This window comes from Populus alba, chromosome 14 (genome assembly GCF_005239225.2).
Source record: "Populus alba chromosome 14, ASM523922v2, whole genome shotgun sequence".
NCBI lineage: Eukaryota > Viridiplantae > Streptophyta > Magnoliopsida > Malpighiales > Salicaceae > Populus > Populus alba.
This window is the reverse complement of record NC_133297.1, coordinates 1,643,193-1,714,393: the sequence shown is the minus strand read 5'-3', so window position 1 is coordinate 1,714,393 and position 71,201 is coordinate 1,643,193. Positions and strand designations below refer to the sequence as shown.

At 33.9% G+C, this 71,201-nt stretch overlaps 8 protein-coding genes and 1 pseudogene across 9 annotated transcripts; 2 read left to right on the top strand and 7 right to left on the bottom strand.

Annotated features, from left to right (window-relative positions):
• Positions 1-7,256: 7,256 nt before the first annotated feature.
• Positions 7,257-8,120, bottom strand: LOC118036400 (F-box protein GID2). Its single transcript, XM_035042081.2, has one exon. It carries the CDS (start codon positions 8,016-8,018, stop codon positions 7,467-7,469), a length of 552 nt encoding a protein of 183 aa, XP_034897972.1. The 5' UTR covers positions 8,019-8,120; the 3' UTR covers positions 7,257-7,466.
• An 18,035-nt stretch (positions 8,121-26,155) lies between these two features.
• Positions 26,156-26,949, bottom strand: LOC118036426 (MFP1 attachment factor 1). The gene has a single exon (XM_035042121.2). The coding sequence runs from the start codon at positions 26,865-26,867 to the stop codon at positions 26,325-26,327; it is 543 nt and encodes a 180-aa protein (XP_034898012.1). The 5' UTR covers positions 26,868-26,949; the 3' UTR covers positions 26,156-26,324.
• A 748-nt stretch (positions 26,950-27,697) lies between these two features.
• LOC118036408 (cytochrome P450 81Q32) lies at positions 27,698-30,729 on the bottom strand. Of its 2 annotated transcripts, none has more exons than XM_073404533.1 (3): positions 29,521-30,729; positions 28,716-29,326; positions 27,698-27,961 (listed from the first exon to the last, which is right to left on the bottom strand). In XM_073404533.1, the coding sequence occupies exons 1-3, from the start codon at positions 30,448-30,450 to the stop codon at positions 27,763-27,765; spliced, it is 1,740 nt and encodes a 579-aa protein (XP_073260634.1). In that variant the 5' UTR covers positions 30,451-30,729; the 3' UTR covers positions 27,698-27,762. The 2 variants fall into 2 exon arrangements, with proteins under 2 accessions (XP_073260634.1, XP_034897991.1); XM_035042100.2 differs by having other exon boundaries at positions 27,890-28,075; positions 28,689-29,326; positions 29,521-30,726.
• Positions 30,730-34,919: 4,190 nt separating this feature from the next.
• LOC118036436 (cytochrome P450 81C13) lies at positions 34,920-37,652 on the bottom strand. The gene is made up of 2 exons (XM_035042134.2): positions 36,707-37,652; positions 34,920-35,715 (listed from the first exon to the last, which is right to left on the bottom strand). Exons 1-2 carry the CDS (start codon positions 37,622-37,624, stop codon positions 35,095-35,097), a joined length of 1,539 nt encoding a protein of 512 aa, XP_034898025.1. The 5' UTR covers positions 37,625-37,652; the 3' UTR covers positions 34,920-35,094.
• Positions 37,653-39,995: 2,343 nt separating this feature from the next.
• On the bottom strand, positions 39,996-42,683 carry LOC118036452 (cytochrome P450 81C13-like). Its single transcript, XM_035042153.2, has 2 exons — positions 41,727-42,683; positions 39,996-40,745 (listed from the first exon to the last, which is right to left on the bottom strand). The coding sequence occupies exons 1-2, from the start codon at positions 42,642-42,644 to the stop codon at positions 40,125-40,127; spliced, it is 1,539 nt and encodes a 512-aa protein (XP_034898044.1). The 5' UTR covers positions 42,645-42,683; the 3' UTR covers positions 39,996-40,124.
• Positions 42,684-43,326: 643 nt separating this feature from the next.
• Positions 43,327-46,038, bottom strand: LOC118036465 (cytochrome P450 81C13-like). Its single transcript, XM_035042170.2, has 2 exons — positions 44,962-46,038; positions 43,327-44,220 (listed from the first exon to the last, which is right to left on the bottom strand). The coding sequence occupies exons 1-2, from the start codon at positions 45,877-45,879 to the stop codon at positions 43,603-43,605; spliced, it is 1,536 nt and encodes a 511-aa protein (XP_034898061.1). The 5' UTR covers positions 45,880-46,038; the 3' UTR covers positions 43,327-43,602.
• Positions 46,039-52,869: 6,831 nt separating this feature from the next.
• On the bottom strand, positions 52,870-56,077 carry LOC118036473 (putative cyclin-A3-1). Its single transcript, XM_035042181.2, has 8 exons — positions 55,443-56,077; positions 55,124-55,356; positions 54,932-55,007; positions 54,749-54,825; positions 54,591-54,624; positions 54,332-54,481; positions 54,122-54,256; positions 52,870-54,027 (listed from the first exon to the last, which is right to left on the bottom strand). Exons 1-8 carry the CDS (start codon positions 55,761-55,763, stop codon positions 53,962-53,964), a joined length of 1,092 nt encoding a protein of 363 aa, XP_034898072.1. The 5' UTR covers positions 55,764-56,077; the 3' UTR covers positions 52,870-53,961.
• An 8,943-nt stretch (positions 56,078-65,020) lies between these two features.
• On the top strand, positions 65,021-67,618 carry LOC118036478 (E3 ubiquitin-protein ligase APD2-like). The gene is made up of 7 exons (XM_073404317.1): positions 65,021-65,532; positions 65,623-65,719; positions 65,812-65,889; positions 66,226-66,446; positions 66,541-66,610; positions 66,704-67,007; positions 67,087-67,618. Exons 1-7 carry the CDS (start codon positions 65,347-65,349, stop codon positions 67,163-67,165), a joined length of 1,035 nt encoding a protein of 344 aa, XP_073260418.1. The 5' UTR covers positions 65,021-65,346; the 3' UTR covers positions 67,166-67,618.
• A 629-nt stretch (positions 67,619-68,247) lies between these two features.
• On the top strand, positions 68,248-69,408 carry LOC118035409 (cytochrome P450 81Q32-like; annotated as a pseudogene).
• The last annotated feature ends 1,793 nt before the right edge of the window (positions 69,409-71,201 follow it).

The window sequence follows — 71,201 nt, the reverse complement described above, 5'->3', positions numbered from 1 at the left end:
AAAAGACCAAATTAAACAGAAGGAAGCAGCCAGCCAGGTTTGGTTGTAGTCCACAGCACTTTGAAGCAGCCCTGCCGTCTTGAGTTTGTTCGTATTCAATTCTCGAACTCTTCAGGAAAATATAGCCATGCATCTCTTCTTCAGGTATTGTTTTCTTTGCTTTCTAAGAGCCCCCATCCATATGCAGAAAGCAAGACCTCTCCCTGACACAATCCATTTTTAGTAGAAATAATTAAACTGCATAGTTATGCTAGAACTTGGTCATATTATGGAACCTGTTTTTTGTTTTATATTTTTTAAAGAAATTTATCTTTTATAATCCTGTTCCTGGAAAGTGTTTTAATCAGTTTTCTCAAAAAGTTCATTAAATATTAGGTCAAAAGTATGTATATTCAAAACTAAAAACATGAAGATAAAAGCTTCTGCTCATACAATTTGTGAAAAACGTCATCATGGACGAACAAGGATGAAGACTCTTTAAAGAATGCACCATACGCCTTTTGGGTGGGGCAAGGGTTAGGTTTTCTTCTTCTTTTTTATTGCACCAGGGTATCCTCCAGCTCCTTTCAGATCAGGAGACAATCCTCTTTGTGGTATCATCGTGCACCTTAAAGCGGGCTCCACTACCGGCAGGGATTTAAATCATATAATTCGCTTTAGAGAAAGAACTAGACCCCATTCTCGATCGTTGGCTAGGAGATGTATCTTCTTTCTTTTTTATTTCCAAAAGTCTCATCGAATGTTGATGTAGCTAGCCATGCAGATTTGTGTAACTTATGGACACAGTTTCTCATGGTCGAAGATAGATAGCTATACAACTTTCTTTCCTGATTAATGCAATTGACACTACTAAAAACTAGAGCTGTTAGTAACGGATTATAAACAAATTATGTATATACATTTTTTTTTAATATTAGCAATGAAAAATCCATTGTTGAAAAATAATAAATTATCTAAGAAATTTACAACGGATTTTTTGTTGGTAGTATCAACCTTGCATTGATCCATAATATCCTGGTTTGTTTGCAGCATAAGCATTATGATTGTATCTTTTTTATTGTATTGTGCTTATTTGCATTAATTTAAGTTTAAATGAGTTTTAAATTTAATTTTTATTCCATTTATTATTGTTGATGAAGTAGTTTTAAATATTAATATATTTTGTTTATATATTTAATTTCTACTACTTTCAAAATATCCATAAATAATTAATCAAAACAATAATAAACCATGGTCTGAAAACCTTTATGATGTTCAGTGGCCAATTGTAAACTAGCTGATCATGAGATAAAGCTGCCTGAAATTCCTGTTTGTTATTTATTACTTGATATAACAAGGTTTTCTTTAGTCAGGCTGGAGAAAATTAAAGATCATGTCTCTGCTCGTAAGAGAGAAACTATATGGAAGAAAGCTTCATTGCCAAGTAAAATTAAATTAATGAAAATAATCATGAGAATCTATATAGGAATGAATTGCTATATAGCTAGCAAGCTACAAAGATTAAAAGAATAATCGATTCACAGAAGACTGGTTCAATATTATATCAGTGACCCGCACCAGGGCTAGGACCGTCGGGGGTTTCTTGGGTGTTGACATTCTTGGAAGCATGGCCCCTCCCTCCTTCGCTTGGGCCGCTGTTTTTAATCTCTTCAATATGCAACCCATCGGAGAATATTGCACCATTCCCTTTGTTTACAGAGCCATGTGACTCCACCACTTTGAGAAGACGAGCTTCCGAGGCTATCAAAAGCAGAGAACTTACGAAGAGAAGCCCGACGAAGAGTATTGAAGACATGGAAAGTCTTGCCATTGAAGGGTGCAATCAAGATTTTTCTTGTTGTTGACGAAGTTTCCAAGTATTATTCAGAAGAAGGTTTTTAGCAAGTAGAGAGCTAATTAACTCGGTGTCCTATTTATAGGGACTGCAAGTCTGCATTCTGCAACATATGACCTAGAAATTTGACTAGGGAAAAGGAGAGGAACAGCCCCTGGAAAACACGTGGTGGCTCGAGAGCATTTCAGTTGCCGTCACCTCCACCCTTTTTCTGACGTCAGTCTATACGTGCGTCCTGAAGAAACAATATACACTGTACAATAATTGCAAAGAGGAAAAACATAAAATAAAAAATAAAATCAAGGCATAAAAGGAGCTTTGTCAGCTATCAATTTTTACCTTTCTCTGTTGCTTTATGATAGCAGAAGGGTCTGAGTAAGTGCCTTAGTAACCACAAAAAAAAAAAGAAAAAAAAAAAAGGAGCACCATAAGTGCGCAGAGACCAAGTCCATTCACAGGTGCAGGTGGAATACAGGTCATCAATTAATTCATTATATATATATATATAAATTAATTTTGGGGTCACCCATGTCAATCCTCTATAAAAAAAATCCCTTAGGTTATAACATTTTATTTATAGCAAAAAAAAAAAAAAAAAACTAGAAGGGTAGTGACAACCCTCTCTCTTCATTATTTAATAAATGATAAGGTAGAATTCTTAATCACGATTCATATAATAACAATTTTTTGAATAGTGAAAAAAAAAGTTTTATTGTTCATATAAATAATAAAGTATTTATATATACCTTAATTTGTTAAAAAAAAAATTGCAAACAAACCCCATGCTATATTATAATGAAGTGGCTAGGAGTTATTAGAATTGATTAAATTTAATAATTGAGTTTTGAGTGTATTTAAAGATTTAAATTCTTAGGTGTATATATGTGATTTATTTTTAACTTTAGGTAGTAGTTGTTCATTTTGTTTATTTAATATTCCAAATCGAACTAACTCTCCAACTGAATCTTATCATCCTTAGATGAGGAAATATGTTATTGAATATAATAAATCATTTCCTAGTGATATACAGTAGAAATTATTCTAGTAAGTAAAGAATGAAAATCAAGGTTACATTTGGTATATGATTTTTGTAAGTTGATTTAAGTTGTTTTTGGAATTTTTATTTTTAAAAAATTACAAACATATTTCTTTAAAAATAACTTTTGACTCTAATTAAGAGTTTGTTATAAAATTAAATAAAAAATTATTTTAATTGAAATCTAAGTTGGTTAGTTGAGTCAATTGACTTGTATTTTTAACTAGCAACTCAGATTTCGAGCCTATAATTTTCCGTATCAATCCAGAATATTGTGGGGTTTTGCAACTTAAGTTGGAATAGGGATTTTGTTTTCTTCATATATAATTAAATGATTTTTCTGCAAAGATAAAGCGATTTCTTGACGTAATGCCTAAGACGCAGGCAGGCACTAAAATGTTTCATTACGATGGATGATTATGTCGTTGAAGTTCATGCAACATGGATGGAACTGCATATATGGTTTCTTTTCAGCTTTTTGAGCAGTCGGCCGAATTTTTTGAGACATCAAACTCTTATAAGATACTATTGTTTCAGCATGCTAATGATTACATATCACATGCAATCGATGAATCGAATATTTTAAAATAAATAGCAAATTAATTTCTTGCAATTCAAATTATTTTGCATTAACTATTACATCACAATCGATAAATCAAACAAATTAAAATAAATAACAAACATCTTGTAATTTAAATAGATAAATAGCATGTAATAGACAGTACTGGTGCATTGCAGTAACGTTGTTCACTCAGTGTCCCGGACCTCCGTTTGACGGGCCAGAGTTGATGACTGCTCCAAGGGTTTGCGCATTGGTATATTTATTACCAATTCCACCATGACTAGGACCCGATTTGATCCCTTCAATGTATAATCCATCAAAGAAAAGCTCAAACCCCTTGTTCATGGAGCCATGATCAGCCCCTGCAACGCTTAGAGGACGAGCATCTGAGATGAAAAATGACGAACTTACAGCAAGAAGTAGGAGAAGAACATTAATCATGGGGCTAAAAGACTTGAAACTTCTGGCCATGAATATGCTATATAAATTCTTGAAAGGATATAGAAAGAATGACAAAAGAATTGTCTAGTTGAGAGAGATATATTGTAAGGTACTGGAAATATTTTGTGTTGGTGCAAAGAGTTCTTCCTGCTCTTCCCATATATATAGGCAAAGATCGCCCAATGGCATGCAATAATCTTTGACTTGGGAGAAAATTAGACAGTATGAACGTTTAAAAACGTGGTGGATTTGTCAAGGTGCCGCCACCTGTGGTCTTTGATGGATCAGCAAAGATGTAAGAATGCATTCAACAAATCAAAAGGCACTTTGTGCGCAAATATCGTGTGAGCTTGCGTGAGCATGGATCGCCGAATTACAATCATATAGATAGCCACCCGGTCAACTTATAGTAATAATTTTAAAAAAGAAAAGGGAGTGGTATTTTGAATTTCTATTATTCAAATGTTCGATCTCGTCAGCGTAGAGTCAATCTAGGTTTGATTTTTAGAGTATTTTCAAACTAGCTGATCACTCGTTAATCAAAACTAAAACTCCCCCAAGCGATGAAGAATTTAAAAAAGAACATCCCATATTGATTTTGTTGACTGGTTTTGTAAATGAATAAAGAATAACATAAATATTTATTTTATATTAGAAAAAAACATTAATTTCTAAGTTTTTGTAAGTATGGATTTTTATTACCCAGTAAATTATGTAAGAGACAAGGTGAAAAAACTCTCTAGTAAGCTTTCTAATGTTATTAAATAAATATTTATAATACCAAAAAATAACATTTAGAACTTAATATGTTAGTGATATTAATTATTTTATTTTATTTTTAAAAAAATTTGTAATTAATTTTGATATAATGTGGTTGTTTGGATACAAATGAATAACAATTATTCAGTCTAATTTAAAATATAATTTATTTTATTATAATGTTTGAAGCCTATGTAAACACATGTTACTACACTGGAATAAACATATAAACTTGTTACTGCACAAATGTATAAAGGGCTTGGTTGTTTGTATTTTATAGGTGTTATTTATATATGAGACAAATAAACACTTTAAAATAATACTTTTACATCTCTAAACCAACTCTTTATTTTTTTCTATTCATAATCAATTTCTCTAACAGATTTGATACATTCAAATAAACTTAATAATTGTTTTTAGATATTTATCTCAAAATATAAAAACTTTGATTTCCTCTGTTGATACTGACATCTGTTTTGGACAAAAAAATTGTAAGCATGTGGCAAATTAAGAAAAATAAACCAGGACTGCTCCATTAGCCAGATAATTTTCAAAATTTAATAATTGTCCCTCGAGCATAAAGAAATTTTATAACGTTCAAACTATAATTACCAATAGGTATAACGTAAAAAATAATATATACAAGAAAGAAAGAAAAAAAGGAAATAATAATTTAAAAATAAAATAAAGGGAAGAGTTATATTTTTATTACTTTCAGTAAAATTAAATCAGATGTAATTTTCTCTCACTTCTTTTGTATCCATTTCTCCTATTATACATCTCAATTTCGGAAGGCCTTCTTGTACAAAGTAAGCAAGCTTGTACGCTTATGTAGGACCGTTAAGCAGGCCTGAGTCCAGGCAACGGAAGTTTCAATATGGGCCGAGATGAAATATCATAACAGTTGAAAGGCCTCCTGAGTCATCACTTGTGGGCTCTGATTAAAATGCCTGCAAGACCAGCCCTTTATAGTAAATTAATAAACCCTAGTGAGATCCAGTGTTCAAAGAATCTTTCATCTTCTTCTTCCTTTTCTCGTGGATTACCAGGTTAATATACCATCACTATCTAAGGAGTTTCTTTTCTTTTCTTTTCTTTTTTCTAGCGTGGTATGAAAAAAGATATGATAAAATAAGACAATACAAAAAATATTTTAAAAAAATAAATTCAATTTTAAAAAGTTACAAATGATAAATACGATTCACGGCTCAAAAGTGTTATATGTGACTATTTCAAATTGTTGATTTTTAAAGACATGGGACTTAATAAAGAGAGAGAAAAGAGGAGAGAGAAAGAGAAAGAGAATAAAATAAATAAATAAAAATATCTAAGATACATTGAAACTCCGATAATGATATCACCGGTATTATTGAAAAGATTTTGACAAAATGAAACCAGTGATATCAAGAAAGATCACCAACGGTGATCGAAGTGTAAGCCACATGAGTAGTCCAAGGACAAGAGAGCCCTGACACTATTGGACGGCTCACGTAGCCCTCTTCATTCATTGTTTATGATCTTCTTTGGTATTGCTGGACTCGTCTCATCGAGATATTTTTAATGATAATAATAAAGTCATTGTTAGAGTCTTGATATGCCTCAAAGGTCATTTTTGTTTCATTTCTTTGTTTTTTTCTTTCTCCTTTCCCTTCCTTTTAATATGTGAATAGAGAAGAGAGAGAGATAAGTAAAAAAAAAATTGTAATTTATAAGAGTAATGGATAAGATACTTGATATTTATGAATATATATGTTATCTCTCCTTGTATTATTTTTTTTAAATATTTTTTACACTGTTATTTTATTATTAGTTTTTAGCAGTCCAACAATCCTACTATCAAAGTGGGTAAAAATCATGTTGCTAAATAATGGATCACATGTATAATCTCCGAAAAGGAGCTTGAGATTAATATCATGGAAGAGTTAATTTTTTCACTCTGATCACCTGTCTACTTGCAGCAGAAATACCAACGATCTCCTTCTGATGGCCACAAGACAAGACAGAAACAACCAAGTAGATCTCAATCCCCAAGAATAATCGAAACCTTGGTAGTGGGAACTTGTTTGAAACAATTCATTTTGTCTTGGCTCCATATATATATATATATATAAAGATGAAATTAAACAGAAATTGCATGTGACCCATGAGCCTTCCGACTTCCAGGCATAATTATCATACCGATCATTGGTGAACCCAATTCAATTTTAAAAAAATATTAATTTAAAAAAAAATTAAAATTTTTAATAACATTCCGAAACTCAATACCAATCACACCCTTAAAAGTCAAGCTGGGCCTGCCTACCGCCCCTCGGTGGAATCATGAAGACCACATAAACGACAATCCAATCCTCTTTTCAGGTACTCGAGGGCTTTTACAAATCTAATCCTCAACATCTTGTCTCTTACAATCAGGCCATGGTAAAATTGACAAAAGGCATGGGCAGTGGCAGACATTTATGGCTCTGTCTGTTTATGGCTTTATGCTTCTCCCTCCAATCAAAAAGAAAAAACTATCATCACTCTCTTTTCTCATCTTGTCCAAACACAGATTTGTAGCTCTTGCAAGCTCAGAGATCAAGGCGCAATCCTTCCACTACTCCTCATTTGGACATAAACATTAAATCTAGCAAAAATGTGAAACAACACTTCTCATTACAACAAGCTTACATACACGGTACAGATCTAGTTAGTCATAACCCATATCAAACACAACAAAAAACCAAACCAAAACCCAAAAAAATAAAAACACCGAATTCAAATTTGGACAAAAACAAGATAAAAAAAAAAGATTAACAAGACACTCTCTTGTATAAATTACATAAATTAACTCTAATTCACCTTCCTCTGTTACTAAAATTCATCTTCTCATAATACCGAATTGAAAGCAAAGACAGAGACAGATGCACCTCATCCTTGCCCCACCTAGCCGGTGGCTTGTTCCCAATTATCTTCGGGAACGGGTTCCAGGCGGAAGGAGAGGAAGAAGAAGAGGGTGCAGGAGTTGAGTGTGGTTTTGACAGGGGCCAGAGATACTGAGAGTGAAGTCGACGAAACCCACCAAGAGCTAAAACAACAGATCTCAGTTGTTGATTACCACAGCCCATATTAGCCCAGTGATTGGTACAGATCAGCTCCCATAACCTCTCGTCCTGTACTGTCCTGTGCCACTGCTTGCTCACACAGGATGCCCTCCCTAAAGTCCTCGCGTCTACATGCTTCAACACCTCGAAAAGTAAATTATCGTCTAAATTCAGAAACCCAGTTCCTGTATTGGTTTCGGATTCTATTTCTTCCTTGATTTCTCCTTCTTCTTGGTGCCTTTTCTTCTTCATTTTTATGTCGGTTTTGCTGTGGTTTTCGGGTCCGGTGTCCAGTGGGCGCTTCATGGAGAGATGAATGAGAGGAAGAGGGAGGAGGGAGAGGGTTAGATAAAGGAAATAACGGAGGAGGTAGAGACGAGATGATGGACCTAATGGGGCCTGGTCTTGGTTGCTATCGAAGAGGACAAGAAGGTGAGTTGATGCTGTTTTTTATTTATTTATTATTATCATCTGTGTATGTAATTGACGAATTTGTCCTATTTTGCGTTTATTTTAGTAATTTTGTTATCTGTATTACGGTGCGTTTTGTTTCTACTTTTACTTTCTACTTTCTTGTTTCTTTTTTCTTTTTATCATGCTGCTTTGGTGTCAAACTTGAAAATATTGTCAAATCTGTAAAAGGATTTTCAAGGGTCATCTTCAAACTCTTTTGAAACCTGGATTACAAATAATAATAATAATAAAAAAAAAATTATGATTTATAGCTTTTCTCAAATTTTCTTTTTAAAATTATATCAATAAAAACTCTCATGATTCTAAACACATATTTTTAAGTCTTTAGTTTTTTAGATGATCATGTAATAAGTCAGATTAGAATTAACAATTGTGATTAGAATAATGAGTTTCATTATAAATTCTTTTTTAAAACTTTAATTTGAAAAAATTATAATTTATATATATATTTTTTTAAAAATTACAACCATAAAAATACACATATACTTATACTTGGAGTCTTCAAATTTTTTTTTCAAGTCAACCTATAATTCAAGTTAGTTGGATTTGTTAATTATTTTTCCCGTGTTTCCCCCTTTTTTGTTGGTATGGACATGATTTTCTCAAAGGACCAGAGAAGGAATATAACAAAGGAAATGGGTAAGAGAAGAAACAAACTAAGATTGTCAATTCTATTCTATTTTTTATTAGAATGGTTGATATATTTTTGTTATAATTTAAAAAAAAAAAATTATAAGAAATTTTATCTCGTTCAGAATCTTGGCCAACTCCAAAAATTCCATCTAAATTCCTGCCTTATGTTCTAGCCAAATAATGTTTTTTTTGCTTTAAAAAAAATTAATATTTTCTAATTTTACGATATCAATTATATCTTTCAATCCGACTATTAAATTAAGTTGAAATTTTACAAGAAATCTCATGATATATTTTTATATCTCATGTTAAAATCTTAAGATAATTAAAATCCAGAAAAAGCTTTATAAAACTGTTGTTGATGATAGAAGGACACAAATATAGAAAATAACTCATTTACTCATTAAATGTATTTTTGTAATTTTTTCTAAATTCATGATTTTATTTAGAAATTTCATTTTATTGTCTTTTTTTTTTAGATTAATTTTTTCTAAATTTTATCATTCAATAATGAATTTATTGGGAATTGAGCTTTATAATTTGTTTTAATTTGTTTTATTCGGAGTTATCATGATCTCATTACTTGGGTCATGGATTTAAAAGGTTAACTCGAGTTGATTTAATATGTTGTCGTCTCAATATTTTTTTAAAAAAAATATTGTGTTTGGATTTTTTATAGTCAAACTGTATTTTTTACTGGTTGTCCAAGTTTGTTTTTTAGACTCATCAAGTCAATTAAATTATATCGGTTCAACTCTTATTTTCTGCATGTGTTTGAAGTTTAAATTGTATAATTTCAAATAGATTTCAACTCCTTTTTTTTTATGTGATTGAAATTTGAATAGCATAATTTCAAGTTAGTTTATTTTAAATTTAAATTTAAATTATATTTGGTAATCTAATATTTTAAATTATATACAAGAATAGTAAATAGCATGCTAAAAGACTTCAAAACTAAAACATATCATTACAATCAAGAGAGAACATAATTACAACCAGCAGAACAGAATTGACAATTCTTATTTGAAACTAAAATGAGATTTTTTTTAAATCTATGGAACCATGCTTGAAACCACTTGGGTATTGCACGTACGCACATGATTCTCCCAAAGGGCCAGTGAAGGAATATAATAAAGGAAATGGGTAAGAGGAGAAAATAATCAGTGTTTTTAATCCATTTATTTTATTAGAGATATCAAAATGTTAGAAATTCTTATGAAACAGTGAAAATAAATTTCAATAATCTAAAGTCCAAGCAAAAATCATGTACGAAATGAAAAACTCTTTGAGACCACAAAATCATGACTTTTACACGTCTTTTTATCCAAAAAGGCTTTCAGAAACCGAATGGATTGAGTCTTCTTCTACTTTCTTTTTATGAACCAATTGGCTGGCTTGATTTGCGCATAGATTCATGGAGCATCAAAGCACACACAGAGCCTTCATTGGCTGCTCGGGAAAACTAGCAAAAGCTTTCAAGTCTTCGAAACAGGAAAAAAAGAAAGAAAAACGAGGATAAAGGAAGAGAGCAAATTCAGTGGTAGAGAAAAGAGCTTCTTCTACCTTTTTCCCCCTTAGCTTTCTAAATTGTTGTTTTGCTACAATTATTCCAAACAATATTTTGAGAATCTGGTTTGAAAGTGAGGTTTTTGGCACGACCCACCGGATCCATACGTTGGCTGCTCCATGAGCTCTCTCTTTTTTTTCTACACCCTATTTAATTCCAAAGTGGATTAGCGATGGCCCTTGACCATAAGCATAACCATGTGATTATCAAGTTGGCATGGTTGAAGTGATTCTAAGAATCCAAAGTTCTCACACGCAAGGTCAAGACAATTCTTATAATCAATAAGGCACGCAATTGCATTAAAATTACATTTTGGGTTTGTTTTGTGTACGGTAGCTTTTGTGGTTGTGATTTAATTTTTTTTTTTTTAAATTATAATTTTTCTCTAACCCAAGATTTTACTATAATTTAAGATGAAAGACATATTTAAACAATAAAAAACAGACAAAATTATGACCAATTAAAATTATCTCGAACCACAAAATAAAAACAAAATCTTTTATCTCAATGGGATTTGCTATGGTATTAATAAAACTTTATCAAAAAGTGTCATGAATAATAGAATAATCTGGTTCTTAAATTAGAAAACAAGCATATATTAATATAAAATCATTCTGGCAGCAAATAGGAAGAGTTAGGTAATGGTGTCATGAAGATGATGTGAAGCCAAAAACTGACGTGTACAAGTATTTCATCATGAAGGAATGCTTCCAAATGCCAAATATCAATGATAGATCAATCGGCATCAGCCACCCTGGAGCACGGTCTCGAACGAAGTTGCTTCAGGATTAGCATCCTAAAACCTTGCAATTTGGAATTTGATTAGTGAGTAGAACCAAGTCTTTGAAACCTTGAACACAACTTTTCACATAAAAATCAGAATTTTCTCTAAGGGAGTGGGTAGGGTTGTAAAACAAACCAAATTACTTGAATCCAATTCGAAATCAACTGGATAACATACTTGTTTCAGCTAGCAAATCAATGGATAAATATATCTTTAATATGTTAAATTAAAAAATCAAGACTAAAAAGATTAAAGTATGATACCTAGTAAAATCTTAAATCCAAATGAATGAACCTGGCTTTGCTTCAAAGTCCAATACCTTTGAATTCATATACTTACTAAACTCAAATACTATGAATTTAACAAAACACCAAACTCAAGATCATTGAGTTTAGTTATGTGCTAAGCTCAGGTACATTTAAATCTAATAAGATATCAGACTTAATTGTTTTATCAATTTTTTTTTTTTTTTTAGATTCGAGGAAACCCCACCCTCTGGAAATCGCACTTTGTGGGCCCAGATAAGTGAGTAAAATCCCGGCTGTCCCAGGCTCTTACAAAAAGTGCACGTCCTGACTCGAACTCAAGACCTGCTGTGCAGATCTCAAGCTCTTTGCCACCACGCTACACTCCATAAGGACTAATTGTTTTATCAAGCTACACACTAAACTTAAATATATATAAATCTAGTAAGATATCAAATTAAATACCCTTAGATTTAACTATATACTAAACCTGATTGCATATAAGTCTCGACAAAATGTTAAGCCTAATTTTCTTAAGTTCATCCTACACGCTAAACCCTATTACACATGGATTTGACAACTGAATTCGACTTGATAACATACTTTTCTTAGTTAGCAAATCAATGGATAAATATATCTTTAATGTGTTAAATCAAAAAAACTAGAATTAAAAGGGTTAAAGCATGATAGTAACATGATGTATTTAGGTTTGGTAGAATCTTAAACCCAAATGAAATGAAACTTGGCTTTGTTTTTAGGTTCAATATTTTTGGATTTAGATATTTATTAAATTTAAATACATATAAGTTACTTATATAAGATACCAAATTTAATATTATTAAGTTTAGTTACATGTCAAACTTAAATGTACTTAAATCTAATAAGATATCAGATTTAATTGTTTTATCAGCTATACAATAAACTTAAATATATATAAATCTAGAAAGATATCAAATTAAATACCGTTAGATTTAATTATATACTTAACCTGATTACATTTAAGTCTCGACAAAATATTAAACCTAATTTTTTTAAGTTCATTCTCCACGCTAAACCCTATTACACATCGATTTGACAACCACTCTCCTGGCAACCATTCTCTTATGTGTGGATGTGTACGCGCGTTATGTATCAACAACATGTCATTTCTTGGCCCATAGACAAACTTACCTGGACTGAATGTATTTGGGCAATTCACAGGCCGTGCCAGGCTGCCCTTGTCCCTACACAAGGTCTTAGTCTGCCACAATAAAATTTTTAATTTCTTTTACAAGGTCTTAACGATAAAATTTTAAAAATAAATTTAGAATAATACCCACTATGATTTTACTGGTGGGAGCATAGTTATAATTTTTTTTTTTAAATAATCCTGAGGTCTATTTAGAATTTTTATCAGATTAAGCTGGATTAACATCTTAACCTATTTTTCTTTCAATCCAAATTAATCGAGGTTCAAGATCAATAAATGCTAGATTTATCTGTCAAATCATCTGGGTTTTATAACTATATGTATAAGATAGTTAAAAGATGCCCGACCGTTCCCGGTGGTTATAGGAGCATCGTCACCCTTGCTTAATCCTTTTAAATTAAAAGCCGAAGTGGCGAGACGAAGTCAAATGTAGCCTGCCCAATATTTCTTGCAACTTGATTCTTGCAATGGCAAAGTCAAATGAACATCCCATCTTTCATTCCATCACTGCCCAATATCGTAGAGCAACACTATTTTGTTTGATTCGAGTTCTTCGATTTTTTGGTCATATACAACATTTTCTTTCTCGTTGAATGGAATACCCTTTTAAAAAAAGTTAGCCATTCCTTCCATTGCCTGAAAATCAAAATGGAATCCTCTAAATGACAACGTTTTTCCTCTTCTTATCCTCACTAATCTTCTTTTTACGTTTCATATTTCCACCCATCTTGAACTCTCATCAAATTAGATCGAGCCTCACTCTCTTTCTCTTCCTTCATCAAAAAATTTGAATGTGAGCACACTTTTCTCCTTTCACTTAGAACTCTTTCTCCTCCTCCTCCTCCTCCTCCTTCTTGTGTATGTTCATGGATATGCGAATATGTAATTGTAGGATGTGGTCGATTTAGTGATCTGAATTCTGGCATAATGATGAGTGGTTTCTTCTTTAGCTTTTGCCTCTTTCTATCAATAAGGGTTGCTAAAATAATATCCTAACCTCGGAATTTTCTTTAATCAAATCTTAATCACAACTGATGATCAAGTTTATGTTATTTTAGCCTTTAACCTTTGGTATGGAATACTGATTTTTATGATCTCAACTATGCATAACATTGTTTTTGGTATCACGAAATGATTCTTTTTATGAAAATATTATTCTGTTTTTTATTATTTTTTAATTTACGGTTCTTTTTTTTTTTTTTTTTTATCTACCGATCATGTTCTAATTCTCATCATTGATTTTAAATTTAATGGCTTCAATTAGGTAAAAATAAAATAAAAAATATCAAACATTTAAGTTATTGTTATTTCTATATTTTTACATCATATCATAACCATTTGATTTAAATAAAATAATTTAGATATAATAAATATGACTATCATATTCTAAAAAATCTCAATCCACAATGGCTGGCTGACGGTCGATTACTAGCGATTCTAGCTCTATGCAGGCGACTTGCATCTTGCAATCTGAGTTGAGGATGGGTTTTTGGAGTTAGCTCGCCCTTCTTCAATGCAATCACAAACAGATCATAGTATTAGGTTCAAACTTTTCTAGTCGAATACGTGATAACTAGGAAGACCATACATGCATTTTGCAGGCAGCTGAATAGAAATAGAAACAAAATATATGAACTTAATTGGTAGTCAAGGGGTTATTAATCGGTGACCAATCCCTCCATGACTGGGACCAGAGAACTCTTGAGATAGGTGTTCAAGCCCTCCGTGACTGTGACTGGCGCCATAGGCTGGAGCTTTCTTGAACGCGTAGATTGAGCTAGGAGAAAGCAGATGCCGCCCTGAAGTCCTAGAGCTCTCCACGTTCATGAAACATGAGAGGGCGAGGACGAATGTGATAATAGTGGCAGAGAATTTAATCAAGGAATATGAGAAGCTACGACAGGGATGCCTCATTTTTGTTGCTCAAGTTGTTTGCCAGAAAAAAAAAAAAGAAATATTTTGGGTATAAATAGGAGAATGAACATGTGGAAAATTCATTGACTGTTAGGGAAATAAACAGCTAGCGCATGTGTACCTCAATTTGCTTGAGAGATTTCAACATATACCAGATGTCCAAATGGCAAAAAAGTCTCCCTATTTCAGCAAAAAATGTGATACATGATTGTGACAAGTACTCGACAAAGTGAAATTGAATACTGTATACAAGCTTTCACTACAGTCAAACTCAAACTTATTATTAGGTTATTAGGTTGACTATTTAATTTTAAAATGATGTTGTTTTATTATTATTTTAATTAAAAAAATATTATTTGGAACAATAAATTAACTTTGTATTGAATATTTTTTTTTTTAAAAAAAATTATTAGAGTTTATCCAACAAGATTTTAATTTTGTTTAACTAAATAAATTAGATCACGAGTTGATTTTTCAAGTTATTTAGATTTAATTAGATTATTATCTAAACTAGTTTAAAAAAATTATAATCTAGCTAAATTTTTATTAGACAAATTACAGGATCAATCTGTTAATATGGACTAAGCTTAATAACTATAAAGAATATTATCGGATCAACTCTTTCAATTGGATTAACATCTAAACTAGTTTTAAAAAAAACCCGGCTTTAACCCATAAATTACCAGATCCATCCATTGAAATTGACATTGACATGGACAGGGTTTAAAAATATAATATTTTTATAATTCATTAATTAATGGATCCATTGGACATGATCGAAATTCCATAAATTCTTTGGTGATTTTGTTTTAATCAAGAAATTCTTTGACGGTTTTAGACGAGGATTAGGTAAGACTCCATGGATATATTTTCAATATAATATTTGCATTTTTTCTGCTCATCTGGTTCTAAAAATATGATTTGTATTTAAAAAAATAATATAAATTATATTTTTAAATTTCATATAATTATTTAAATTATTAAATTGAATTAGTTTTTTAACATGGTATCAAAACTTGATGATTAAACGATCATGTGTTCGAATCTTATTATCTCTATTTATTTGATAAAAATTAAACACGAGGTAATATAAGTATATGTAAATTTCAAGTCTAAATTTTTTTCATTTAAGGATGTATATTAAAAAATAATATAAATCATATTTTGAAATTTGATTTAATAATTTAAATTAAATTGAGTTGAATTAATTTTTTTTAAAATGTAAATATTAAAAATAATAATATGGAATTTGAGAAAGCTCTATGTTTACCAAATCCCGCATATTAAATGGGTTTTTTTGAAAACTGAAATATTCTATCTTCTTCGAGTCGACCTGTGAATGAGGAGAGGATCTGGTTGAATAATGTCAACGCCTTTCGATCCCTTGCTGGTTCTGCTAAATGGAAACACAAATCCACAACTTTCAACCTGGGCAAGTGCTGGCTTATTCGGCTCCTGCCGGACTGTTCCAAGATCCCTTGCCGGAATTATTGCCAGTCCAGCAACATAGTATGAAAATTAATATTCACCGGCATCAGAATGTTGATGGCATTATTTTAGATAGGTATCTGCAATTTGTTTTCCTCACCGCATGATCCATGATGGGTTGACATCTGCCCAGGGCGCACGCTACACACCAGTTTAAGTCTCGCCAGGACAAGAAGAAAATCTTGTGATCATGGCCGCAAGATTGCTATTTGCTTGTTGTTGCTGCATGCGTGAACAAAGTGTGAAAATCGAATGCAATCGGAGACCAATCAGCTCACCTAATATGAGAAAAAATATTAAGAATTCAAGGGTAATCATGATTGTGGATAGCATTTTCGCCTCATACAGTAAAGAAAAAGGATAGATTGTACACTGATTTTTTAGGGTTTAATAATTTTTTTTTTTTAAATAACTCAACAACTATAATAATAACCATCGCCCATTTTAGATCATCTTGGAGCCTCTAGATAGATTCTTTAATACGCATTTCACATCTTTATATAGATCATATTAGACCAAGATAAAGTAAATAATAAAATCATAAATTTCAAATTTATTCTTTAAATCGGGGGTTAAGAAATTCTTTAACTGAACGGTTGTTTCACTTTTTTTTTTCACAAATAAATAAAGCCATAATCATATTCTCTTACGAAAGAATTCTTTCGGTAGGCTTATCAACGTAACTTTATGCGGTAAATTGGTAAGCCAGATCTAATATAGAAAAACTAAAAAACACGAGTGTATGTTCGTGATACACAATGTTCATGAACACACAATTGTAGGCGTCTTTATATATATATATATATATATATATATATTATATATATATATATATATATATATATTTGAGCTCGTAAATCTTGCAAAACGAACCCGGATTTGGCTGCAAGTTGGCTGATTTGACCAGTATAGGAACTGGCTGGCTAGTAAACAAATAATAATAACAATAAAAATAAAAGATGCCAAAATCCTAGCATATACTTGACATCAGGTTGAAAGATTGGTAGTTATATTAATTGAAGGGGAACTTGATGTTGCCTTAAATGATCTGGTAGCGGTTAATGTGTTTTACATGGTTGTTAAGATTTGCCTGAGAAGAGTTTTTATTTGAAAGGATTAACCCGACTAAACTTAAATTTAAATCAAAAAAAGGTTTTTAAAAATAAAATAACATTGTTTTAATAAAAATAACTTACCTATATTACCCTCAATAATTTGACCAAACAACAAGTATCATTTTCCAATAAATTCGCAAATCAAGTCTGACTAATATAATCTGTCGAAGTATTCCGACAGACATGCACCATGCTAGCTGATATTTCAAGCAGAAACATGATCAAAACGTTGACATTTGATTTATGAAAATTTCTGAAGACACATGTGAATGAAGAGGGTCTGGACTCAATGAAACACACATGCGATGTAATATCTGACTGGCCCTTTTCATTATTAAAACCTACCTTTCAACCTAATAATTTCGTTTTCTGTTGTTAAATCCTAAACCTTAACTAAACTCATAAAGTTAGCAACCTAATTGCATCGAACTTTTCTGATTATAAAGTGTTATTATTACCATGGTATTGTTGTCCGAGTAGGTTAAAGATATGAGATCGATGACCATTGGATTTTGATTACAGGATTTAGCAGCTTATAATTCAATTATCATCCAATCAAGGACAGAGGTAGCATATATGCCAATGTAGATGCACATTTTACACCGATATTTCCTTTGTAATTGTTAAAGGGCTTTATTTTGCTTTCTTGATGATGATTTCGGGTTAGTTTCAAGGAGTGGTGCGGTGTGGTTGAAACTACATTTTATTTTACATTAATTTCATTGAAAATTCTATTAATTTAAAATTTTAATTATAAAAATAATAATTATTATAATACTAAAAGATCTATCAAGAGAAGCATGGAAATCACTTGATTCCATACATACAACAAAGTCTCAATTGGTACCAAAAAGACAGGTAAATTAATAGTTTAATTAAAGCATAATAAAGCACTAGCAACCAGTATGGAGTTTATGTAATAGTCAAAGGATAGACCTCATGAACATATCATTCTGATGACAATAATATTGTCAATCCTTCTACAGGTAAATAAGGAGTAAGAGATTCAACAATGTAACCCCCCTAGTGGTCTATCGCATCTTGAGAGGCATGTGGTTTGAAAAGGAACGTGGAAAACTTTGAGCCTGAATGCCTTTCTTTGACATTATAACGTAAAGTTGCCAACAACGACAGCTAGATATGTTATTAGTCAGAAAATTGTGTATACCGACGAAGGATTCCTACCTTTTCAGCCTGTAGGATGCTGCATTCTGTGGCACCTCCTCACCTCACTTTGAGGGTGTATGATGATTCGGTTGACCATAATTTTGAAAGTTTTTTTTTAAAAAAACAATTCTTTAAAATTGTTTTTTTTTATTAATTTAGATTATTTTAATGTGTTTATATTAAAAATAAATTTTTTTAAATATTTTCAAATAAAAAATATTTTAAAAAAACAACTTCTATAATTGTTCTTAATACCTCCATATTATACCTCTTTTATAAGACACAATCTAGAAGTTGCTTAAAACTCTAGTAGCGGATTGATTTGCTAGTCTAGTGGGTGGATCATTATGCTATGATTTTTTTTTTAATATAAAATTTTTAAAATAATAATTTTTTAATAAAAAAAAAAACGGTTCGAAATGAAATCTAACCTAAGCTTGATATTAAGTTAGCAAGGTTTTGAGTTGATTTGTGAGTGCAAAATCAAGTTTCATGATAATGAAAGCTTGAAATTACACTGTGGATGCTGCAAGGCATAATATATAGTGAAATTTAAAGGTAATAATTGATATTTTATATTTTAAAATCATTAAATTTTAATACTATGGGCTTAAAATAGCCCTAACATGGCTACAAAAAAAACCCTTCCTTAATTTGCTGCCTAATCATATACGGGCCTAGCATGTTCTGCTGCCCCCTTCTGGCTTGTTGACCAAGCCCTAGGGACGCACCGTCTTGTAAACACACGCTTTGATTCTGAACCCAGAAACCGTGTGAAACCATGCAGAAAAAGCACTATTTTGTATCACACAGTCTCACACACTAAACATATATACATATATGTAACGTATTGAAGTTTCTTGCTATCTTCTTCACGACTTTATGTAATATATGTACTGGACAGCTTGAATAAATGTACTCGGTCAAACTGAAACAGCACAAACGTTTTCAAAGCAAAAGCTCAATGTCCCTCCAACCTCCCCGCGGCCCGTGCTGGCGCTTAACCAAACGATCGATAGTCTTGCATAAAACCACAAATTAAACAGATCGAAAGGAGAAAAGGAAAAGGGTAGCTTGCTTAATTATGCCATGTCAGATGATCTTGTTACGGTCCCACTTGACAAAGAGCCTCACCGTCCATACTGCTATAAATACATGCATCAAACGGCACACCAATATTACAAAGCCCAACGAGAATTACAGAAGAAGCTAGTTCAGCTTTGTGTGAGAGATCAGAACTGATCAAGACACGTTCAGACGACGACCTTCTCTGAGAGATAGAAATTCGAAACAAATTAAGGGTATGGAGATCTCAATGACAAAAGGGAGCTCAATGAAGAGCCTTTGGTTTGCGTTAGGCCTAATGCTGTTGGTGGTGTCGACAGAGATGAGAGTCGTCCATTGCAGGGCCCTTCGTTCAGCTTCCAGCACCATCACTGCCACAGGATACCAGCAAGTAGATGGAGCTCAAGAATCAAAGGGCGTGGCTTCGTTTGTTGTTTCTTCAAGAAACTCTAGCGGTCGTCCTTCGTTGAGAAGCTTGATGTTTAAATTGGCTTCTGGACCTAGCAAAAGAGGCCCTGGCCATTAACACTCAGATTTCATGACTCTTTTTGCACCTTTTTTCCCCATGTTTTCCCATGTTTTTGTATTTTCCAGGATGTTCCCTTCAAAGGACTGATCTTATAGACCAGTACAATGTAATTTGTAGTGCTAGAGATATAGAAACAATATAGACACACTCTTTGGATACAATTTGGCCTCTACGTTTTCATACATGTCATCAACAGGGCATCTACTAAATCTCTGGAACACAGCACGTAATATTATCTCTTATAATTCAATCATATGAAGAACATTGATAAAAATGCACCTGTGAGTAATGAGTTGTTTTTGTCTTATAAATTCGTCACTCATGCTATCCAATACATTCAGAGAAGTCGACGAGCTTTATTCTCTTGCTCGGACAATTCTGTAAACATTAATGCCTCCAAGTCAAAAGGAAGATTCTGATAGAATGGTGGCAACAAAATATGGCACTAGATCACGCCAAAATATAGGCACTTGATATCGCCTCCATTTGCAATAAAAAAAATAAGGTTCGGTTTCCGATGCTTGACTATTGTTTGCCCATTGTCTAGCAAGTGCTTGTTTTGCGGTTAAATTTATTTTTTATTTGAAAATATTAAATTTATTTTTTATGTATATTTAATAATTTTAATATGAAGATGTAAAAAATAAAAAATATTTCTTTAAAATATTTTTAATTAAAAATATTTTTGATAAAATATCTTTGTAACGCGTTACTAAACATATAATCTAAATGCATATTCCCGTTATTTAAATTAAAATTGGTCATCATAAAAAATATAGAAAACCCAAGTGGCAAAATTTTGTGCTAAAAAATTGGAGTGAAATGTCTTGGGTCTCCCTCTTTAAATTAATTAGGAGAAAAACCTATTCTTTTTCCCATTATGATTATATCATAAAATAAATTTACACCATATATTATTAGCAGAATTACAGTGTACAACTCATTGATGAGAAAGCAGGTAAAATGCATTCAAATTAACAACTCTTTCCGTCATTTTTGGCAAGCTCCTCAATTTTTCATCCATGTCCCTGTTTGTCAAACACCACCTAATTTAATCCGACCTTTTTGTTTTCAAGAAAAAAGGAGAAAGAGCAAAGAAAATGTAGTTGAGAACCGACAACCAGTGCACCGAGCTCCTACCGCTGACACCCTTGCGATTGAATTCAAATGGATGGGAATATATAATTTTGACAGAAATGCTTTCATCACCACCACCCGCTACGATTTTCTGGTCAAAAACTTGGGAATACAGCTGCAGCTGCATATCAAAGTCTGCAAGAGTTTAAAAAAATAAAAAGAGGTTGATTTGGTGGGAGTCAAAGTTGAATTCTCAAATTTGACGCAAAATCTCCCTCTCCAAACTGCTTACCCTCAAATCTTGGTCGGTCTATTTTAAAAGTTTAACGAGGATCAATTGTAGTGAAAGAGCAAATGGATTGGAGCTACTGGGACATAACATCCACTGACCCTGTCTTATTAGTACATCTAATATGTTGTTTTTATTAGCCGGAAAGCTCACTGTCTGCTAACCGGGACCTGGCCCGAGCCAGGTTTCATTTTGAATCAGATTTTTATTTTTTTACAAAGATATCTTTTCAGTTTTTTTAAAAAATAAGAAATAAAAAAATGACATTATTTTCGTTTTAAAAAATCAGTTGACCATTAACACTGCAAAACAGTGACTCAGGCCGGTCTTATAACTATGATTTTTATACTGATACTAAATTCCGGACTCCAGAGAGAGAGAGTGCACGAGAATAACTTCAGCCACCACTTATGTTGATGTCTCGTAAAGGGATTCGAGTTTCTTTCTAGGCACCGAGGATAAATACCAAAGAACATCCAGAAGACCTGAACGATAACTATAGGACTAATTAATTTATTCCAAGGGCATGCCTGCATAAAGTATACCCAGATACAGAAAAATATAGAACTGTTCTAGGTTACAGCTACTAGAATAGAGAGAAAGAGAGAGATTAGCATGATGGGAATCACTCAAAACAATTTAAACTTCCATGCCAATCCTGTCATATCGACGCACACCAATATTTTCCCCAATAATTAACCTTGATCGAGCATGCAGGGGCTATATGGTTAGACATGAGCCTTCGACTAGATTGTAATGTGAACAAGCTCTGTGTGGTCCTCTAAACAACTACAATTACCGACAGTAGATATCCTTTCAATTAGGTTACCTACTTATCATACAAAGATTCAAGTGTCAAGGGAAAATCAGAATTACAAGGTTGGGGGGCAAGGAATGTTATAGTAGAAGCATGTATACGGTCCACAAAACTACAGTATAAAAGTCCCTCGCCTTGAAAGAAACAGGAAGTTTTCAAACACTGCAATTCCAAACTTCGAAGTCACAAATATTATCAGCCTAACACGAGCAAACATCAAGCATTAATATTGGTAAAGCACCAACCTTGTTAGACTATAGCTAAGGCTCTACCCTTTCTTTTCTGGGGGGATTTCTCCTTGATCTGAATTAGGCGGCCTAATCTCCTACTCCTCTTTCTCGTGGCTGGCTTAACCTCATTCAAAAATGCCCCTTTCTTGGCTTAAAGAGCCCTTTCTTTTCCACTGACAGTTCACAATACGCTTTCTAAGCTTGAAGAGTGGTATTTCCTTTCGGTAGAGAAAGCAATTCCTACGCTAAAATGCTTAGGCCACGTGTCACGGGTATAATCAACAGTGGAGGTGCATTTCAAGTACTATATCATTGCTATGACACACATCACGGGTATAATCAACAGGGTCAGAGAGTATACCCACCACTCCACGGATAACCAATTCATTCTGCTGTCCAAGCAGCAGCACAACTTCAACATTGAGTAAATGTACTCAGGTGAGGCAGGTCATCCTAGATTAGAGCATAATATTGATGACATGCTTAAACAGAAATATACACCAACCAATAAATATTTGATAAAGACAGTGTTGTTAGGGGCCCACATAAACCAAAAAAAATTGAATACAAATATGAAGAAAATCAAAAAATATATTAGTAAGAAGAATACACCAGAATAGCTAGGAAATTGCTTAAGACTAGTTGAGGAAGATCAAAATATATAAGATTGAAAAATTTAACAGTGTATTTTCGATTGATGAAGGTCCTATTGACAAAGAAAATTCAATTTAAGAAGGAAAATTCAAAATTGAATGTTTAAGGACTCAATTCAAATTTTTCAAGGTTTAATTGAATTTATTGAGGGCTTAATTGCAAGAAAAATTAATATTTGTAGTCAATTTAGGCTTTAATTGAAAAAATTAAAGTCTAGGGGTTGAATTGCAATTTTTAAAAGTTAATTTGATCAAATTAGAATCTTAATTGCATAAATATTAAAGTTTGTTGGACAATTAAAGACTTGATTGAAAAAATCCAAAACCAACAACCAAACTGATAAAGACATGTGAATATAAACGCTGAAATTGACCAAATCATGGGCTAAATTGAAGAATTTAAAATTTTTAGGTCAATTGAGGGTTGAAATGCACAAATTCAAAACCAGGGACTAAAATGAAAATAGTAGTAAACTTTAGGGCTGCCAATTGAGTTTGATAAGGATAAAATTGCATGAAATTAAAAGTCTAAAGGCAATTGTGAGTATAATTACAAGTAATTAAAAAAACAAGTACTCAATTGAAATTTGTCAAATCCCAAATTATGAACCCTAAACAACGTGTCATTCAGACTTCATAAATGTTAGGTTGTTGGCCTTCAAATTGAGCAAAGTTGGATCTAAATGAAAGATGTGCATCCTATTTACCAACTTCAGGTGGTCTCAGGCAACAATAACATCAGAATTGCTCCAGCGAGACCTCAAAAGTGGGTAACTCAGTCAGGCCTAACAATGCAACAATCATGCAAAAACCGATTTGGTTTCCATGTGTTCACACACAAAAGCTTCTTAATAGGTTCTTATCAAGGGATTACAAAACTTCTTTCAATATCAAGAGGTAAAAAATGAATTCAAGACCTCCCAAAACATTAGCAAAACCCTATAAATACCCTCCTTAAGATCAAGAAAAGAAGGTTAAAAAAAGGGGAAGAAAAAAAGAAAAAGAAAAGAAAAGATTAGAAGAAAAAATAAAGAAAAATATCAATAAAAAACATAAGTATAAACCCAAAAACCTAAACAAAAGTTTTTGTGAGAGGCAAAATAGAAAAGCTAAGAGAGAATAGTTGTTATAGATATACCTTGTTGATCCAAAAATAGATTCATGGTGGCCTGCTTCTATTAATTTTTTATTTATTTTATTTTATATTTATATTTACAAGCATAGAAAAGAGATTTGAAATACTTAGCAAGTGTTGTTGCATTTACATCTTTAAAACAAATTGGGTCAAAAGATTTAAGGCCCTATTTGGTTTACAATAATTTTTGTTAAAGGGCTTTTGGGTTTAAAGATGTGATTGACATTTGATAGTTTTATTACAAAGAAAAAATAAATTTTTACCAAACAAAACCTAAGAAAAACACACACACACACGACTAAAAATCCTAAATTTATTTAAGCATTTTTTTGAAAATCTAAAATACTTTGACATGTTTTTTTAAAAATTATTCCATGAATTTTATAAGTTCATAAATTCTAAAGGATTTTGGCCCACATTTTAAAAATACAAAAAAATAATTATTTTGTTTCTTTTAATATGTAGGATTATAAACTTATATGTAAAACGTATTCTTAATATTAAAATAAATAAAAAAATTATTTTATTTTTTATGTTGGTAGTAAAACGATTAGATTTTTAACCTGATAAGATAAAGACATCCTTATCAAAGAGGTCTTTTCTTAAACCTTAGACATGTCAAAGGTTAGAAAACACAACATTATTTTAGTTTATATCAGACAAATAAACAATGCAACTTACTTCAAGTAAGGCGTACTAAAGGTGTTAATACATTCTCTTTACGCAATTAATCCCCTTACCTAGACTTCGAGACTAGTTAAAGTTTTTATTGACTAAAATACTAGACAACGACTCCTATCCTTCTTTTTTTACTGAGAAAGCATCCACATTATTCTTGACAATCATGATCCAAGAGAATGATTGACGCAACGCTCCACACATGCCAGAAGGATCCAGCAAAAAAAAAATATATAAATACGTCAAATGATGAGGGGAGATAGGCTGCCTTTTGTACTGCAGTCATACTAACTGATTTAAATTCCAGAAAATGAAATGGCTGCCTTTTGCAATGAGAGATATTACCGGTGACATTTAAGTCTAATCGTTTTCAGAAGTTGAAAACGGCCCCACAACCCAACACAGAACGATCAGTATATGATGCAGAAAAGAATGGGGGCAAGAACACTTTCCAGTCACTAAGCATAATACTAGTAGCTCGTGCCTAATGTCCTAGACTGTTCAAAATGAATTTCAGACTGCTGGGGTTAACACAGGAACAATTAGGTATAGGAACCAAGTTGAAACTTGGATCAACCAAAAAGATGGTAGAAAACATTAGTAGTACCAAACTCTATAGAACAGAAACTTCCCTGGGTTCAACTATCCAAATAACAGAGTTTTTTTAAAACAACTAGCATAAGGACTTCATATCCACACTCCATCATACAAGCATGCATTCTAGAAATTAGATAAACAAAAGTGTTTGAGGTGTCTGAGTGAAAATTGAAGACTTGTATGTGCATTAAGCCTAGTCTACACAAAAGCATCTCATGAGAATTGCACAACATGCGTAATCAAGGGTTGAATAACATAACAATGTCTTCCCACTCGTTACAAAAGGAATGACCTTTTCTTTTAGACATCTCACAACACCAACAATTGACAGAGGAAATACTGCAATAACATGTAGATTCACAACATTTTTCTTTTTCCCCATTTTCTCCCCAATTCACTATGTGTCCAATTTCTCCTTGTTTTCACTACCCTCCAGCAATGTAGTATAGTGATTATATTTCTAAAACAATTCTATAAAATGCCCCAATTGAAATTCAAGATAAGCGAAAAGCAAAAAGCAAAAAGCAAAAAAAAAACATAACGATACGAGTTTAAGCTCTTAAATCAAACACAACAGATTTGGCTCTAAGAAACCACAATTACATACACAAAACAAAATTTGCCCACCATTAAATCAAATCCCTAACACGAGCCCATCTGTGTGCCCTATATTCTATGATATCAATCAATGAACATGCTGATAAGACCTAAATTTTCACTTCATTGACACTGTCATGATCACAAATAGCCCAGCAAATAGCAAACACATCAAAACACATAACTGTAACAATCAGAAATTAGAATAAACCTAGTTATTAATAATAATACTAAATCATTATCATCATATAATCACCATTAAAAACCATAAGTTAAAATATCCAGATCTCAACATAGTAAACACCAAAATTAAAAAGATAAAAAAACCCTAAAAGCATACCACGTTTGAAGCTAAAAACCCTAATTAGATCAAGCTTCAGCCTCAGCAGAACTCGAAACCTCTTCATTCTCCACCGCCTTCGGCGTCACATCAGCGCTCGCTGTCTCCGTCGCACTATTATCACCATTGGCACCCGATCCAGCCCGAGCCTTGACGGTCTCTAACATCCGTTTACTGATCTCCTTAGAGTAAAGCTGGAGAACCTCAAGCCCGTCCTTCTCGGAGGAAGCCACGGTGGTGGCGACAGAGAATGCCTCCTCCTCAATGCGGCGGGAGGCTTCGGAGGCCTCTTCTTGAGGTATAGTACCGTAGCGCTTGGAGAGAACGGACGTGGTGGATAAGGTCTCGATTAGACGGGTTATAATTGCGTCGCGAGTGCGTTGAGCCGGTGGCCAAATGCTAAAAGAAAAGCTGCTGCTTGTCTGCTTCTTTGTACCCTCCGCAGAGTAGTGGTCGTCTAATGGCGAAGAAAAGCCGCCGCTTGCCTGCTTCTTTATACCCTCCGCAGAGGAGTGGTCGTCTGATGGCGGTGCTGTGGTGGAGACGGTGGGGGTTGTTTCAGAGTCCGACATTTTGGGGTTCTTTTTGCAAGAGAGGCGAGGGGCTGAGAGAGAAAAGGATGGAAGTACTACGGGTGTGTGAAATGTGAAGGGGAATTGGTGTGGCGTCGTTTTATGATGGGGTGATGTCGTGTGACGGGTCACCTTAGATCTAATTCGTGACAATCAGGAGTGTTCAATGCCACGTGGACGGCTGTGGAAAACAAAATTATAGGTAATGTTCCGAATTAAAAAAAAATGAAATTAACTATACGTTACTTGGTGACGAAGATATATTAATTTGTAAAATATCCTTTAATCTTCAACTTTTATTTTTAAGCAAATTTCATATTTAAAATTGGATTTTTTTTTCTTTCTTAATTTTTTAGAGACAACCATTCTCATTAAACCTAGTCCAATCAAATGAGTTAACCCGTAAAAAAAAAAAAAAAAAAACTACGCAATGATGCTTAATTGACAGCACAGAAAAGACCTCTGCCCTCTCTTTTGAGGCAATGCACAAGAAGCTAAAGCTTTGAAGCGCGACCTTGCTCAAATGTAACCGGTATTGGTAATCTAAGACCAGGCCATGCCAATAAGTAATTTTTGCGAATAGAAATACAGAGACCAGGGGTGAGATGACAATGAAAAACCACAATTTAAAACGTGATATTTGTCCAGGTAGAAAAACAGTTTTTATTTTTTTTTAATTATTTTTTTAAAAAATATTGTAATATATTTATAAATAAAAACATTTTAAAAAATCACCACTTTCATACTCTGAAACTCCTTTTCTATATTACAGAAGATAAGATGCTGCAATGCTTTAGCTACAGACAAATAATAAAGATAAAGATCTGTAATTGCAGAGGAACTAATTTGGATCTGTAATGATTATTTTGCAAAGGTGATCAGACAGAATTCCCAGCTACGCAAGGACATCAATCATGGACATGCGAGCTTCGAACATTGCTTTCAAAGGCTTAGCTTTAAGCATGGTGATTCCTGACCCCTCAGACATGTCTACTTCATCTTCACGAATTCTCTCCCACTCAAAGCATTGAATCAAGGAAGCCAATGCTAATCCCACCACCCTATTAGCAAGGCCAGCCAAGGGACATGACCTCCTCCCCACTCCAAATGGTATCAATTCCAAACCTACGAAAGATTGTACTGAAATATCTCGAGGTCAAGGTGCAGCAACCCTCCCAAATCGAAGGAATCGTCACCAGAAACCTTCACTGAAAAATTTGTAAAACAAACATTCAATTGCACGGTGTAGAGAGGTCTTATAACATGGCGGAATTAAGCCTTCGGCTATGGAGTTACTGGCAAAATCTTCAAAATTAATGTGCAATCTTATAAGCAGGGACCTGGTCACCCCGTAAACATAGCTCTGTGCATCGCTAAATTCGAACCCCTTGCAAGTTGCAGCAAGTGGAGTTTTGAAAGTGTTCACTCACGCATGCACTAAACTATATAGAGCTGCATCTACATTAAAAAAGTAAAGACCATAGAACTGCTCAAGAAATCACCAAGAAGCCGGAAAGTGCTGTTGCGTAAAAAATTCTGTTTCTATGAACCTAATAATTTAAATTTAATTTTTGAAGTTAAGATGATTTTTTTGATATGATAAACATTAGAATCAGTCAAGGGAAGTTACATGATCAGATATTAGGACTTTTCTAGTCAGATTGCAAGCAAAACATGCGACTGGAATTAAGCAAGCCAAACTACATTCTGGTTCGTTTGTTCATCAAAGTTGGGACAGGTTTTCATTGCTTATATATATTATTGTGGATGCTATGAAAAACTTAGTTATAGAATGTCTCAGAGCAAACAAAGAGAGCATACTTTAGGGAAATCATCCATATGCTTCACATAGAAGAGAGGAGGTTGACCATGGATTGGCGAGGTCTGCACACCGCCTCCAGTGGTTCAGCTTTGGGCATGGTAAGCCCTGTTCCCTCTGTCAAGTTAATCTCCTCCTTGCTAACTCTATCCCACTCAAAGCACTGAATCAAGACACCTAGTGTCAGGCCTATGATTCGCTTGGCTAGACCAGCCCCGGGACAAGCCCGCCTCCCAGCACCAAATGGAAGCAGTCTATACCCTTCACCTTCTCCACCTTCAAATCTCTCTGGCATGAATTTTGTTGGCTCCACCCACAGCTTGGTATCTCTATGAATGCTCCAAGTATTGACCAGTAACATTGTGCCTCGGGGCACATGCAAACCACTAATAGTGCAGTCCTCGGAAGATTCATGTGGTAAAAGAAGCGGAGCAGGTGGAAAGAGCCTAAATGTCTCGTTAATTATGTTTTGGAGGTAACTGAGCTTTGTTACATCTACTTCATCCAATATGTGCTCTGCTCCAACAATAGCATCTATCTCTTCAGAAGCCTTTTGCATTTTTTCCGGATTGTTAAGGAGAAGCGACATTGCCCACTCTAAGGTAGCTGCTGAAGTTTGGCTTCCTGCGGTTAGTGTTGACTGCACATGCTCAGATGTGTTACCAATGTGTCTTCAGGATGAAGATATCAGAAAAACAGGAATATTAGTAGAAATTTATCAACAGTAAAGAGCCTATTGCCCATCACCTAACTGAATGATCACTTGTGATCCCCAACAGTTGTCTCTGGTCAATTTGTTGAAATTGGGATCACAAGTTCTAGAGATTTTCTTACCATGATTACACCTTTTATGGTTTGATCAGTATAGAATTCAGGTTCTGTCTCTTTCAACGATAACATAACATCAATAAGTGTCATGTTTCTCTTTTGGTTGCCCAAACCGGTTATCTTGGTGGATTGAGATGACTGACTCCTCACTTTCTGGTGCTCCTCGATGAGATCCTGCAAGAATTTGTCCATCTTCTTCTTCAACCCCATCATTCTCTTCTCCAAACCTTGGAAATCTATCCATTGCAGTACTGGAAAGAAATCATTCATATTAGAACTCCCTCGCAGCGCCTCCATTTCTTTTATAATATTATGAAACTGTCTCGCTTCTTCATCTACCACTTCTTTTCCATAGTAACGTTTCCCTGCAATCATTCTCATCATAACATTGAATGTAAGCTCCATAAAACTTGCTGTAAGCCCCGCCTTAGCCTGTTGTTTGCTGGAATCCCGAAACAACTGCTTTAGCAATAGCTGAACTTCCTCTTTTCTAATATCAGAGAACGAGGCAACACGACTTGCAGAGAAGAGCTCAATGGTTGTTAAGCGCCTGAGGTTGCGCCAATGCTCACCATAAGAAGAGAAACCCATGGTTGTCGAGTTGTAATTGAGATGTTTTCCAGCTAGTGTACGAGGGCGGTTAGCAAATATTACATCTTTTCTAGTAAAGCACTCTTCAACGGCTGATGGTGAAGAGATTACAAGGACTTTACGAGTCCCAAATCGGAGAAACAGTATGTCACCATACTTCTTAGAAAGCTCGCACAGTGTTCTATGAATTGGTTGCTTTAATAAATGGAGATGCCCTATGATGGGACGGGAAGGTGGACTAGGTGGGAGGTTTTTGGGATTTCGAAGTTTGTATATAATAAGCTTTGATGCAAGCACAAAGAAGAAGAATAGTGCTGCAAAGTTGAACCAGTGAGATACCTCCATCTTCCTTTGTGCAGGCTTCTGCGTAAGAGGGATGGATGTTAATAAAATTCACGAGAAGACAGCAGTAATTAGTATGAAGAATTGCAGATAAGCTATGATGGACAGGGTATAGAGATTCAGACTGATTCGATTACACTTCCCACTATGAAATCTTGAAGTCGATAGTCTTGAATCCTAGAGGAACTTTACAAATATCACAATCATTCACCCAGAGACTGCTTAGATTAGCCAGACACAGAAATTGTGATTGCAAAGTTAAACTTTACACAGCTGGCCGGCCACTAGAACCCATAAAATCTAAATAATGGAAAGAGACAGCTAAAACAAATTGGCCTTTGCGTGTATTTTCTGTCAGTGTAATAGCCCTTGTCATTTTGCATTAGCTAATGGCATTGGAATTGAAAATTGAGATGTCAAATTCAAACTAAATTGAGATGCCATAATTTTATAATTAATATATAAAATTATGATATATATTAATTAATAAACAGAGTTTTAGGGCCGTTAACTTGAATTGTTTTGTTTTTTAATTCTTAACTTAGGTGTCTGCATTATTGATTGGAGACGTTCTGGCATTGATTCTTTACTTACTGGAATCTGGAATGCCCTCGTAAGTCGTAACTTGATCACCAAATGGAACCAAAGCCTAAGCATGTTCTCCATTTTTTATTATTTTTCTTTGTGATGTGTTCTTGTTGTAATGGAAGACATTTGCTTTTAAATGGAAAGATCAGGCGTCGCTCTTCGTTCCACGAGCAGTTTCAAAACAAAGAGGAGGCCCTCCTCATTTATGTGTCTCATTCTTATCATCAGAGCTCCTTTGCAGTGTTTTCACACAAAAAATTCTTCTCATTCCATGTCCAAAACTAGTGAGGAAGGAATATTGCACCCAAAACAAAGATCAAATCAATGATTTTTCCAATTTAGACTTCAAATCACGGATTTCCCATGTCAATTTACCGAACAGACCAGGTTTAACAAGATGCTCCATGATAACATTGTCCTCGTTTGTGCTTATATATTTATATCGGCTGCACAATTATAAAGAGACTTTGTTGATTCTATCATATTCTAAAGTAAAGATCTCCCACTCAAAAAACGGAATCGGGTTTTACCAGGGTAGTAGGCCATGGAATCCATAATTAGATCATAACCCGCTGATTTCCAATTTAGTGATGATTTTATGGGCCCAATGTATCCCAAGCATCATGATTTGGGCATAGTGAGTCGTATTCCATCTTCCATGTTGATTTCCTCTTTGCCAATCTCGTTCTATTCAAACGATTGAATTAAAGCATCTAATGTCAGTCCTACCACTCGCCTGCCTAGAACAATCCCAGGACTTATCCGCTTGCCAACACCCAATGGAATTAGCTTGAACCCTTCTCTCACTGTAATATTTTGAAATAAAAAAAGAAGATGTAATAGAAAATGACCTCAGTACCCTTAGAAGAGTAGGTTTTAGGTGTATGTTGATGAAGGACATTTTAGTAATTGAACAAATAGTTGATAAATATAAAAGAAAGGAAGAAAGAGAAGACTCAGATTTGAAGAGAGGGAACCGTAAGAAGAAGAAGAGAAAGAAGAAAAGATAAAGAAAAGAGAAGACATGTAGAGAAAATAAGTTTAAAATATAAGATTTATGTTTTGATGAATATAATTTTTAGTATTAATTAAGATTATGAATTTGTTGAAGATTTTGTTTTGGGTTTAATTGATGAATTGATTGGAATATTATGAGTTAATTGTTACGGATAATGGTTTATTTAGTTAATTTTAAGTAAAGATGATGATTTTGAATTATGGTTTATTTAAATGATAAATTTGAATTAGATATTTTGGTAGATTAGTAGGTGATTTGTGGAAAAATCTGGGTTTAAAGTTGAAGATGATAAAATTTAGTTTAGTCCCTTAATTTGTGAAAATTACAACTTAATTCTTGAACTTTGGAGAAATTATAATTTGATGCTTCTTGGCTGGATTGATTATGAATTATGAAAAAAAATTTCAGTTTAGTTATGAATTCATGACATTTTCAGTTTGGTCCTTCAATCTGATTCCTAAAAATATGAGAAAATTTCAAAATGGTCCTAGTTGTAATTTTAGCTTTTCAAATTGACTCGATGAACCATTGAGGTTTATTTGGTGAATTTTTTTTTTTTTTGTTCTTTGTTTTCTTTTGAATTAGATTTTGGAAAAACCTTTTGATGTTTAGGTTTTTGTGAAAAATGACAATTTGGTTCATATAGTTATGAATTTATGATATTTTTAATTTCATCCTTTAATTTGATAAAATTGCAATTTGACCCTAAAAATCTAAGAAAATTCCAATATGATCCCTAGTTGTAATTTTAGTTTTTTAAATTGATGTGATGAATAATTGAGATTTATTTTGTGAATTGTTATCATGTTTTATGATTTGTTTTATTTTGAATTAGAATAGTTTGATTTTTGAGTTTTTGAAAAAAATAACCAGTTTGGTTCATGTAGTTATGAATTTATGATATTTTCAGTTTAGTCCTCCGATTTGATAAAATTATAATTTGACCCCTAAAAATTTAAGAAAATTCTAGAATAGTCCCTAACTATAGTTTTAGTTATTCAGATTGGTTTTGTGGATAATTGAGGTTTATTTGATGAATTGTTATCAAGTGTTAAGATTTGTTTTCTTTTGAATTAGATTTCGGAAAAACCATTACATTTTAATTTTCTAACGAGTTTTACCTTATGATATTCTTGTTATGACTTATTTGGAAAACTTTCATATAAAAACTTAAAGTCATATTTGTATATATATTCATTATTGTTTTATTACATTGTATACGAATATTAAACGTTATCTACCTACTGAGTTGTTAAATTCACCCTCTTGTTATTTTTTTTCCAGGCTTATAGCTTATTAACGAGCTATTTTTATAGGGCCTTTAGAACTTCTTTTTTTTTTTAATTGTAATTAGTGTTATTTTTTTATGTCTAGTTAGTGCTCTACAATTATGATATTTATATTAACTCTTGTATTAAAATAATTAATTTATATTATAAAATTAGTTATGTTATTATATTGTGAAAAAATTTATTAGCGAACCTGGTGGATATAATCTAGGTGGCTCGTCGTTTATGTTCTGAAGGTAACTTAGCTTCGGTAGATCAGTTACATCCAAAAAGCGAACCTGTCCAGCATTTAGTGTCCATCTCAGCCGAAGCCCTTTTCATTGCTTCAAGATGCTCAAGGAGAAGTGACATTGCCCATTCCATAGTAGCAGATGAAGTCTCACTTCCAGCAATTAACATTGCCTGCATCCATTTTTAGAAAATGAAGTACATTACATTATTGGAAATTAAAATAAATTACTGTTACCCTTCTTTCTTTTCTTCTCATGTTTTGCTCTATGGAGATTTTAATTGTATTTAAAATGTATTAAAATAATTTATTTAAAAAAAAATTATTTTTTATATCAATACACGTTAATATAATTTCAAAATATAAAATTAATAATTTAAAATTAAAATAAATAATTTTTTACGAAAATCATTTGAACGGCATTATTGGGTTAAAGGTGACAGTGTGATTGATATGCAGCGGTAGATTTATTGATATAAATCATAGGGAAGGCTGTTATGACGGGCGTCTAATGGGTGTTAGTGTTTGAAATGTATAAAGCAACCAAATTGGCCAGCCTTAACATTACATCAATGGAAAAAGTCAAAAGAAAAAAATTGCAACTTTTGAAATTAAGGTGAGATAAGATAATTTAAGTGAAATGATTTTCACCTTTCTTTAGTTAGATACGACAAAGCTTAAAAAAATAAGAATATTTAAATACCAGACAAAATAATTATAATTTAGATTCAATCACTATCTCACTAGGGATGAGTTTAGATTAGGAGTGGAATTTTTTTTAATATATTTTCATAATTTAATTATTTTTCTTTTAAGGGATGATTTTTTTGCTATACAGAGGCGGGTGAGCTTTTCTTTAAGGTTGAAAAAAATTTAATTCTATTTTTTTTGCTATATATTGTATCAACTAGACAGAAAGGAGGATTGCCAGGTTCAACCAGATACTAGCGGATATATGATTCCTTCTCTATTTCTCTATTTAAAGATTGGACACGGTAGAAAGAAAGCTAGTGATCTAGGACAATATGTTAATGGGGGTAGTGGGTGAGCATATTTAACTTTTACCCTGTTTTTTTTTTTTTTTTTTATGCTGACAAGTCGATTCAGGACCAATCAACTTAGTTCTACATCAAGTTAAAGAAAAATAAAAAAAAACTTAGCTAATCACGTCAAAAACTTAAATTGTTCCAGTGATTTAGTGGATCTAAACCTAATCCGATCAAGATCTAGTCATCAACTCGCTGGTTTTTTCAATGAAATTTTTTGTTAAAATAATGTAGTTTTGATTTTTTAAAAATAAAAATAAGGCATCTTCTCAAAAACTATGAAACAAAAATCAACAGGATGATGGATCTAAACATTATTTATTTCAAAGGCAACAACACGTTTTCCTTACAGCTCAATCACACAAATCAAGCAATAATTTACATATTAATCGTTCCAGAATGAGCATGAAGATTGAAGCGGTCCAGCCAAAGAAAAAGGCAACATAGAAGGACCAGAAGCCCGATCATACCTTCGCACTAGAGCTGGGTGAATAGGTTAGCCATGGAAGGATACGGTTTACAAAAAGCCTCCAAAGGCTTAACCTTAACCATAGAAATTGCTGCTGCTGGTGTCATATCAACCATCTCCGGTCCAGTCCTCTCCCACTCAAAGCACTGAAAAAGTGCAGCCATCGCCAACATGATTGCGCGCATGCCCATGTTAGATCCTGGGCAAGCCCTCCTTCCCATACCAAATGGAATAAACTTGATGCCTTCCTTTTCCTCCTCGGTCGCTTCAAATCTCTCTGGCTTGAACCTGTCAGGTTGTTCCCACATCTTGGGATCCCTGTGCATGGCGAAAGCATTCACCAGTAGGATTGTGCCTTTTGGAACCTTGTATCCTGCCACGGTACAGTCTTCAGATGGACACCGTGGGAGTAAGAGTGGCACAACAGGATACAACCGAAGCGTCTCATTGATAACGCAACGGAGATATTTTAGCTTCGGAAGATCCAACTCCTCTACCAAACGCGTATGCCCAACTTGACTATCAATCTCTTCTCTTACCTTCTGCAACATCTCTGGATGATTCAGCAGAAGTGACATTGCCCATTCCATGGTAACAGCTACTGTATCTGTTCCTGCAGCAAACATTGCCTGTAGAACAAGAAGAAAATCAATTCAGCCAGGGATAATTGCCGATATATACTTGTGTTCAATTCTGAACAGAAGCATTAGTAACATACACATCCATTTACACTGCAGCATACTCCATAATAATTGAATAAAAAATGTGAACAAATCTATCAATTCATCTTCCTTGTCCATATTTTAAGAACTTGATAGCTGTATTGTGATCAGCTGGGAAACAAATATATAGCCACGTTCGATCGTGATACATGGGGGCAAAAAAGAAAACGAGCCAGAACTAGACAAGGGGAGATGCATGAATTGAGAAAGTGACCGGCAGAATTGTTATACTGCAATTAGCATACGGCATCCATTTTTCATGAGGAATTTTTTAAGATATTGATGATAACATTTCTATAATAATATAATCTGCAGTTCGGTTTTTCTCAAAGGTAAATAACTAGCTCAAAAAATAGCATGGATTAATAGATTATCATATCAATACACAAATCATGGAGTCAATTCAGATTAATTATTTTAGTTAAAAAGTCATCGTTTCTTTTTTAATTAACCCCACTGAGGTTTCGATTGGATATGTAACTAGATCAATCGAAAACCTTAATCGAATTAACTAGAATTAACCTGGAAAACCGGGTCACATAGCCCGTCTAGATTAACTACAAAGAGCACGTAATAAAACCAAACGAAGACAGACAAATTGGTGAGGGGAAAAGAAAAAAGCAGAAAGAGATACAGCAAGCCAGCAAGAACAGCTCATCAGCTCTCTTACAGGCAAGCAACATCACAAGCATGAAGCATCTGTCTAGGTAATTTTTCTGCGACATTAGTCAGTTGGCAGTTGAAAAAATAAGGGAGAAACGAAATAATCACAATAAATTTCTCCATGCAATTCTTAATGGCCAACGATGAAGAGGAAATAATTTTGTCGATTGCAAACCAAAATTCAGAAACAGATGGAAAGACAATCAATCTAAATCTGCCTGCAAAAACTGCTTACCAATACGAGACCCTTGATGATATCATCTGTATAGAAATCAGGTTCTTGTTCTTGGAGAGACAATAAAGCTTCGATCACAGTTGTCTTCTCCGGTCCTGCATCAGGACTTGAACATGAACTGGTTTTCTTTTGTCGAATCTCATCTACCAAGTCTTGCGAAAATCCATCCCTCGCATCACGCACCTTGATAACACTCTTCTCAAACCCTCTGTAATTGATCCATTTCAAAGCAGGAAAGAAATCACACAAACTCGTGGATAAAGGTGGATGGAATATCTTTTTGAGTTCCATAAGATCCTGCTTGCCCAGATCCGAGCAGGCAACCTCCTCTTCAATACATTTCTTACCAGCAGACATCCTCATAGCGACATTGAAACTGAGGAGTGAGAAGAAATAATGCAAATCCACCTTTTTGTTGCCACTACAGGAGACTTTAGACAATTGGCGGAGAAGGGAGCAAACTTCTTCTTTGCGGACTGCAGAGAACTTAATGAGGCCTTTCTGCGAGAACATTTCAAAGACGGCGAAGCGCCTTAGGGTACGCCAAAGATGGCCATATGGAGAGAAGATCACAGTGGTATAGTTGTATGTTAAATGATCTCCGACTAAGAAAGTAGGCCTGTTGGAAAGGACCACGTCGTTCTTTGTGAAACATTCTTCAACAGCTGATGGAGAACTAAGAACAAGCATAGACCTGCAGCCTACTTTAAGGGAAAGAACTGGGCCATATTGCTGCAATAAAGTCTGTAGCGTTTGGTGTAGTGGTGGCTTGAGAAGGTGGAGATGGCCTATTATTGGAAGCGAAGGAGGACTTGGCGGCGAGTTTTTGTTACCGTGGAATACATATTTGATCACAAGAAAAATTAGGAAGAAGAAAGCAAGGCAGTAGTAAGACAGCATGTTTTCCAAGAGAAGCATGAAAGAGTGACTAGTCCAGTTATCCAACTCTTATTCTTATCTGGTTAAATAATAAAATTTGGGTGGTTAAAAAAAAACAAAAGTCAAATTGGCATTTAACACGTGGAAAAACTAACAAGGTCTTTCGCTTGAGGTATAGAGCCAGTTGACTTTCTAGAGTCTAGACGGGACACTGAACTATATTTTATTGGGCCTGAAGCCTATTTGCAGATAAAGCATTTATTTAAGTTATTTGAAATAAAATGGCATTTGTTTTTAAGCCCAGGATCAACCCATTATCGCTTTGACCAGCCCAACACTTTGCAATGGAATAATTGCAAGTTTGCAACCATTCCGAATGGAACACAGAAAATAGGATTATTTGTAATTACCTCGCAGAAAATAGGAATTACCTCTAAATAGCTTAGAAAACAGATTAACGCTCCATTGCTGCTTTTTATTACTCCACTATTCATTGACTGCATCCGACCAATAAAAAAAATCTAATTTTTTTAATTGTATTTCTTGAAGAATTAGTGTTTGGTATTATTTATTGATATTATATAAATTAAAAGAAGATTGCATGATGACATAGCATTTGCAAAATTTGATTGCAATTCTAATTATATTTTACCTGATTTTGTTGCACACTCAAAAAAACTATGGAAAATATAGTCTTTATTGGATAAATTTCATACGTGATGAAATTATAGATAAGTTAATGGAACAATAAAAAATATTTGATATGAAGTATTATTTATTTAATGATGTAATAGTGATAGTTAAATCTGCAATATTTAAATTAAAAACTATCAATATTTACATATCTTTTTTAGTTATTTTATAATCTTAATTTGAAAAGCATGTTTAACCAAACATATTAAACTACTTTTTATTCAACCTCAATTTCAATCACAGTTTTAATCAAATATATAAATACCAAACTAACCTCAACCAAAAATATTTTTTACAACATAATTTTTTTTCAAACCACAACTACAAAAGCTACCACAATATAAAATGCACTCGAAGTTTCACTTCTAATAATTAACATTGCCTATCCATTTTTAGAAAATGAGGTCCATGACATTATTGGAAATAAAATAAATTATTGTTTCTCTTCTTCCTTTTCTTTTCATGTTTTCCTAGAAAGATATTAAAGGTATCTTTTTTTTATTAATATAGGTTGTCGGGCTAATTTGCATATACCTCGACTAATTTCACGGGCTCTGAAGTTAACGATCGTATAAGCCTCCAGTGGTCTTGAGGTTTGTGGACTCGAACTAATAATCTCTAAGAAACAAATTATATGCCTAACCAGTTGAGCTACACCTTTTATGATTGATTTTAAGTGCACTTTTGGTTGTTTTTTTAAAGTATTTTTTGTTTAAAAATATATTAAAATAAAATTTTTTTAATTTCAAAAAATATATTTTGTGATATTAATATATTAAAATAATATGAAAATACAAAAAAAATTATAAATTATAAATAAATAAATTTTCACAAGCCTACTAAACTAGGTCAAAGGTGATAGTAATTGATTTGTACCGGTAGATTTATTAATATTAATTCTAGAGAAGGCTGTTATGACGGGCATCTTTTAATGTTTAATATCTTTGCAATTGTTTAAAACGTATAATGCAGCCAAATTGGGCAGCCTTAACTTTACATCAATGTGTTAAGCATGAAAAAGTCAAAAGAAAAAAATTGCAACTTTTGAAATTAAGGTGAGATAAGATAATTTAATACATTTTTCATATATTTTTTTAATGAAATTGCAAATGTTTTTAATATATTTTCATAATTTAATTATTTTTCTTTTAAGAGATGAGTTTTTTGCTATACAGAGGCGGATGAGCTTTTCTTTTAAGGTTGAAAAAAATTTAATTCAATTTTTTTGCTATATATTGTATCAATTAGAAAGAGAGGAGGAGTACCAGGTTCAACCAGAGAGTTACTTCCATTTTTCTCTCTAGCGGATCATATGATTCCTTCTCTATTTCTCTATTTAAAGATTGGACACGGTAGAAAGAAAGCTAGTGATCTAGGGGTAGTGGGAAAGCATATTTAATTTTTATCCTTTTTTTTTTTTTTTCTTATACCATGGTTAGTTTTAACAGTGTTTTAAAACTTGGACGAGATGACAAGTCGGACTCAATCAACTTGGATTTTATATCAAGTTGAAGAAAAATGGAAAAAAATTAGCTAATCAGGTCAAAAATTTAGATTATTCTTGTGACTTCATCGACCTCAACCTAGACCGATCAAGATCTAGTCATCAACTCGCTGGTCTTTTCATTGAAGTTTATTGTTAAAACAGTGTAGTTTGGTTCTTTAAAAATAAAAATAAAAATCAACCCTTGAGTTCCGGGCATCTTCTCTGCAACTATGAAACAAAAATCAACAGGATGATGGATCTATTTCAAAGGCAACACCACGTTTTCCTTACAGCTCAATCACACAAATCAAGCAATAATTTACATATTAATCGTTCCAGAAGCCCGATCATACCTTCGCACTAGAGCTGGGAGAATAGGTTAGCCATGGAAGGATACGGTTTACAAAAAGCCTCCAAAGGCTTAACCTTAACCATAGAATTTGCTGCTGCTGGTGTCATATCAACCATCTCCGGTCCAGTCCTCTCCCACTCAAAGCACTGAAAAAGTGCAGCCATCGCCAACATGATTGCGCGCATGCCCATGTTAGATCCTGGGCAAGCCCTCCTTCCCATTCCAAATGGAATAAACTTGATGCCTTCCTTTTCCTCCTCGGTCGCTTCAAATCTCTCTGGCTTGAACCTGTCAGGTTGCTCCCACATCTTGGGATCCCTGTGCATGGCGAAAGCATTCACCTGTAGGATTGTGCCTTTAGGAACCTTGTATCCTGCCACGGTACAGTCTTCAGATGGACACCGTGGGAGTAAGAGTGGCACGACAGGATACAACCGAAGCGTCTCATTGATGACGCAACGGAGATATTTTAGCTTCGGAAGATCCAACTCCTCTACCAAGCGCGTTTGCCCAACTTGACTATCAATCTCTTCTCTTACCTTCTGCAATATCTCTGGATGATTCAGCAGAAGTGACATTGCCCATTCCATGGTGACAGCTACTGTATCTGTTCCTGCAGAAAACATTGCCTGTAGAACAAGAAGAAATTCAAGTCAGCCAGGGATAAATGCTGATATATACTTGTGTTCAATTCTGAACAGAAGCATTAGTAACATACACATCCATTTACACTGCAGAATACTCCATTATAATTGAATAAAAAATGTGAACAAATCTATCAATTCATCTTCCTTGTCCATATTTTAAGAACTTGATAGATGTATTGTGATCAGCTGGGAAACACATATATAGCCACGTTCGTGTTACATGGGGGCAAAAAAAGAAAACGAGCCAGAGTTAGGCAAGGGGAGATGCATGAATTGAGAAAGTGACCGGCAGAATTGTTATAGTACTGCAATTAGCATAAGGCATCCATTTTTCATGAGGAATTTTTTAAGATATTGATAATAACATTTCTATTATAATATAATCAGTAGTTCGGTTTTTCTCAAAGGTAAACAACTAGCTTAAAAAAAAGCATGGATTCATAGGTTATCAGGTCAATACACGAATCATTGAGTTAACCCAGATTAATTATTTAGTTAAAAAATCATTGTTTCTTTTTAATTAACCCGACTAGGTTTCGATTGAATGTAACTGGATCAATCAAAAACTTGATCGAATTAACTAGATTTAACCTGTCACATGGCCCGTCCAGATTAACTACAAAGAGCACATAATAAAGCCAAACGAGGACAGACAAATTGTTGGGGCTGGGGGGAAAGAAAAGTGCAGAAAGAGAATACAGCAAGCCATCAAGAACAGCTTGTCAGCTCTCTTACAGGCAAGCAACATCACAAGCATGAAGCATCTGTCTAGGTAATTTTTCTGCGACATTAGTCAGTTGGCAGTTGAAAAAATAAGGGAGAAACGAAATAATCACAATAAATTTCTCCATGCAATTCTTAATGGCCAACGATAAAGAGGAAATAATTTTGTCGATTGCAAACCAAAATTCAGAAACAGATGGAAAGACAATCAATCTAAATCTGCCTGCAAAAACTGCTTACCAATACGAGACCCTTGATGATATCATCTGTATAGAAATCAGGTTCTTGTTCTTGGAGAGACAATAAAGTTTCGATCACAGTTGTCTTCTCCGGTCCTGCATCAGGACTTGAACATGAACTGGTTTTCTTTTGTCGAATCTCATCTATCAAGTCTTGCGAAAATCCATCCCTCGCATCACGCACCTTGATAACACTCTTCTCAAACCCTTTGTAATTGATCCACTTCAAAGCAGGAAAGAAATTACACAAACTCGTGGATATAGATGGATCGAATATCTTTTTGAGTTCCATAAGATCCTGCTTGCCCAAATCCGAGCAGGCAACCTCCTCTTCAATACATTTCTTACCAGCAGACATCCTCATAGCGACATTGAAACTGAGGAGTGAGAAGAAATAATGCAAATCAACCTTTTTGTTGCCACTACAGGAGACTTTAGACAATTGGCGGAGAAGGGAGCAAACTTCTTCTTTGCGGACTGCAGAGAACTTATTGAGGCCTTTCTGAGAGAACATTTCAAGGACGGCGAAGCGCCTTAGGGTACGCCAAAGATGGCCATATGGAGAGAAGATAATAGTGGTATAGTTGTAAGTTAAACGATCTCCGGCTACGAAAGTAGGCCTGTTGGAAAGGACCACGTCGTTCTTTGTGAAACATTCTTCAACAGCTGATGGAGAACTAAGAACAAGCATAGACCTGCAGCCTACTTTAAGGGAAAGAACTGGGCCATATTGCTGCAATAAAGTCTGTAGCGTTTGGTGTAGTGGTGGCTTGAGAAGGTGGAGATGGCCTATTATTGGAAGAGAAGGAGGACTTGGCGGCGAGTTTTTGTTACCATGGAATACATATTTGATTACAAGAAAAATTAGGAAGAAGAAAGCAAGGCAGTAGTAAGACAGCATTTTTTCCAAGAGAAGCATGAAAGAGTGGCTAGTCCAGTTATCCAACTCTTAAAATAATAAAATTCATGGTTGTGGGTGGTTAAAAAACAAAAAAGAAGTCAAATTGGCATTTAACACGTGGTAAAACTAACATGGTCTTTTGCTTGAGGTATAGACTATAGAGCCAGTTGACTTTCTAGAATCCAGACGGGACACTGAACTATATATTATTGGGCCTGAAGCCTATTTGCAGATAAAGCACTTATTTAAGTTATTTGAAATAAAATGGCATTTGTTTTTAAGCCCAGGATCAACCCTTTATCGCTTTGACCAGCGCAAACCTTTGCAATGGAATAATTGCAACCATTCCAAAAGAAACACAGGCCCAGGCCCAGTACATGTAATTACCTTGCAGAAAATAGTAATTACCTCTAAACAGCTTAGATAACAGATTACGCTCCATTTAGCACTGCGGTATGGTTGGAGCTTCTTTTAGATTAATTATAATTTTAAAAGTTGACTAGTTTTTTATTGTTTAAATCTGTTTTTTTTTTTTTTTTATCTTAAAATGTGGTAAAAACTTGAATTTGAAAAAACTTATAATTTTTAAAAAACTTATTTTTAAAAAAAATTGTAATAGCAAAAGCTATTACAACAAAAATGTAACGTTTTTAAAAAATTAATTTTTGTATGTTTTAAAATTGTTTTAATATATTAATATAAAAAAATATATTCTTAATATATTCTTAAATGAAAAGTAACGTGTAAAGCAACAACTTTATAGTACTATACACACAATAATAACAGCAGTAGCATTTAAATACATAGATAGAAGAGATCACAAATTCTATCAACACATTTTGAAGATGTAAAACATTTAGAAGGAATGCCATCAGCGTGCGTCCATGCAAGACCTCCTTATGAACTCGGGGGAAAGGCCCTTCACTTGACCTCGAAGCCTTAAGCTAGACAAGAAGATAGCTTTCAAACCCATTTATTAAAGATGGGAGAGGAGGGTAATCAAATCACGGCGTGGACTGCACAATGCTTCCAGAGGCTTAGCTTTAGACAAAGTAATTCCGAGACCATGGCTCGTGTCTTCCACTGTTCCAACCTTATCCCACTCGAAGAACTGGACGAGGACACCCAAGGCTAAAGAAACTATCTGCAAACCCATGCTAGCGCCTGGACAAACTCTCCTCCCCATTCCAAATGGAATGTATTTGAAACTATCTCCCTCTCCTAAACCTGCTTCAAATCTTTCAGGCTTGAATTCATTGGGCTCCTCCCAAAGTTTGGGATCTCTATGCATGCTCCAAGCATTTACCATCAGCATTGTGCCTTGCGGTATATCAAACCCCCCCGCAGTGCAAGCCTCAGACGAAAAATGAGGCAGCAAAAGGGGAGCTGGAGGATATAATCTAAGAGTCTCGTTTATGACACACCTGAGGTAGGGAAGCTTGACAATATCCGACTCGTTAAGCAAACGCCCATGTCCAACATGTTCATCAATCTCAGCTTTCACCTTCTGCATTACTTTTGGATGATTCAAGAGGAGTGTCATCGCCCATTCCAAAGTAATTGCTGATGTTTCTGTGCCAGCAACAAACATCATCTGATACACATTGCTTTAGCATTGTTAGGATGAAAATCTTGTTCATGCTCCTTGTGTTTAATTTGACAACACTTCATTGTGTGAATATTGGAAATTTAGCATAGATACAAAGGTGAACTTTCAAGGGTGAAACACGGTATTCCCATTCCTTTAGAGCTTAAGACATTTTTGGGCACACACGCGCTATAACTGTAAGTAAAGTGATCCCCAGACATGTTTTGGGGTTTGTCAGCAAATATTATGTCATTCTTGGTACGTATATCCTGTGGATTGACCCAACTAATTCTCGATCTATACCTTAAACTGGATCTTCTAACTATGGTTAGAGTTCATTATTTATGTACTCATTTTGTTATATCAACAAGTTTTCACAAACAACCAAGTAAATCTTGCCTGGGCGGGTTAAGAATCTAAAGAATAGTGGCATAAAGCTCAGGCAAGAACACAGACAAGTTTTCACTCTTTTCTCTTCTCCTCCGGAACCAAAGTTGGGGAATGAAACTGAGCTGCCGAAGCTATGTTCTTTTCCAAAACTAGCTTCTACCAGCCAAAGCTTGGAAGCAGTGTACTAATACGAATGACGAAACGAATTGGTTCTGCAGAATCAAACACTAAGAACATGTAGAAAAGGGTTTTCCGATTACGGATTGAACAGTAAGTTTCGACATTTTCAGCCTCTAATAGTTCAGATTACTAAAGATGTAATAAAACAGAGAAAACTTGGTGCATGCTACTACGTACCAGCACTGTACTTTTGATAACTTCGTCCGTGTAAAATTCAGGTTCTGATTCTTGCAGACACAAGAGAATTTCAGCCACCGACCTTCTCTCTTCTCCATCTGTTACTTCATCAGCTTTCAAAGAAGTGGTTCTCTCTAATTTTAATCGAATTTCATCAATCAAATTTTGCAAAAACTCATCTCTAATTCCATGCAACTTTTTCATATTCTTCTCCAGCCCTTTAAAACCAATCACCCTCAAAATTGGGATAAAATCACAGATATTCATGGCTAGGCTAGGAAAGAACTTATCCTTAAAATCTTGAAGTAGTTGCTTCTCCATCTTTGTGCCAGCATGTTCCTCTTCAACACAACGTTTTCCAGCAGACACTCTCATGACAACATTGGAAGCCAGAGTAGAGAACAAAAGCCTCAGCTCCACGTTCTGTGTTCCACTGGTTGAGACCTTCAACAGTCTGCGAATTAGGCAACTAACTTCTTCCTCACGTACCGTAGAGGAATTTCGTAGACTCTTTGAAGAGAATATTTCAGCAACAGCAAGACGTCGTAGCTTTCGCCAAAGATCACCATAAGGTGCCCACACAAAAGCAGAATAATTGTAGGTCAGACGATCCCCTGCCATTGACTTGGGCCTGTTCGCAAATATCTTGTCATTCTTGGTGAAGCATTCTTCCACAACAGATGGTGAAGACACAACGATGACAAAACGAGAACCAAATCTGAGAGATAGGGTTGGACCATAACGTGATAAAAGAGAATGCAGTGATTTGTATAGTGGTTGCTTAAGGAGGTATAGGTGTCCAATAACAGGAAGAGCAAATGGAGCAGGGGGCAGATTTCTCTCCCGATGATGGAACAAGTTCTTGACACAAATGAAAAGGAAGAACAATAAAGCAAGGTGATAGTACAAGAATTCCATTAAGAAACAGATAATTCAAGAACACCAGAGCCACGAAGAGGAAGATAGATCTTATTAATTAGGAAAGCCTGATGTGGTGAAGCGGTCAAGTGGGGTTACATGCTATGAACTGCTTGACTATCGAAATCAGCGGTCTTTTTTGGCCACTACTGAGAACCCCCATCTACTTTATGCTGACTAAATTGAATTTCTAAATTAACACGGTGTCTGGCCCCATGACCACGGAGTTTAGAGCAATGTTTCCTATTTTTTTTCAAAATAATTTAGAGTAGGTCTCCCTTTTTGTCCTTATAACAAAGATTACTCCGAATAAAGATTAAATATAGATCGGAGTACATTATAAATTAGTCTCCCTAGTTCTAAGAAATTAATTAATTAATTTTTCTTATTTTAAAAACTGATTATTTAGTTTTTTATAGTGTTAACCATGTTTAATTTAATAATATTTTTACTCTAAAAATATCTTATTTTTTCCATCAGCCTTTTCATGATATCTATTTTTTTGTGTTTCTTAAAATAAAAATAATAATTTCATTGGATAAAACATAAAACAGAACTAAACATTAATTTTTGAAATAAAATACTAATTAATTTATTTTTCAAAACTAAAAAGATTATGCATGATCTAGCAGTCTAGACTCTAGAGAGCAGATATTTACTGAAGAATAAATAAATACATTGAAGTCAAATTGAGTGCAATCCGCGGCATTGAATTTCGAAGCGTGCCATTTATTAATCAGACAGTTGTGGACTAGATTTTCGGAAGAAACAAGCGCTGTAGTTTGACTGATGGCAGTACTTGTGGCTCTACCAGCTAGGGAGGTCATTATTACATTAAATTTCTTTCCAACATCTCCAATTGAATGATTTTTTTTCCTTAGAGTGTGCGTGGGTGGTTTGAATTTGATTGTTTTTTAAAATATTTAAAATATATATATATATATATATATATTAAAAATTATTTTTTTTAATTTTTTAAAAATAACTTTTAATATTAAAACTTTAAATTTATTTTAAAAAATATAAGTTAAATTAAAAAAAAAAAACTCAAATTTTAAGTCTTGTTCTCAAACCGGTACAGGAATACCATGTGTATTGTACTCTTTTAAAACTACATTTTTGTATACAAATATATTAAAATAATTTTTTTTAATTTTAATACTAATAATTAAAAAAAATATAAATATTAATAAAACAAATTCAAAAATTAAAATTAAAACAACTACTTGACTTGAAGCACCTGGCATGCAAAATGATTCGGCAAAGAAAATAAGAGATTAATGGGTATTTAAAACAAGAACACGATGTGATCCGTGCTCAATTCAGCGGTCAACTAAGTTAGCATCTTGATTGCAGAGGCCAGAGGGTCGGCCACAAGAAGCAACGCTTCTCCCTCTACATGGGCTCCTATATTGGCATCCTAGCATTTAATGGGCTTTTGTATGAGCAAAATGGCTGTAAGTCCTTGACTTTAGGATCTGATTAACACCAGGTTATTGAATCAATTATTTTTATTAAAATATTTTTTTTCTTGATATTATTAGATAAGTCAGCAGCATCACTAAAATTCTAGCAAAGTTGAATGAACTTGACAAATTCAACATCTTATCTGGCACTGTTAGAAACTCAATTCAGGTTAAGCTGGGTTCTAGATTTTTTAAATTAATCCTATAAGCTGGATGAATTTAACGGTAACATCGATCGATGACATAGTATATAGGCAGGCATCCTGCTTGCAAGGAATATGGAGTATATGGTGGCTAATAGCCAGAAGTTTGGGGTGGTATGAGAGAGCACACGTCAGTAGAGGCATCGCATGGTGGAGTTTAACAAGGTGTTCTCCGACGAAGGGGAAGGAGCAGTGGCGGATGGTCTCGTTGTTGATCATCAAACCATTGAAAAAAAGTAATAAGTGCATAGAAAAGACAATTAATACAGAACATTCACAGAAAAGTTGAACATGTTTCTTGATCGCTAGTTAATATATTCATAAATTACATACACTTGGTATCAAGCTACAAAAAGAACAGCTAGAGTTGAAAGCACAGACAAATCTTACGAGCATAGAGCTGCATCCTAGCTTCCAAGCGATTCTCAGCCATCACAATCATTGCCGGAATGCAGACGAATTAGTGGGATTGTGGTTGCGGCACCTAGAATGTGACCTGCAAGGTCTTCCTTTCACATTTTGCAGCTCTAGCTAATTCAAGAACTAGCAACAAAATTGATCTTCAATTTCTCAAGAGCCGAGGAGTAATTACTTCTTGAGAACTAACAGAAAGACTTGGCTCAGCGGTTGTGAAGAGGGTCTGAAGCGTTTGGAACTTTTCTTTTGCTTGAAAAGAACATATCAAAGGAGTGCCTCAAACGTTTCTGTTGCTGCTTCTCTGTGCTACTTGGTGGCTGCTGATCTTGTAAGCCATGAACATTCACCATTGTCTCTTCTTTCTGATCTCCTGGGAGCAACAGTACAAGGAGAGCTAAAACCACTAGCTTCTGCAACATGAAGACTTGAAGGGACTGTTGAAGGTGCATTTTTCTACCTAGAAATTGTTCTGACGTTCGAGTGAGAGTGAGAAAAGAGAGCTTGCTGCTTCGAATCGGGGAGAGAAACGCAAGATCTGGGACCAGCAAGGTAAAGGCAGAAAGTTAGATGGCTTTGTTTGGCAAGGGAAGAGGAGGAAAGAAGTGATAAGGAAGCGTTGTGATTGAGCACACCCTGCAAACAAGGAACGCAACTCACGATGTTACTTTTTTGCTATTCTTTACATGTTCTTTGTATTTCACGAGAACTTTTTGCCTTCTATATTGCTTTCGTTCTCGCTTTCAGTCCCTAAAATAAGGTCACACCAGGTCTGATTTATAACATATAGTATATACAGAATTACAGATCTTGGCTCTTGTGCCTTTTTTTCTTTGTCAGGGCAGTGTTTGTCAGCTTTGAAAACTAGTCAATTTACTCTTTATAGCTCATCTGGAGCCAGGAGAAAGAGTGACTTTAAAAAAATGGGTTTCTGAATTATTAGTTTCTTATTATTTTCAAAAACTTTTTACTCCTTCATGCAAAGTTGAACGAAAAGGCAAGAATGTGCGAAGCTTTTAAGGGTGTAAAGTAGCTAATTTCCTACACTAATCTTTACTTATAGTACAAGTTTTGAGTAGTCAAATCATGCGCAACTGAACCGACCGACGGTTCTTTCTTGCAGCCATTGAATATATGGAATCAAATCTTGTACTGTACTAGAAAAGCAAGAGAACTCTTTGGTGATGCCCCTAATTAATTCCGTGACTCTGCTGGCTTTTTAGGGTATGTTATAAAAGTGTTTTTGAAAAAAATATAATATGTTTTTTATTTTAAATTAATATTTTTTATATTTTTAATTATTTTTAAATATATTGATATCAAAAATAATTTTAAAAAATAAAAATATATTATTTTAATATATTTCTAATCAAATAACACCATAAAAAAACAAGATTTATTACAATCTAAGCATCCCTTTTGAAAATGAGAGGCCACTGAAGTTGGAACCGAACATAAGCCAGCTATCCACATGTTGATGCTTGAAAAAATGGGTTAAAGAATCTGAGGGGACGTAAAAAGAAGACAAGGTTGTTGAAAACATTATACAATTTGCTAGGAATTTTAACTGGTTGCCATTATGATTACCGACACGTGGTGTGGAATCTTCACATATTACAGAGTGTAGCTGCGAGGTGTTTTAAAATTCAATATCAGCTGTTTTTTAAAATAATTTTTATTTAAAAATATATTAAAATAATATTTTTTTTATTTTAAAAAATTATTTTAATATCAAATATTAAAATAAAAATATCAAAAAATAACGAATTTTTTTTAAAAAAAATTAAAAGCATTTTTAAAATCCAGAGAGAAAAAAGTGCAGCACATTTTTCTTCCAGGCTCGTGTACGTGTCTGTTTAGTGGTTTGAAACTACCAACCTAGGGCGGAGTGGGCCTCCTACTCTAACCTATTGGGAGACAAACCTTTGATCTTAGCATCTTAGATATGTCGGAATTTTCTATCGAAGACTTGCCCAAAAAGGTATAAGGTTACTTTGTGTCTAATAGTACGGTGCCATGTGTAAATTTTTTATTTTTATTTTTAACATTGAATGTATAAAAATCATAAAAAAATACATTTTATGTATTTTTTTTTTAAATAAAAAACAGTTTAAAAATATTTTAAAATGCATATTAAACCATGATAAAAAGCACTCCTATTATTTTTTATTAAAATGTAATGTCTCATTTAACAAAAATCATTGACGTTGGATTTTTAATTTTATATTTTTTATATTAAGCTATTGAATTATAATAAACTTAAGTCTTATGTAGTTGTATTGATGTATTAATATTAAAAGTAAATTTTTAAAAAATAAAAAATATTTTAATATCAAAACACTACACAGTACACACTATGTACGGAGAAAAATACATAGAGAAAGATTAAAGGGTGAAAACACGGGAAATGAAGGACAACGATACAGATCTGACCCCAAAGGTTTAGCTTCTTAAGTAAAGGCTCTGTTACTTAGAGGCCTTAACGAAAAAGCTTGTACTTAATTTTTTTAATAAAACTGTTATATATATATATATATAGATGAATGACCTTAGGCTCAGGAGAGAAAACAGACTAACCATGCCCAAGCGTGTGGAGAGCTTAGTAGAAACTTTGAAGCAACCAGCAAACCTTATAGTAAAACACTTTGAAAAAAAGGTACGTTTAGTACTGTGGTTTAATTATTTTTTTTGTTTTAAAATATATTTTTTTAATCATTTTAATGTATTATTTTAAAAATAAAAAATATATATTTTTAAACAAAAAGGAATACATTACTTGTATGACACTAATAATCATACTACTGAAAGTTAGGCGTTTTGGTTTTTTCTTGTTTTTTAAAGGGAGACTGGATGGCCTCTGACTACGCAACAAACTCCGGCAAGGTCTTCTAATAAAATCTCAAGACACTCCACTAGTGGTCGACACGGTTAACAAGCCAATCCACACATCTAATGTTGTCCGAAACGCATGGCACTGGGCCATCTCCCGCAGTATTGAGGAAAATATGCATGATTAGGCAGGTTGTCCCTGTTTTAGGCACGCCTCAACTGTATTGAGAGCCAAAATCTTAGCTACTGCTGTGGCACTAGCACTGAAGGCGAATGATGATCTTCCAGAGAAGGGTGCCGATTTCATTGCAAGTATAAAAGTACTTGGGGCATGCCATTTTAGGCGGGAATCTAGAGAACCATATAATAGTAGTTTAAGGCACTTTTGTGCATTCCATCTGTGAGAACCTGGCCTAGTTTCCACCATTGTAGCTGAACCCAGCACCATCTAGATGCTCCGTTTGTGGATAAGGTGCAATTTCGATTAGACAGCTCTCTGTTCCAACCTCCTGGGTCATCAATCCACCCGCCACACTGGTCATGTTCTGACATGGAAGCTTCAATTGCCAGTGCCTTACCGGTGTATGAAAGCAAGTAGAGAATTGGGCTCTACCTGTTTCCTCAGGATTTCTCACAAACACCTTGGTTCTATGTTCGTTCTCCAAGCACTCTGCCCTGTATAAGACAACTACACGAGCCCACTAGGACAAAGGAAGGTGGAATGTTCCTTGAGTTCATATAAAATATACCTATCTGCACCTCTTATCATCGCGATTAGCAAATAAAACCTGGTTAAAATCAACAACTCATCCATTAGTGTTACATACATCATATAACTCTCCTGCAAGTTTGACGTGTAGCAAAAAAGAAGTTGCTAATGAAGTTCCAGAGATGAAAAAGAACGAGTGGCGTGAACCTTCAGTCGGAAGAACTAGAAATTCTCGGTCTGTTTGCGCCACTTCTAGCCGCTCCTTTCTTCAACCTCTTGATTAATCAATGCGTCTCTTCCAGTGATGTCAACAAGAACTAGAAATTCTACAAACAGATGCATCCAAGATTAGAAATTATTTAGTTAAGATTGATAGTTGCTATATTGAGGACTGCCAGTAAATCCTCTGCTGTGGTGCCAAAAATACTATCAGGACAGGATCAAGGTTTGAGATCACTAGGCAAAGACTGGGTAAAGTACCCGAAATCTGTGGCATGCAACTTCTATAACTTTGATTATGATATGACAGTGATGGAATTTTTGCGTGGCTGCCAAATTCGAATCATAAAGTTGCTTCAAATCAGATCAGTTCAATGCTAGAGGAGGGATACAGACAGAAAACATGTGAATGCTAAGCTTTGACAGAGGTTATATAGACGTAATTGACAACGCCCTGGGATGCCGCCAAAAACAAGCCGTGGAGACACAGGCAGTATTACGGAAAACAAACTTTAGAAATGTGAACTTAAAATCTTCACATATCCATTGCCACTTCACTCACCATGAGATATATCTCCGAGTTCGTTTCTTTGATCTTATTGTTGTATATCAGCTAATCCTCTTGAGGCACATCGACAACGTATAAAGAGCCTAATAGTATAGCTTCCTTGACTGCCTCCTTTCAAATCAACACACGTTTAAGATGATTTTCCAGAACATCAGTCACTTCAGAGATAGTTACTCCAGAGATACTGAAGAAGGGTCATTCAAATGAGTGCTTGAACTTTAGTCCCTGCAGGAAAAAACTGCATCATGGATAAGGAGCAGGGTTCACAATCAAAATCCACTGCCAACAAAGTTTTCTAGTGTAGCTTCTGCAAGAGAAAGTTCTATATTTCACAAGAACTTGGCGGCCACCGGAACACCCATATGAGGGTGAGAGGAGCAATCAAAAGGTACTAGTGTGAGAGGCATATGGCAACGATAAGCTTGCTTGCTAGTAAACCAATATTCCAATCACTTGGTGTTCACTCCCATCCACTTGTCCACAAAACAAGTAGGGAATGAGACCTTATGATTGCAAGATTCAAAAAATGTTAAGGGATTTGGGGTGAGCCAGACAGCAATTGTGCCTGTGGAAGCAACAACTGCAGAATAGCCAGGTAGTTTTACTTTTCACATGGTATCAGAACACATGCAACCATCAGAGCTGCTTAACATAGACCTGACCCTACAGCCTTAACACTATAATCTTTCTCCATCATCACTCAACGTGAATTCTTATGTTACAAGATGCCTATTTTACTAATTTTCACTCGATCAGCAGCAATTAGCAGCCAAAGGTGCATGTAATGAAGAGGCTAAACCCTTTAAGTAGAGGTTTGCTGGGAGATCAAAACTGAATCACTGAAGAGCCACCTGCTCTTGGTTTTTCTCAAGAAGAGCATTTTTTTTTCAGTCAGATGTAGAAACTTTGGTACAGATCATTTATTGTCTGTTTAAAAGTGTTGAAAAAACTATTTTTAAAAATTTATCTTTAACATAAACACATAAAAACAATTTAAAAATAAAAAATTTAAAGCTAAAACAAGATTTCAAAATTTTTAAGAAGCAGAGTCTAATTACAATCTTAAACACTCACTTAATACTTCTCTATTATACAGTAACCAGTAAGACATCAGGGTTTTGCAACTCAAAATTTTGTTCATTTAAAAACAAGGTTCATTACCCCCAACAATTCTCACTTTCATTAGGCAAGTGACCAAGCAAGGGTTCGTATATACCAGTTTTAAAGCCTAAGAGCCTTGCACGATTCAGATACTCAAATATAGGAGAAAATTCATGTTTTCATAATGGCCATTTAGCATTCAATATTAGAACCAAAAACAAAATTTCATTATTCACAGGGCTTCCCTGGCAAATTCAACTATTCTACCAGTGAGAAGAGTCAGCAATAGCACAGTTACGCAGCTGCTGGTTTCAACAATGTCATTCATACTCCGGATAAAAGTCCCAGGGATCAGAACTACAAGAACCAGCATGTGGCACCACAATAATTCATTACACATGGCCAAAAATTGACTTCCAGGAGGCCCCAAACATCAGTCAAGACTTTATAGTAAATCCAAAATGCCATGACTTTTGCATTACAAATTCTCGCTTCTAGGCCTTCCTGAGGCAGTATCAATTTCCATCACTTGCCATATCCCAAAACACAAAATCGCCGGGCCACCTTTTGCATTTAAACCTCGTCAAAATATAAAGCTGGTATCTCTGGAGGGGAAGGCATGTTTGCCACGCACTTGAACTGTTCCAGGAGAATAATTCAGAGTAAACAAAATGCCCCTTTGCAATGCAAGAATTCAACTCAACTTCCTGACGAGTTCTGACAGAAACCATACCTTTTGCTGCTTGTATTTTTCTCTTACAGCTTGTAATCCACCCCCTCTTCTACTCAAATACAAGTCATGTATGATGAGAACACAATCCTTTAGATCCGTTGCTTTGTATCCAGTGTATTGTTGCAAGGTTGAACTCTGTATGAACAAAAATTAGAAATTGCACTCCAAAAACTATTATCAATACAAATTAGTATTCCTGAAACTACTTACCCAAGGATGTGTCTTGGGTCGCATCAGAAATCTTGTAAGAAAAATAACAGAAGCAGCCACCAAAGAAGGTAGATATTTCACACAATTGTAATCCAACAAACTCAACTCGGCAAGGTAAAATCCCAGGAACTCAAGCTGCAAATCCGAAGTCTGCAGAAGGCACAGAGATTACAACAGTCAATAACGATAACAAATGCTTCCCAGCATCAGAGCATACAAGCCATTAACCTTCAATAATGAAAAATGGGATCACACTTACTTTGTAATCCTCTTGAGCTGCCCTTGTGAATCTCCTACAAAACCAACATGACAAACAACACCAAAAATCAGCCCACCAAACTATTAACCTTCAATGATGAGTAAATCACCAATTGCAGGCAGATAAAAGAGCAACATCAAAACATTCTTAAATCTTACCTTAAGAGTGTCTTTATTGTAGGATTTCCCACTTCAAATTTCAAAGATTTGAGTATATCAGCTTCCATTTTAACCACCTTCACAATCACACAAACCACCATTAATTAAAATAACAAATGAAAAATCATAGCTTGAACATTGGAAATCTGAACCCGTAAGACAAACAAAATGTTAATTAATTACCTCTTCCTTGGTGTATGTATTATCTGTTATGTAGCAAAAATCTTCTACATTTGGCGGGTTGATTTCTTCATACTTTCTACTTATCCAAACAAAATGAAACAAAATAAATAAATAAATAAAACAAGACTTCAAAAACATGAACAAAATTCAATTCAAAAACAAAAACAAAATTCAAGGGACCCCAGATCTTACGAGGCAATAAGCATAGCAGAAACACCAAGAAGCTGGAGCCTCTGCCTATTGAGGACATTGAAAGACAAGAATCTATCAATGTAAGAAACAGTAAGATACAAAGTGTCAGAGACAATCCTGTACTCCTCCGCAACCTCAACCAACCAATCCACCAAAATCCCTCTCATATTGGGGCTAACATCTTTTTGAACCTTCTCGATGTAATCAGGCAAAGGCCTTCTTTTTGGATCCACCTGATAAATAAACCCCATAAATCAATTAAACCACACAAACCCTAATTACATTTCCACAGATCACATCACAAAAAACCAATCTTTACCTCCATTTTATGAAGATACTCATAAATATCAGATGCATATGGTGCACACATTTGGGGATCTTCTGGTTTCCCATCAACATCCTCTTTGAAAACACCATCCTTCCTCGTTAAAGTCCCCTTGCTGGTATTTGACTTTGTCTTTGCTTTCTGCTTATGTACCTCATTCACTGAAACGGTGGTGTTCGATAAGTTGGGAAGTTCTCCCAACACAACCCTCTTCTTATTCAAGGGCCGGTCCTCGGCTGAAGCCAGCGCTGCCGCCCTCTTTTTGGCAGCGCGAGTAATGCGGACACAGTTCTCTTTCTCTGAAACTGAATTCATTTTACTCTTCTTCACTCACCGAGTCAGTTGCCTCGTTTTGGGTTTGGAGTGAGAGAGAGCGGGGTGGAGAGGGGTCTGCGAGTGTGAGAGGGGGAGAGGTTTTGTAGTGGCGGAGAGAGAGGAGGAGGGAGCGCCATGATTTTGTTTTTGAAAGGAGGAGACTTTGGCGCTCGTTGCGTTTTTGGGTTTCTTATTTTTGAGATTTTGCGTTTTGGGGGGTGGCTTTGAATTTTAAAAACCATAGCCAAAATATTTTGCGTTCATGGAGGAGGCAGGCTGTTGGCGGGTTTAATTTTTTGGATAAAACAAAAAGATGGGAGGGAGGGAGGGAGGTAGGAGATTGTTTTGGTGAGTGAATCTGAAATTATTGGGTCTCCTTTTATTAATGTCTGTTCCTTTTTTGTGTTTCCCATGCTATCATTCACTCAGGACGGTTAAGGTGAAAAGTCTAATCTGATTTCAAGGCTGTTTATTTTTGGGTTATAGTTATTCTTTTTAAAAAATATATTTTTTATTCTAAATATTTTTATTGATATTAAAGATAAATTTTAAAAATTAAAAAATATATTATTTTAATATATTAAAAAACAGTTCAAAAAAATTCATTATCATTATATCAATCGTTATTTTAGATTATATTTTTAAATTAGATAAAATAAAATATTAATTTTATAAAATTTGATTGATTCTATCATATTTTTAGCGGACAATGAAACTTTTTCAAGTTAATGTCAAAGAATTTTATTTTTTTAAAAAGGAATTAAATAATATTATTTTAATAGAAATATTTGCCTGATTAACTCACAAATCTACCAGTTAATTGAATCAACTAATAACCCAAATTCTTTTATGAGTTATTCCTCGGACCAGATCCAGAAATTATATTAGTTAGCGTGGCCTCTTGATTCGCTAAAAATATCTCTCGAGTTCCACCTTCGAACTTTCACCGAGTAGTATATAGTAGTGTGTTCGAGTTTACAAAACATGCAACGATATATCAAGAAAAAATACTTATATATTTGCAATTATTTAAATTTGATTTTTTTTTATAAAGGTCAAAGAAATAAAGTTATTTTTATTTATGTATTTGGTATCATGATGCATATTAATTTTAAAAAATTATATATTAAAATATTTTTTAAAATTAATACTAACACATCAAAATCATTAGCAAGGTCACAACACCGAGCAACGTGTGTTAATTTAGGATAGCATCACCTATTTTGGACCTCGAGGGTCCTTGCATGGAACCACCTATATAGAAGAGAAGAGGATTGATTTCTAGTTTTTCTTCTCATGATTCTTGCTACATAGGGAAGTGCTTGATACGAGACGAAGGTTTTTACTGGAAAAATGTTTGGATTACAACTGAAGGGATAGAAAAATTGTATAAGAAAATGCATCGACAAATAGTGTGTTTATTATTACAGTGCAGAATTTTTTTGTTTTAATTTTATTTTTATATCTACAACGTAAAATCATCAAAAAATCAATGAAAATCATCGATTTAATATACTTTTCAAGTGAAACATGAACATAAAAAAATAAAAATTATTGTATTCTCAAACACTTTGTGTATAAAGCTAATATAATGTAACATTTATAATCAAACAATCTACAATTCAACTATTAAAACTAAAAAAAAACAGCAATTCTTATTTGAAAAGGCATATTAATGATGTTTCAAAATCTAAAATGTTCGAGTAACATGTTATTTGGTATTTTAATAATGATTAATTGAGTTGTTAAAAATATGTTTTTTTTTTTTAATTTTTAACTCATAAAGTATCAAATTAATGATAAAAAGCCTAAGCACCTGCAAAAACAATCCATGTCATGGGATTTAAAAATTCTTTAATGATAAAATCAATAACTTTTATAAGAAAACAATAAATAAAAGAAAAAGAGTCTTAAAATCAAAAAACAAAACTATTTTTTCTTGTATTTTTTTGTGATTAATGCTCTAACATACATACATACATACATACATATATATATATATATATATATATATGTTTCTAGAGTAGAAAAGGTTTTGACCCCTTTATTTTAGTGATTCAAGGGATATTCATATTCCTTACACTTCATCATTTTGATAAACACATGAAGGTTGAAAGGGTTATCTCTATTTTGTGAAATTAATGAGAGATGAAGATCTCTTGAACATCATTATCTATAGATAAATATCATTTACAAATTATTAATGAGATGGAAGATATGGTATGTGCCTTTTGAGAGATCTCTGTATATATTTTATAGATGTACGGGGATAATTATTTATGACACGGACATGTTATGTCATTAACCTATAATAAAGCTATGTAGTTCTTAATTTATATGACCAATTGGTTTTGATAAGTAACTAAACCTAGATAAAAAAGGTATGGATGTTCTTAAAAAATCACAACATCTTGGATTCAATGGATGTCCAAACTCAAGTCCATTGAGTTGTCATCTTACCAGAATCATGTTGCTTTAAAGTTAGCTAACAATTAAACCTAAACATATTGGATTTGGAACCTTGTTAAGCTCACATTACTCTGGGCTCAACTAATGGTTGAACTCAAATGTATTGAGTTTAACATTTGATAGGTTCATGTTACCTTAAACTTAGCTAATGACTTAACTCAAGTGTATCAGATTTGGTAATTTGTCAAGCTTATGCTACCTCAAGTTCAACTGTCGGCTGAACCTAAATGTGTTGGGTTTGAAAACTTGTTAGGTCTATATTATATTGGATTTAGCTGACGACTGAACCCAAATATATTAAATTGGGTTCAGCTAATGATCAAACTTAAATGTATTAAGTTTGACAACTTGAAAGTTATATAATATTTTAGGTTCAACTGATGAATGAACCTAAATATATTGGATTTGTCAATTTATTATGCCTATATTGTATTGAGTTAAGTTGACATCTGAGTTTAAATGTGTTAGGCCTAGTAACTTACTAAATATATATTATTCAGAACTTTTTTTAATACATAAAAATATTGATTTTTAATTTTAAGATAATATTTAATTGTTATACCGGGATTGATATAAAAAAATAAAAAGAGATCAACACATGGTCTTTGCACCTCATTTTCATGTGTATAAACTAATTTACATCAAAATTATCCCATAAACATTTATGTTCTATATTTTTATTTTTTCCTCTCAAACAAACTAATTTATGTCCTTATCAATTATATATCTCTTATGTTTCGTAATAGTAATCAAAGCCACCAAAAAAAGTTCCATCCTTAATCAAGATTGAAGCTCTCTTTTTTTCTTTTTCTTTTTATTTTTTAATAATCATCGATTTTAACACTCAATTTAAAAGTTTACTGGTTGAGATCACATCCTTGCTATAAATCAGTGAATGGTTGTAATGTTTTTTTACAATTTCGTTTTTTTTACATATAAAAAAATTCAAACCGTTGATGTCAAAATCAATGACCTGGGATTTCACCAACATGATTTAGCATCTTAATTAATCTAGACTTGAAGGGAGCAAATCAATCCTATAAATAGAGTTGTTATTTCCACTTTTCTATGACAGAATCCAGCAATTACCTCTCACTCAACACACATGAACTATCACCACACAGACACAGCTCTTATCGTAAAAAAAATAAAAATAAATCATTCTATTACTATATATCCTGGACAGCTTGTGTTTCTCTATTAATTTCCCAGCTATAAAAATATATGTCATTCGAGTCTCTGGAATCCTTTTCTTTTCAACTATACCTTCGAGGTTAATAAATTTATTGGTTGAAGCTTTTTTATTTAAAATTATCACAATTCACAGATATTCTGGAGATTTAATCAATGATACAATTTTTTTTAGCGATCCAATTGAATTTAGGTCATAGGTTATTAAAATTTTCCTTGTTTTTTTTTCTCCCTTACATTTTATGTAAAGAGAGGCTACGTCTCCTTCCGAGTTTGTTTCTCATGAATAAATTCACTAGAAAAAGGGAAACAAGGCCAAAAACAGAGTTGATGTAAATGTGAAACCCTAATTTATTTATTTTCATATGAAGTGCTGAATAGAATGTGTTCCTCATTTTCGCTTTTATACATTTTTTTTATCTACATCCACATTGGGCTGCATAAATGGTGGGTAAATCTCTTTTATTATATAATAATTAAATAAACTGAAATAATTGAGGACTCGATCGTATTTGTTTCATTGAGGGAAGTTATTGAATACACACCAGCGCTCATAACCGTTCGTGTTTTATTCTAAGTGGTTAGGTTAGCAAGGAGGTGTTTGTTTTACATAAATTATTTTCCTTTTGATTCTCAGTGTTTCTTTTTCGTAAATATATATATATATATATATATATATATATATATATATATATAATTATAAGCAATAAAATATTTTATAATTAATTTTTAAACTTAGATTGTTTGTAAAATATTTTTAATTGTAAAATTTTCATAAAATATTTTTTAAAAAAATAACTCACTTACAATATTATAATTTTTTCATCACCATCATTACTACTATATTATCATCACCATTACCGTCACAAAAACCAGAGCTACACTAATACCATCACCATGCACTTTGATCTCCACCATTCTTGACACTACCGTTTACTTCGGTTCTGTTTTATATATATATATATATATATTATGCAATCGAGGTTAGAAAACAGCCAGAGAAGTCAAGTAGCACATGGTGTGCCATTCAGTTGTAGTTTTTACTGGCGAGGAAGACGAGGAGGATACAGTCTTAACGTACGTGTCACTGTTTTCTTCAAATCTCTGATCACCCAAACGACCCCCCCCTCACGTGTGGGTACCCACTGTCATCCACCGAAGCAGAATATCGTGCCATGACATCTACCACCAAAGAGATTGTTTGGTTACGTTGGTTACTTGCTGATATAGGAGTTTCCTTTTCTCATCCTACTTTATACCGCACTATTGTTGAGAGTTTGGTATAACTCACCATTACTCGTCCAGATATTGCATATGTTGTTCATGTTGTTAGTCAGTTTGTTGCTTCTCCTACTACTGTTCACCGGGCAGCTGTTCTTCGTATTTTGCGATATCTTCGGGGTACAGTTTTTCAGAGTCTTTTACTCTCATCCACCTCTTCCTTGGAGTTGCGTGCATACTCTGATGCTGATCATGGTAGTGATCCCACAGATCGCAAGTCTGTTACCGGGTTTTGTATCTTTTTAGGTGATTCTCTTATTTCTTGGAAGAGCAAGAAACAATCTATTGTTTCTCAATCATCCACCGAAGCAGAATATCGTGCCATGACATCTACCACCAAAGAGATTGTTTGGTTACGTTGGTTACTTGCTGATATGGGAGTTTCCTTTTCTCATCCTACTTCTATGTATTGTGACAACCAGAATTCTATTCAGATTGCTCACAACTCGGTTTTTCATGAGCGAACTAAGCACATTGAGATTGATTGTCATCTTACTCGTCATCATCTCAAGCATGGCACCATTACTTTGCCTTTTGTTCGTTCTTCCTTGCAGATTGCAAATTTCTTTACCAAGGCACATTCCATCTCTCGTTTTCGTTTTCTGGTTGGCAAACTCTTGATGCTTACAGCTGTCACATCATGAGTTTGAGGGAGATGTTAAATAATATTTATGTAGTCTTATTTATTAATGGTAGAATAGTACTTTTAGTTTAACCTATATATACTTTATTTGTATTTAGGTTAAGACTATGCATTCATAATATACAAATTATTCAGAATTCTAGCCTCCTTTTTGTGTTTGATCTCAATAAGTTTAATAGAGGGTTTCCCCTACTTCAATAATCAATAGAAAAAACATACTAATTTTGAAGAAAAGAAAAATACTAGCAAGGTTTCATATAACTTGCCATTAAAAATCAGAAGTGGTAAGTAGTTTAAACTATAATTATTAAATCTGGTCTGATTTAATAGTTTATCACGAGAAATTCATGATTCGGAGCCTTAATCTATTTTTTCAAGACAGCTTCCAAATCTGCTACTATGGTTTGGAAGAAAATAGTTTTAGGAAAAGGAAAAGAAATGAATAAACAAAAAATTGATCGACGAATGGATGTGGATTTTTCTCCTGCATGGTTATCATGAAATGCTAGTTCTAATCGAAGCCTACTATTGAATACGGGCCTGCTACCTGGGCTTCGAAGTTGAAGCCTACGCGTTTAATAAGAGCAGTTAAGAAATTTAAGAAAAATTGTTTCATTTTAAAACCGTGACATCTATGATTGTCGTGATTGAGAAATAGAAATTTATCAGGTTTAAATTGTGTTATTTTATTGAATTTTTTTCCTAAACCATGCTATTTCACTAATATTCTTGATTTACTGTTATATTTTTAAGAAAAATCCATTAAATCTGTAGTAAAAAACTTATTCTATACTAGTGGAAGTAATTTCATTTTTATTTGTTTTACTGTATTCTACTGATAAATGTATTCTTGGGACAGTTTATGCGTTAATTGTGACTGCTTTTTTTTTTTTAAATAATGATCCTAAAGAACGCACTCTTTACATTAATATGGTGTATTTAAATAAGTTTTTCTAGATGTTCACCTTATAAATAACTTAATTTAGAAATAATAGATGCTTAGATATATAGCAGAGAGACAACACAATTCATAATTTTAATTAATAATTCAACCTCAATGGTGAGAGTAGGCTCTGTTTTCTTAGAAGAGCTAGATTAAAGCGAGGAAAACATATGGTCATAGGATTCGTCTGATCTAGCATGTTTCCATAAGGATCTAGACAGGGATGCACCGTTTTAAGATAATTTCTTTGTTCTGAAACTTTTTGCATCTGTGAGGCTGGGTGGTGACAGAGAATTTCTTTGTTTCTGAAGAGCTAGATATTAAGAGTAAAATTATTATTATTGAAAATTTTTGGTTTGGAGGTAGATGATGGCAGAATTTCTCAAGCTGCTTCAGTTGCAGAGAACAACAGGGCTCAATGTCTTCAAACCATTTATTTGCAGACAGCAGATTTTGGGTTCCGGGGTGTGTTGATTTCTGTACGGACTCAGGATATTAAACTGCAGAAATATGTACGTGTCAGTGCGGAAAAGGGGTCCGCTGCCAGTAATCGCATTTATAAAATATTGTTTTTTTTTTTATAGTGTTTATGACGTTTATAACCGACAGGTAGAAAAATTGAAGAAAAAAAACGAGAAATATGAAAATTATAAATATTCAGAATCTTCACCGTGAAAGGAAAGCGTTACCGCGACAGGTAGAAATGTCGCAGGAAGTGAAATTCCATGAAAGTTACGAAGGTCGTGGGCCAATAACCGACAGCTAGGCAATCCGTCGCTAAGAGATCACGACACTGTATCGCAACCCTTCTCCGACACTTTGCGTTAGGGTTATATAGCGACAATAGAGTGTCGGTAAACGTATTTCAAAGAGTTTCCACAGACCGACTTTTGTTCGATTATATTGAATTTATAGTAAAAAACACATATGCTGTGCTAGTGAAAGTGATTTTCTTATGCTAAATGACACCTTAACCTGTAAAGCTCATTAATGATGATTTTAATTTAAACTATTTAACTCAGAATCGCTGATTCTAACATACATCTGCATATATAATAAAATTATTTGAAATAAAAAACAAAATAATATTTAATCAATACAATGACAAAAGTTTGAGTAAATCGCCATTTTCTTTTGTCCAACCAAGATGGAGATACGAGGTTGGGGTTGAGCCGTGGGGGTGGACCCACTTTGCTTTGTCATGCAGCACATCAAACACTGAAGCCAGGTGTTTCATGACGGCAGCTTAATAAGACATGGTTTAAAAGTAAATTTAATATTGAAATAGTGGTTGTATTTTAAAGTAATTTTTTATTTTTTAAAAAATAATTTTTATTATTTTTATAAAATTTATTTTTTATATCAGTATTTCAAAACCATAAAAAATACTAAAAATTAATATAAAACAAAAGGCAATATTTTTTAAAAGAACTTTTGTACCGCAAAACAAATAATACCTAACTTGTGTTGATTTTCTTCCAACCCACAATTATAATATCCAATACAGTTTCAGTTTTGAAATATGTTGCGACGAACACAGGCTTTCTAAAGAATGGGATTAGGATGTTTAGTTTTGGTTTCGAGAGGGCCATCCTGTAAGGGTGCATCTAAAAATTTCATATATTCAAGGATGGTTTTGGAAAATTTTTAAACTTTGGATCCCTAGATTCATCCCTTTTAGTGACATGGATTTCTCAAGAGAGCAGCCAAGTAAATAAAATTAATATCAGCAAAGACAATATTAATATCTTAACTATGGAGACACTGATAAAAAAATATATATCACGATGCTTATTTTCTGTGAAATAAACCTTAGATTGAATGGCATGTTTAAGAAAATATAAAATCTTAGGACTGACTTGAAAACTTTGTCAATATGAATCTTTAAACTCCACTGACCCACCATTCCAAGCATTACTGGAAAAACCAGCAGCTACGTTTTCTTTTTCATTTGACTCTCACCACTACATCTTGTCACGTGTGACTCTAGTAAACTTTACCTAACACATGAAACATTTGTAATTATACCGTCAGTTATTTTTTTTAAAAATTATTTTTAATATTAATAAATTAAAATAATTTAAAACATTAAAAAAAATAATTTAAAATAAAAATAAATAAATCTTTCATGAAAAGTAGGTTGAACCGCAACTCAGTGACAGTTCAAAGTATTTTTTATTTAAAAATACATCAAATAAAATTATTTTATTTTTAAAAAATTATTTTTTACATCAAAATAATTCAAAAACATAAAAAAAAATTATTTTAAGTAAAAAAATACAAAATTCATCCTTAATTTTTTACCTTATCTGAAACAGGTAGTGTATCATGAATTGACTTGAATTTGTATTTTTTTAAATACTGACATTATTATAGTTTTTTTTTTATTAAAATACATAAAATATTTTCATTTTATTTTTTAAAATACCAAAAAGATATTGATTTTTTAAAATGGTTTGATATAAAACTTGAATAGGATGAACTTTTTAGTTGATAAATTATCGGGTTAACTCAGAACGTGGACCGGGTTTTAAAATCCCATGACTAAGGATATTTTTTCTTGAAGTGTCTTTTTAATTAAAAAGTGGATTAGGATAGGGCATTTTCGAAAAACAGCTGAGCATGTACAAAATCGACTTACACCTAACATTCAAAAAACTAAACTTGTCATTCAATTGCCCGCCAAACACCATGAATAAAACAGTTAGTTGAAGGCAGTGGGGCGCAGTAGCACACGAACCTACTAAAAGTCTAAAACCTACCATTCTTCTCTCCCATTATCTCCTCTCTTGCATCAAACCAGAAAGTCTTGTTACACTTCTCACTAAGAGCAGCCATGCATAGGCAAGTGATGCCACCTCCGGGGCATTCTCCTCAGAGATGGAAAGAAAGTTGGGGACAGTTAATTGCCTGTTTGACAATATGGATATGTGGATGTAATTCTTCCATCTTCTATTGCAATTTCTCTTTGATTGTGCCTTCAATCTGAGACGCATTTTGGTTATGATTTTGCAGTTTCAGTGAGTCTGCGATATGGGTATTTCGGGGATTCTCGTATGGTGCTTGGACCTAGCTCATCAAGGTTGATGAAGGCAAGTTCTGTATTTGTAGACCATGTTGAAGTGAGAGATGAAGATAAGAAAGGGGTTCTTTTATATGGGTTCTACGAGAAGCCTGAGTTAAGCTTTGAAACGAATTGGAGCGTAGCGGATTATATGATTGTTGCATCTTACAGTCGAAAGGTTACATGAAAGGCCTTACTTCATTTCGACTTATTTATATATTGCAATGCTGTTCCTTTTTTTTCTAAACCCTGTATTTTTTCTCTTCAGGGATTTTCCTTGTGGTTGAACAAGGGTTCGAAGATCCGAATGAGATGGGAAGCTCGAACCAGTATTTTAAATCAACTTCAAGTGGTGATGATAAAAGGTGCCTTCTTGAGTTTTTTCTAAGCAGAAAATGGTCCAACTGATTCGTAAGTTTGGCTTCAAGGTATAACCTAAGTACATGTGGCTCTGCAGGAGAACGAAAGTATGAAACATTGCTTCCAAAACAGACAAGTTCCCCTGATGCCCTCAACCTCAGCGAACCTCTGAGTGGTAATCCATCTGTCATTTTTTTTCATCTAGTTGTCTGTACCGTTGCTCTTATTCAAATGATTAACTTAGAATTTGTACATGGAGTGATGCCTAGAGGAATTCCATTGAATTCAGTGCTGTTTTGATGTGAATCTGCCTAGTAGAATCTTTCGTTCATAACTTTTGGCACTGAGTGCTTTTCAAGTCCCATGATTGGTTGTTTTCTTATTGGACTGCGATTATGGAGCGTGCTGAGTTAACAGAAAGGAAAGCTCATAAAACAGATGAATTTACAAGTGATGGGTTATGATATTCCAGACTTTTAATAGACCTGTAAATGCTTCTTCGATTGTTCAGGTAAAGAAGCTGAATACACGATCGAGGAGGACAACAGGTACTATCTTGGTCTGCTAAACACCAATCCTAAGAATATCATAACGACATTGAGTGTAAATGTGACATCCAAGATGTATGAGCTATCAAAAGCTAGGAACATGTGTTCAACGACACAGGGATCTTGCCGGCTTAAACTTCTGTTTCCCAAAACTCAATACGTTGTGGTGACAACTCCTGATAATGTAAGGGATTAACCTTTCTTGTCTGCTTACTTTTCTTTTTGTGATGGCAGACTATTTTACTTGAGCTGAACCTTGATTAGTGACTTGGTTGCAGGGAGATATAAATGGATGGAATATCGAGGTAGCTTTTGTGGCTCGTGCAATAATTTACGTCGCGATTTTAGGTGCAGTATCAAACGCATCTTGTTAATTTTATGCTTTGAATAATCTTTTGAAAATACCTGTGACCATGTCCTCAACTATTTTGTGCTTCGCAGGAGCTATCGTCATCATTATTTTCTTGATATTGAAATATCTTGGCGCTTGTGATACTGAGAGTACTAACCTAGTAGAAACAGCTACATGGCAAGCCTCTGAAACTTCTGAAACCGAACCTATAATGCCAGCTAAGTCGGTTCGTTTAACATACGGAACAAATGAAGAAGATGATGAAGGATCATCGTGTAGCTCTTCAGAGGATTTGTATGATGCAAAATTATGTGTAATTTGTTATGATGATCAACGGAACTGTTTTTTCGTTCCTTGTGGCCATTGTGCCACATGCTATGACTGTGCTCAGAGGTAAATATGTGAAAGAAACTGTGTATTCTATTTGAGATTTCTAACTCTTAAAGATTCTGATAAAGAATGTCTTTTGCAGGATAATGGAGGAGGACAACAAGATGTGTCCAATATGTAGAAGGCTTATTCACAAAGTAAGAAGATTATTTACTTCTTAGAGGATAACTACGAACCCTTGTGCGACTCCCCTTGCAAGGAATTTTGTGTTGGTGAAAAGATTGCTAGCTTGTTGTACCTGGGTGTAGCTGCTGTATGTGTGGTCCATGAATCTTTTTTTCATTCTCGGATCAAGCTATCTGGAATTTTCAATTTCGAGTTTCATCGGTTCCTGGTTATCATATAAGCATTCTAGTGAGCTGAATCCCTTCTTTAGAAATTATTATTCAAGGGAGTATTTTACCTCTGTATGCTTTCCTTTAGGGGAAGTCTCTGGATTAGCCAAAATGGAAGCCATTTCAATACTAGTTTCAGCTGCCTGAGAGTTGTATGGAGATCTTGTTCGGTTGCTAGATGTAATAACAATTTTTGGCGTCTGATACTGCATCTTGCAACGCAAAGATCATGTTTCTGTAGAGATTGACACGATCTATTGAGCAAATTATTTATCCAAATGCAGAAATTCCATCTTTCATATTACAAATCTGGAAAACTCTGTTAGATGACCTTACAGGGATCAAGCTGGTCATCTCTCAAACCAACATAAGATCCTTTCTTCTTGGTAGAAAGAAAATGTGAAAAGGCAGATGTCAGAATGCAACCGGCATCATTTAAACCAGTGTTCAGCCATCACATTGCTCCAGGGTCATTGTAACTTCAGTACCTGAAGGCTTATATGCACTTCACCATTATACTATCAACCTCTGTTCTCCTGACCCTTCATTTTACCTTAAGAGTACCCATGTCCAACACTGGACACTCGGACGTGGATATAGATACTCGACAGTCCAGTTTCATGAAATAAAACTGGAAAAAATGCTGAGACAAACATGGGTATGCATGTCGGACTCGCACCCGTGTCAAAGAGGCAAGTGTGAAAACACAATCACATCTTTTAAACAAGGCAAGTTAAGTCCTATGGGAAAATTGATCCTCTCAGTACATTCTAATTCTCCTACTGCTGCTCTCTTTTCTGCGAACAAGACTGAAGCGTGAAGCATGGATAAAAGTTTTGAAAGCCTGAACAACTACTGATAATTTGCCAGTTGCAGTTAAAAGTCCTAACCTCTCCACGGAAACCTCATTCTTGATTCTACTACTACTTCTTGCTCTTCTTGATGTTCCGTGTCCTCTCAAAACATCCACGTAAAATCAACAAGAACCTTCCACCGAGTCCAGGTCTCTCCCTGCCAATCATTGGTCATCTCTATCTCATCAAGAAACCCGTCCGTCAAACTCTTGCCAATCTTTCCAACAAATATATACGGTCCGATTCTATTTTATTAAATTTGGCTCTCGTCCTGTCATCCTTGTGCAATCTCCTTCAGTTTGCAGGGGAGTGCTAATGGCATAATTCTTGCAAATCTCCCTAGGCTGGTTGGGCCTAGGAAAACATGTTGGATATAACTATACCACCCTTGCTTGGGCCTCACATGGCAAGCACTGGCGCAACTTAAGGCGCATATCTGCTCTAGAAATCTTATCAACTAATCGCCTGCAAATGTTCTGTCATATACGTGCGCACAGAAAAGGCTTTATAAAGGTTCAAAGGGTGGTGAATTCATGACAAACGATGCCAAGTCAACTTTTTTTTATCTGACACTTAATGTCATTATGCGGATGATTGCCGGAAAGCGATATCACGGAGAGAATCCAGCAGAATTAGGTGAATCAAGGAAGGTCAAAGAAATAGTGACAGAGACCTTCGAATTAAGTGGAGCTACGAATACTGGAGATTTTGTGCCAGTCTTGAAATGGTTTGAAATGAATCACAATGAGAAGAGGCTGGCTATATTGCATAGCAAGAGGGATAAATTCTTGCAAGACTTGATTGAAGCGCACAGAGGAGTAAAGGACGGGTCTGCTTCAGATCAAGGGAGCAGTAAAACAACGATCGACATCCTATTAGCCTTGCAAGAAACTGAACCCGAGTTCTTTACTTACGAAATAATCAGAAGCATGATGACAGTAAGCACTCACTATACCTAAGGAGGAGGAGCTCTCCTGAGAAAGGATTGGCCATATGCATGGTTGGATTGACTTTGGAGTCATTTTCGAACGGGAAGGGTTAGTGCATAAATGGTGGGCATGACAGAGGGGACTGGACTCTGGTAATGAGTTCGCTACGTGGTGCCCACGTAGAAGAGGGGGATTTTCACTAGCGCATAAATGCATTTTGAAGATGGGCCTGCATAGAAAAAGTGGCCCAATTGTGTTTTTCAATTTCTTGAGTTGGGCCTTGTAGTTATACGCTCCCTTTTTTGGTAGGAGCAAAGTAGACTTCCAACCGCATAACTGAGCCTGTATAGTTTTCATGTATAATAAAATTTTCACAAAATAAACAAATATTTTTAAATTTTGGTCGGTTTGGACGGGCATTACCGAACTGGGGTTAAGTTTTTTATTATACATGAAAGAGAGTAGGGGAACATTTGCTTCAGTCGTTTGTTGAGAGTCTCTTTGCTACGATAGTTGTTTATTAATTGGATTTGTCTTGTTATTTTGGACACATGAATTTTGCTAATCTAGCAGATAAGGAGCAGATAGCACCTGCTCTAGAAAGTCGAGACTTTTCTGCGATCCTTCAGCCTTTCTGTAGCCGTATAGCTATTCTTAAGTCCCCTTCCTTGCCAGTAAAATATACGTAGAAAAGGCCCACCTAGAACATTTACAGAATTAAATTTAGATTAATCCTCTTTCAGACCAATTTTCTTTTTTGAAAAACTATTTTTTAAATTAAAATAACATGTTTTTTTAATTAAAAAACTAAAAGTCAAACCGATGGAGTTTCAAAATTAAAAAAACTCGGTTAATTCTACTAAAAATTTAGATTAATCCTCTTTCAGACCAATTTTCTTTTTTTGAAAACAATTTTTTAAATTAAAATAACATGTTTTTTTTTTTATTTATTTAAAAACTAAAAGTAAAACCGATGGAGTTTTATAACGATGATAATGGATTTGGGTAATCTAGCACGTAGGGAAAAGATAGCACCTACTCTAGCAAGGATAGACTCGTTGAGAATGGAGGTACTGTCATTTTTTTATCCAGCTCCTAGAAATTGGAGAGCTTTAATGGTGAATAATTCAAATAAATTGAAATTAACCAGGTCTTCGTCTCCATTTTCTGATGATGAAACGATGAGATTCATATACATTTGGTAGCTTTCAACGTTGTACTTAACTTGTAAGATTAATCCATCTCCTTTCCACATTTGACATGTCTGAAAATTACGTCCCAACTGCTTTCCGTAATTTAAAGTCTTGTTTTATAAACAATTTTAAATTTATAAGAAATTTTATTTTTTTATTTAAAAATATATTTTTTATGTTTTTATATTGTTTTGATATATTGAAATTAAAAATAATTTTTAAAAAACAAAAAAAAATATATTATTTTAATATATTTTTAAATAAAAAATATTCTAAAAAATAACTCCTCAACCCAATCAAATACCCGCCGCTTTTATTTTCAATGCATTTCACTTTCAGCTTTGTTTGGAAATACCGGCTAACCTGTGTTTAAAAAAATATAAATTTTATTTTTAAGTTAAAAATTAATATTTTATGATTTTGGATCGTTTTAATATGTTAATTTTAAAAATAATTTTTAAATAATAATAATAAAATATTATTTTAATATATTTCAAAATAAAAAATATTTTTTAAACTGCAACTGATACTATAGTTTCAGACAGACCTGAAGTTTACGAAGGCAAGAGTGGCAGCTCTCGTTTCATTGACTGTTTTTTACTTGATAGTTAATAATATTTTTGAATGAATTTATATATTGATTTTATATAAATTGAGGTCAAATTATTTATTTAAAGGAATTTTAAAACACACCCTTCATATCCGCTAAGTTTATTTCAGAATTTCTAACGTTTTTTTCTAAATACTGGTCTCAAAATTAACTTAAATTTAAAAAATAAAAATAATAACTTTAAAATGTATTTACATTTTCTATTTATCAAATTCTGTCCCATTTAGACAAGGAATGATGTAAAGTCTCTGCAAGTTTTTTTTCTTTTGTGATTAC

Bases quoted from the DNA above. Each gene is read 5' to 3' on its own strand.
- LOC118036400 (XM_035042081.2), bottom strand. From the start codon at position 8,018: ATGAAGCGCCCACTGGACACCGGACCCGAAAACCACAGCAAAACCGAC.
- LOC118036426 (XM_035042121.2), bottom strand. From the start codon at position 26,867: ATGTCGGACTCTGAAACAACCCCCACCGTCTCCACCACAGCACCGCCA.
- LOC118036408 (XM_073404533.1), bottom strand. From the start codon at position 30,450: ATGGAGGTATCTCACTGGTTCAACTTTGCAGCACTATTCTTCTTCTTT. The intron at 29,327-29,520 runs GTAAGAAAATCT...GAGCATGTGCAG, and splicing joins CCATAAAAGGTGTAATCATG to TCAACACTAACCGCAGGAAG. The intron at 27,962-28,715 runs GTGAAGCATATG...TGGAGTGGGGAG, and splicing joins GTCAACCTCCTCTCTTCTAT to GAGGTCATGTCCCTTGGCTG.
- LOC118036436 (XM_035042134.2), bottom strand. From the start codon at position 37,624: ATGCTTCTCTTGGAAAACATGCTGTCTTACTACTGCCTTGCTTTCTTC. The intron at 35,716-36,706 runs GTAAGCAGTTTT...CTTGTTCTACAG, and splicing joins TCATCAAGGGTCTCGTATTG to GCAATGTTTGCTGCAGGAAC.
- LOC118036452 (XM_035042153.2), bottom strand. From the start codon at position 42,644: ATGCTTCTCTTGGAAAAAATGCTGTCTTACTACTGCCTTGCTTTCTTC. The intron at 40,746-41,726 runs GTAAGCAGTTTT...CTTGTTCTACAG, and splicing joins TCATCAAGGGTCTCGTATTG to GCAATGTTTTCTGCAGGAAC.
- LOC118036465 (XM_035042170.2), bottom strand. From the start codon at position 45,879: ATGGAATTCTTGTACTATCACCTTGCTTTATTGTTCTTCCTTTTCATT. The intron at 44,221-44,961 runs GTACGTAGTAGC...AATGTGTATCAG, and splicing joins TTATCAAAAGTACAGTGCTG to ATGATGTTTGTTGCTGGCAC.
- LOC118036473 (XM_035042181.2), bottom strand. From the start codon at position 55,763: ATGAATTCAGTTTCAGAGAAAGAGAACTGTGTCCGCATTACTCGCGCT. The intron at 55,357-55,442 runs GTAAAGATTGGT...TTTATTTATCAG, and splicing joins AGTATCTTCATAAAATGGAG to GTGGATCCAAAAAGAAGGCC. The intron at 54,482-54,590 runs GTAAGTGTGATC...TGCCTTCTGCAG, and splicing joins CAGCTCAAGAGGATTACAAA to ACTTCGGATTTGCAGCTTGA.
- LOC118036478 (XM_073404317.1), top strand. From the start codon at position 65,347: ATGGTGCTTGGACCTAGCTCATCAAGGTTGATGAAGGCAAGTTCTGTA. The intron at 65,533-65,622 runs GTTACATGAAAG...TTTTCTCTTCAG, and splicing joins TTGCATCTTACAGTCGAAAG to GGATTTTCCTTGTGGTTGAA. The intron at 66,611-66,703 runs GTGCAGTATCAA...TGTGCTTCGCAG, and splicing joins AATTTACGTCGCGATTTTAG to GAGCTATCGTCATCATTATT.